General features: G+C 38.3%; 3 protein-coding genes across 3 annotated transcripts; all 3 read left to right on the forward strand.

Annotated features, from left to right (window-relative positions):
* Positions 1-37122: 37122 nt before the first annotated feature.
* Positions 37123-42868, forward strand: LOC117636122 (coiled-coil domain-containing protein R3HCC1L-like). Its single transcript, XM_034370589.1, has 6 exons — positions 37123-37437; positions 38710-38802; positions 38911-39153; positions 39493-39654; positions 40752-40841; positions 42415-42868. Exons 2-6 carry the CDS (start codon positions 38715-38717, stop codon positions 42609-42611), a joined length of 780 nt encoding a protein of 259 aa, XP_034226480.1. The 5' UTR covers positions 37123-37437; positions 38710-38714; the 3' UTR covers positions 42612-42868.
* Positions 42869-44415: 1547 nt separating this feature from the next.
* LOC117634495 (phosphatidylinositol 4-phosphate 5-kinase 5-like) lies at positions 44416-48420 on the forward strand. The gene is made up of 8 exons (XM_034368628.1): positions 44416-45899; positions 46184-46351; positions 46519-46684; positions 46782-46901; positions 47026-47219; positions 47335-47465; positions 47564-47636; positions 47800-48420. Exons 1-8 carry the CDS (start codon positions 44704-44706, stop codon positions 48089-48091), a joined length of 2340 nt encoding a protein of 779 aa, XP_034224519.1. The 5' UTR covers positions 44416-44703; the 3' UTR covers positions 48092-48420.
* Positions 48421-55360: 6940 nt separating this feature from the next.
* LOC117634949 (ferredoxin-dependent glutamate synthase 1, chloroplastic/mitochondrial-like) lies at positions 55361-60427 on the forward strand. Its single transcript, XM_034369242.1, has 4 exons — positions 55361-56019; positions 57635-57947; positions 59470-59912; positions 60016-60427. The coding sequence occupies exons 1-4, from the start codon at positions 55741-55743 to the stop codon at positions 60157-60159; spliced, it is 1179 nt and encodes a 392-aa protein (XP_034225133.1). The 5' UTR covers positions 55361-55740; the 3' UTR covers positions 60160-60427.
* Positions 60428-61031: the final 604 nt, after the last annotated feature.

Below are 61031 nucleotides of genomic sequence, written 5' to 3' on the forward strand. Positions count from 1 at the left end.
AATTCAATTTAATTCAGACCCAAGAAGTTACCTCAATTAATAGGAGAAGAAGGAAGAAGTAAAGTTCAGACTGAAGAAAGTTGAGGTTCCACACCAAAACCAATTAGCAATGAGAGGAGTAGCCCAACTCCTTATAAACCCAGGTTAGATCCCTTTACTTTTTAATGTGTGACAAATACTCTCAACACGCTCCCGCACATGTGACGAACTTTCAAGCCTAACACGTGGACAACACATATTGGGTGGCATGGGAGCGTGTGGCCATTGGGTCTAACACGTGAACCCTTGCTCTGATACCATGAAGAAGTTGAGGTTCCACCCCAAACCCAATTGGCAATGGGGGGAGTAGCCCAACTCCTTATAAACCCAGGCTAGGTCCCTTAACTTTTCAATGTGGGACAAAAAAACCCCAATAGAACGAATAGGAAGGATAAGGGTTGTCATTTTGAAAAAGTAATAAGGGTGTTATGGGAAAAAAAAATTTGCATTAAAGGAACTGGTGACTTTTTTAAAATCAATTTTTAGAAGCAAGGGTGGAGCAACTTTGAGAAACTACTGCTAGAGATTCGAGATTTTAAAATAAGTGGCTATCTAATACTTTACCAAACGCTTTGGTTGGTTAAATTTTTTTTAAAAGCCACTTTTTTTATAAGCACCTCACTCCCAAATGCGGGCTTGGAGTGGCCAAGTAATTAAGGATGAAACTCCAGCTGTCAATTCCTGTAAAGTGTTAGAAATATGCCCTTAAAGCTAACTGTAATAACCTAAACCAAAATATCTAAAAATTAGGATTTCTTCATTTTATCCAAAAGACGATTTTGCCATCGCATATTTTAATATGGGAAAAAATTGACTTTTGGATCGAGAAAGAATTTGGCAATTTCGCTTGCGCCGTTGCGTAGAGCACGGCGAAACGAGTCCGCAGACATAGAGTAGACCCGAATCGGAGTTGTAACGAAGAAAATACGATCAAAATACTGCGAAGGGTAAAATGGTAATTTGGTCAAAAAGTCAGATTTTTATCCCTTTTCTCCTTCTCTCTCCTCATTTCTCTCTTCTCCCTCTCTCTCCTCCCGATTCGACCCAGCCAGCGACCTTTCCTCCTTCTCACCGTCGCCACGGCAGCCACACCTGGAGCCGATCTCCGAGACCGGTGCCAAACGAACCACCACTCGACCGCCGTCATTTCCTGACCCATCGCCGCCCTTGCCGTGGCCGGAGCTGGCCGAAATCTGCCATTTTTGCCGATTTTCCAGTTCGAACTTTGAGCTCCTCGTTCTCCCTCAGTTCTCTACCAAATCGATCGAGTAAGGTATGGTTTCTCTGCTATTTTTCGTGTTCTAGCTGATGGATGTATGGGTTTCGATCGATTTTGGCTCTAGAACGTTCAATTTTCGACTTGAAAATCGGTCGAAACTTCGGCCGCCGTGATCGGCTGTTTCTGGTCACTTTTTGGGGNAAGAACAAAAGTGACTCCAAATGGGGTGTTTTACCTAGGATAGGAGTTTGGAGTCTTGGTTTCGAGTTTTTCCGACAACCCATAAGCGCTTTGGACACCCAAATCTGCCCGTGCGTGTGGCGGCGCGTGAGCAAGGGTGGTGGACTAACTCTGTGTAGTTTTGCCATCCTCGTGTCGTCACGAGCGTGTAGGATTTCGCGGATCTCGATTTGGAGTCCGATTGAGCCCCGAACGGATTTTCCATATTGCGCGATCCTTGGGTGCAGTGTCGTCGAGTCGTTGGATCGCACTCAATTTTGGATATGTCGTACTACATGATTTCAGGATCATGTAGGATTCGACGGATTGCGAATCGGAGTCCCGGATACTCCGAAATCGCTAACCATGGGGCTAGGGTTTGGATTTTAAGCGATAACGCGATTTTGACTAATCCGACCGTCCGTTTCGGACCAAACTCGCAGAACATGGTTCTCTCTCTGTGAGGAACCTTTAGAGAATCACAGATTGGCCATCGGAGATCGTGGACCCACGGGGTCCCGGATCGGCCGGTCTGACGGTTTATCACTTAGTAAAGCTTCGGGTTTTCCACGACCGTTTTAATTGTCTGAAAAGCTAATGTGGGCATAGGAGTAACTTGAAACGAGTGCACGTATTTCTAGGAGCCGGGGGCAGGGTGTTTAATTTAAATACTTTTTATTCAGCAGTTTATTAATTTATTATTATTGATAATCAGGCACCAGAGGTCCAGTTGACCCACATGAGGGACCTTCGAAGGGTCCAGCTAGCTCGGACCAGCAGTGAGTGGACTTTTCTTTTCTAAAAGATTTTATAATTATATTTTATATTTGATCTTGAATAAGTGTTATTACATATTTTCGAAGCATGATTTGTATTGTGAAACATCTTTATTTTATAATATTGGTTGAGCAGCAGACTTGAGATTTTTGATACATAGATAGTAATTTAGTTCAGATTTATCAGATTTCAGAGAGTTATCAGATTTTCTAATTAGACCACCATGTACCCATTTATTTTTGGTGATTACCCACAGTTGGACCGATGTCTACGGACATCCAGTCCGATTTCAGTTACGTCAGTGCACTTGACTTTGCTTCACGAGTTTCGGGGACTCTCAGACCGTGAGTGCCAGGATTTGCGGCTCGGCAGACTTGGTGTCCCGAGACCTGGCAGGATTGCGGCTCGGCTGACTCTGTGTCCCCGAGACCTGCTAGGATTGCGGTTCAGGCTGACTGCGGTCCCCTGTATCTTGCCAGAGCGGCTCGAGTCGACTTGGTGTCATTGAGACCTGCCGGCGGATCAGGCTGACCATAGTCCCCTGAATCTGCCAGTTTGCGGCTAGGTTAGACTTTCGCCGAGACCTGCCAAGGGATTTGACGAATTTTACAGGGGTACAAGTAGGTGGTAGTTTTTAAAAGGATTTAAGCACTTTTATGCAGTCCTTGTTTTCACTCATTTTATATCAGTTTCTTCGACACTCATGCATGTGTCATATCCATATATCTTTGTTCAGTTATACGAGCATTTATATAAATATAGTTATCTATGTTTATTTGTATATCTCGAGTTGAATTTTAATTGAACCATAGATGTTCTATCCCTATTTATTTCAAAACGGGGGTTATTATGTTCTAACTTGTTTTTAAGATCCTTATTTTTGTCCACTCACAACTTTAAACTTGTTTTTTGCCCCCAGGCTGTAGAAGTACGAAGGAAACCACTCAGGCCATCCTCCCAGCTTCCACCCCACCACCAAAGTGTAGGATCTCGTTGTAAATTTCGTAAAGTTCTGTAAATTTGTAGAAATGCTCTGATATCTAGTTGAAACTGAAAAACTGGAGTTAAGATCTGTTATTTGAGACATTCTGGCAGTTGGTATAGTATTTGAGCTTGTTTGACAGGTGGAAGACTTTGGGTTTGGTCAAAATACAGGGGAGACTCTGCCGAAATTTCGGCAGAAGTCTAAGGGAAATTTTAAAAGAATTTGAAAAGAGAAAGGGTAAAAAGGTCTTTTGTGCCCGGCATTCGCCAGGTGTCGGACACGCACAGGACTTGGCTCGAATTCCAAAGCAGAAATTGAGTCGGGTCCTGTCACTAACTAATTACGTAATAGTTAGAGTTAAAGACATCTTTGATAAAAGACATATTATGTTATCAGTGGGCAAGAAAGGTTGTTTTATACATTAAATCATCCTATATTTTCTTTCAATATGTAGAACAACCATAGTCCAAGGAATACACAAGTGGATATGAGAGCTATGTAATGAGATTCCATACATGGAGACTTCTCATCATCCCTAAATTCTGAATATGTTCCTAGACATAGGAATATTGCTTGGGTGTCAATATTCCATAAAGACCTATACACATAGTATCGTCTCTATATGTAGGGAATGGCAAGGTCTCAAGTCATTAAGTGTTGAGACATATCGATATGTGTGTAGGTGCTTGTAGAAGAACAAGTACACTGAATGCGATCTAACACATGAGTTACAGCATAGAAGTCTTTATTCACATGTCAAGCTAGAACTCATAAATTGCAATGGTGCAAACTCATAAATTTGTGGCTATGTTGTTAATCTTTGAGGGCACTATATGATCATGCTGAATTAGGCATACTTGAAGGTGCTTATCAGGATTCTCAATAGAGTCATGGAAGCAAATGAATGTACAACAAGGAATCTCTGCTCTCAGTAAATGAGAGATGATACTCCAAGATATGTACCACATCCTGAGATCGGCTCCGCCGTAGCACGATATTGTCCTCTTTGGGCCCCCCTCTCTACCCTCACGGTTTTGTTTCTGGGAACTCAAGAGCAACTTCCCAATGGGCCTCCCTCTTAGCCCTCACGATTTTGTTTTTGGGAACTCAAGAGCAACTTTTCAGTGGGTCACCCATCCTGGGATTGCTCTAGCCCCAACTCGCTAAACTTTGGAGTTCCCATGATTTCGAAGCCAGTGAGCTCCTAAAAGGCCTCCTACTAGATGGAGGTGGGCATGTACATATAAAGCACATCACCCCCTTTCCGTTGGTCAATGTGGGATGTTACAATCCACTCCCCTTAGGGGCCCGACGTCCTCGTCGACACACTCGTACCACACGGTAGAGTGGCTCTGATACCAAATTGTCACATCCCGGGATCGGCTCCACCGTAGCACGATATTGCCTGCCTTGGGCCCCCCTCTATGCCCTCACGATTTTGTTTCGGGGAACTCAAGAGCAATTTCCTAGTGGGTCACCCATCCTGGTATTGCTCTAGCCCCAACTCGCTTAACTTCGGAGTTCCCATGACTCCGAAGCCAGTGAGCTGCCAAAAGGCCTCGTGCTAGATGGAGGTGGGCATGTACATACAAGGCACATCACCCTCTCTCCGTTGGTCAATGTGTGATGTTACAATATAATTGGTCAAATCTCTGCACAGAGTAGTGGATAAGACTTGAAAGAAGAAGTCTTCAAATCTTAACAAGATAATCATATAAAAGGAATGATTCAAATTAGGATATTGACAATCGGATTCCTTGATCTAATAATGTGAATAAGGAATATTGACATAAGAGAAGAATTCAATTGCACAATCATTCCAATTTGAATAGGTTCTTTGACAACGTCTCATTTAGCTCGAATAACCGTGACTTGCTATTAGGCGACAACCATGGTTTGTGGATGTCCTAAAAGGTTTCAATTAACCTTTATTAATAGGAAGAATTAAATTGTGGAATTAAATTCGTATATCATCTCTGAGGAGTTGAGTCAACCCACTACCTTGCTAAAGGGAACCTACAGATCTGCACACCCAAAGAATGTGATTAGAGGTACAAATGAGGAGAAATGAAATGAGGAGACACAAGTAAATGGTTGATAATCAAATGTCAAAGTCAACGGTCAAAAGTCAACATGTTGACCGGAGTAATCAACCAAAGTCAAATAGTTGAACTAGGTCAATTAAGTAAGACTATAATTATAATTTAATAGTTAAATTATAATTAAAAGATTAATTATTGAATTAATATTGACATATAGAAATATTGGATTGGGCTGTTAAATATGATTTAAAAGGAAATGGACAAAATAGCCCAAAAAGCTATTGGGCCCAAGGGATAAGTGGCATAAGAAGACATGACCCATGAACCAAATGAAGCCCCAAATACCCACCCAATTGCTTTTTGTGTTGTCCTATATAAGCTAAGTGTTGGAGAAAACCTAGCTAAGGTTTTTGGTTTCCTACTTTGGTTGATGAGTGATCATCTTGTATCTCATCTTCCATAAACCAAAGATTGGTCCAATCAAGAAGTAGACTAGCATCCATACTTCTTGATTGCCTTCTTTTCATCTCTAGGAGTATTTGGTATGGTGAGGTAGATGACTCCAATCTTGGAGCCTTAAGGTGAATGAGTCAAAAGCAAAAGAAACAAAAGGTCTTTCCAACAAAGGTGTTCATTCTTGAGAAATCAAGAAAAGGTCATCAAGGGTAAAGGGTCTATTCCCTCTTTCCTTTTTCTATTTGTGTTCAAAGAGACTAGGCTAAGATACTTGGTTTAAAATGAAAAAGGTTTATTTCAACTAGTATAAACAAAATGAATCTGCCATTTAGAATGTTTTTGTTGTATAGGTTGTGGCTAAAGTTCATTTCCTAAGCATTATATGCATGTTTCCTTCATAAAGAAGACAAGGAATGGTCATTGAAAAGTGGTAGTGGGAGAGCCACCAACCACCCTCCATCTTAGGCTAAGATACTTGGTTTAAAATGAAAAAGGTTTATTTCAACTAGTATAAACAAAATGAATCTGCCATTTAGAATGTTTTTGTTGTATAGGTTGTGGCTAAAGTTCATTTCCTAAGCATTATATGCATGTTTCCTTCATAAAGAAGACAAGGAATGGTCATTGAAAAGTGGTAGTGGGAGAGCCACCAACCACCCTCCATCTCTGATACTTAAGTCAGTGATTTCCTCAAAAGAAGTATGAAAAGTACTGTACTCAAGAATGGAGGAAGTTCAGATTATCATATAGGTGAAAAAGTAATCTTCTTTTATACTAGGGAAGTCGACTTCCCTTTTGTGTTGTTTCGATGTGAGACTGAAGGTCAATTAATGACGTGACACCTTTTACATGGCTGGTTAGTCGGACTGATGTGTATCTCTCCTTGTTGGGGAATCAGGTGTCAGTGGAATATTCATGGGTTAATTGGTCCTTTCATGTGAACAACATGTTGGCTTCTAGGTGAAGCACCCAAGCATTTGGTTGGCCAAGGGCGATGTGGTCTACGTGTCGTCTTCTTAGGCACATATAAAGGGTTCTTCGGGACTTATTTTTGGCCTTTTGGGTATGGTCACTAACAAGTCACAAATCAAAAACAACATTGAAGTTTGGATGAAAAAGTAAGAATAAAAAACAAGTTATCATTTTTTCCAAGAAAATCAACAATGTTCATCTCAATATTCTCATCATTCAAAAGACACATTTTTATAACAAACTCATGGATTTTTACATGACATGACTCACTAACCTCATGACATTCACATATATGCAAGTCAACTTTTAACAAACACAAGAACACCAAGAACAACCAATGTCGCCACCCCCTCTATGCATTTCTCAAAATCTTAACTTTTCATGCCTTTCAATCCTAACTCTTATAAAATAAGTATAACTAGTACACCATACAAGACACAAAACAAGTATAACGTACACCATTTCAAAACTTAGACCCATAATCTTCCAAAACACATTTGAGCACTCCAAACTTTGAACCTTGGATCTTGATGCCACTTGAAGGATAATCTAAGTTTTGAAAGGTTGGTTAAGCCACTAAAACATAAATGTTTTAAGAGAAGCAACGGTAGCAAAGAATCAATTTTAGAGCTTTCTAAACCTTTTCCATGGATCTTTAGAGTCAAAGTGTTGGTGTGCTGCATTATGTCTAGCAAACCATGTGTCATGTCTAGCAACATAGCATGGTTACCTTGACTAAAATTGAATGTGTCAGAGAACCCATTTAGTTGGAATTACAATGCAATACAGTCCTTCTCTTTTACAAAACTCTTGTTCACATTTATAGAATACATAATGCATGTCAACTTCCTAATGTGAACTCTCTCGGTTTATATGATTCATTTGGGCATGATTGGAACATCCTTTCTCAATCAAGCCTAATACTCTGGCTAGAGATTCCCGAATAATATCTTAGAGTATTCTCTCCCTTTCCCAGAACACGAGATCCCTTGTTGTACACTCACATGCCTCTATGAATTAATAGTGAGCCTCGACCATACCTTAGTGTCATGCCCTCGAGAGAACTTGACTATTTAGTATGCTCAAAGGTCCAAGATGCTTCTATAAGATAACAATGGTGCCTCCGGTCTAAGAATTAAATTTGCATTATTACAACTATGGAAATATTGTTTGACATGTGGATAAAACTTTCATACAAGATATCTCGGTTGATCGCGTTCAGTGTACTCATTCTCTAATGAGCACCCATACAATCCTACGACTAGGAACCTTTTAGGGTATGAGCTGGAGAGTAAAGGTCTCCTAGATCTAACTTCTTTATATCACTTTCCTTAGCTTATAGCTCATGGACTAGTCGTTCAGATGACTAACTATTAGTGAGATTTTTATCAAACGACACTATTAACCTTGTGATTTAACTTCAATAGTAAGTCAACTAAAATACCCATAAAAGTTTCATCTCTTAATTAGCTTTTAGAGCATATTTCCAACAGTTAGAGTCTCTTATCTCCTTGTAATAGGCATTCATCACCAATGCCCAAAGTGTCAGCTTTGATTCTTGATGTAAGCATGCATTTCCCATACTACTTATGAATACTGAAGTGCAATGTATTATGTTGCAAGCTTCTTTTTGGTTGGAACAAATATTTAGTAAGAGAGGATGGGTTAATGATACACTAGGTCTTTAACATGGGTTGGTTTGAGCTAGTCCGATCTTGAAGGGGGAGGAGGGGTTAGTTGAAGCCCTACTTAGTCTTGAGCTTTATTGGCCCAAAGAGCTTAACAGGCCGGGCTTAGCCTACCTATCTTAAATATGACTAAATTTTTTTCAGCTAATGGGTCATGGCTATATGATCTTATCTTATCAAACAAGCCACTATTATGATACTTTTCGCTTCAATTTTTAACTTAAAAATAAATTTACTTATCATGATAATCGAACCAAAGATCAGCTAGTAAATTGAATTATGTTAATGTCAATTGAACCATAGGGATGTTTATGTCATTGAATGAACTAAATTATGTAAATATAAAACAAAAAGAGCACCCAAAATTTTACTAATGATGCATTTCATTTGTTACTTTCCCAATATTTTAGAATCTTAATATAGTTAAACTTTTTTTAACCCACACATTATTAAAGACAATAATATTAACTTCAAAATTTGGATTAAAATGGAAACTAAATTAAAGTAGACTACTTTGTCATAAAAAATTAAAGTTAAATTAAATCTAATTATATTGAAATTAACTACTTGAATATCAGGCCTGATTGAGCTGCCCAAGGATTTACAAATCATACCCCAAATCCTACTCTTTCACTACAAGAAAAATAGGCTAATGTGACAAAAAAAAAAAACTTCCTCACATTTGGCAAAATTTCCTCGCGGTTACATTAAAGTGACCATATTCTGGAGTCACAAGGGTCGTCACATTAGGCCCTTCACCCGATGTCAAATGTGACAACTATAAGTCAGTGTCACATATAGTACACTGTGACGATGTATGAATTTGTCACTGTTTACAATATGTGACTTCTTGTGTTTTGTCACATTGTTGCTTTTGTGACATGTAACAATAGGTCACCTAATTCATTTTTTGATGACTGGCAAGTGCTCACATGGTATCTAATATGACGACATACAAGTTGTCACAACGTTCAATTTGTGATGCTTTATAAATTGTCACTTTATTTAAAATATGACATATAACAAATTGTCATATTGTATAATTTGTTATGCCTAAAAAACTCATCACAATTGATAATACGTGTGAATGATTTCATAACAGTGATCCAAATAAATATAATACTCTGCATCAAGAATATAGAAGCTTCATATCATAGATGAATAATATCCAAAATAGCATATCCAAGTTAATCGTATATAAAAAGGTTCTAAACACGCTTAATATCCAAAATAACATAATGTAAACATGTAAATCTCATCCTAGGTTGTTGCCGACGGCATCAAAGCTGCACGCAACATTGACATCAACTGTGCATTATCCAGCCCACCATTGTTGGATGCCTCCAGAGCTGCCACCAAATTAGCCCTTAAATTTGAAAAATCTTCTTGCACACCTGGCAAGCATCTATACTTTATCTTGTAACTTGCTAAGCTCAGAATTAGAAGCTCCAGAAAAACCAGTGGTTGAGATATTGGCTTTCATTCAAGGAAAAGCACCAACACCACGAACTATCCTACCTTTTACTCCAAGTACATCACCCATAATCTTGAACTCAGCCTCAATTGGAACTTCTATTGAATCAGCCTCAATATCCTCATCAGCCTCCTCAATCATCTTGGACCTCAGTTCATCTCGCATTTTTTTCATTTTTTTCTATAGACAAACCAACAAATTAGACTTGCATATGACATATGAGATGCCATTGATAACTGTATGTAAGAAGAACTAATCAACCAACTCCCATCTAAAAAGCAATATTACATAGTGCATAGTGTTTTCTAAATATGTAAGGGGATCCACGACTTCTATCAATTTGGGTGCAATAATATTTACTAATATAAATCATTATTGACTTACATGCTTTTCTTGGGCATCCTCACTAATCCAATTATACTCTTTGTCTTTATATAGCCTTTCCCCTCCTATAAATCAGAAATAATAAAAAACTGATTAAAATCAATTGGAAAATATTTAAAGTAGCTATGTAATTTTTGACAGGACCCGATCCAAATTCCGCTTTGGAATTCGAGTCGAACTCTGTGCGTGTCCGACACTTGGCGAATGTCGGGCACAATTGACCTATTTGCCCTTCTAATTACAACTTATTTTAAATTTAGCTTTGACTCCTACCAAAAATTCGGCAGAGTCTCCCCTGTAATTTGTTCAATCTCAAACTTACACCTGTCAAAACAAGCATGTATATTTAAACAACCAACTGCCAGTACTTGAATACACATGCCAACAGTTCAGTTCTCAATCTAGGGCAACATATCAGAGCAATTACTAATAGTTTACAGATGAGTTAATCATTTTACAAAACAAGGCTTCTATAACGAAGGAAAGGCGCGGAAGATGGAAAAATGGCCCGGTGGTGAATTCCTGTGCACTTCTATAGCCTGAGGGCGCAAAACATTCAAAAAAAATGTGAGTGGACAAAAATAAAGGTCTAGAAAATAGCACATGGATATACTAACCCCCATTGTAAAAACAGTTATGTAAAACTGAATATTAAATCTTCATTTGAAATCATACTAAAATCAAAGCATTCACATATTTATATACGTATATGCAAATCATGTCCAAGATCAATTAAACTCGCATAAAAGCACTGTAATCAATTTAAAACTACCACCTAGGTGTACCCTTTTAATTCCGTCAATTCCCCTGGCAGGTCTCGATGACACAAAGTCAACCCGAGCCGCAAACTGGCAGGATTCAGGGGACCGTAGTCAGCCTGCTCCGCATTCCTGGCTCTCACGGTCCCGGCGTCCCCGAAACTCGTGAGGCAAATGTCAAGTGCACTGACAAACTGAAAGCAAACTGGATGTCCGTGGACATCGTCATATCCGAAGGCAACATATACTGAAGGCAAATTGTTTCTGTAACTGGGTACCCACGGTGGTTTAAGAAAATATAAGATTTCTGAAAAATTTGATAAATAACTGAATTTTTTGTTAAATCTGGAACTCTGCTGCCATTTTATCTGATATAAATCTCAAACTCTACTTCCCATAACTTTTAGCATTTTAACTAGGCAACATATAAATAAAGATATTTAACTTCAACAAAACATGCTAGGAAAACCACAATCAATAAAACTTATTTAAGATTAAATAATGGAATTTATTTGCATAAAATCACTTATAAAATAAAAGTCCACTCACTCCTGGTCCGAGCTAGCTAGACCTCCTGAAGGTCCCTCCTGCGGGTCTGCCTGGCCCCGGGTGCCTGGTTAAACCACCATGAATATTCAATTAATAAAACTACTCGGTATAAGCATTTAATTAAAACCCTGACCCCCGGCTCCTAGAAGTGCGTGCACTAACTTTAAAGTCATTCTTATGCCCACTTAAGCATTTCAGATGGTTAGAACTGTCTTAAAAGACCTGAGACTTCACCAAGTGATAAATTGCCATAATGGTTAATACGGAACCTCGTGGGGTCCACGACCTCCAATTGCCAATCTAGGAAACCCTATAGGTTCCTCACATTTAAATACCCATGTCGTGCTAGTCTGGTCTGAATTGGACGGTCGGATTGACCACGATCGTGTAATCGCATAATTTCTAAACCCTAGCCCTAGGGTTCGCGATTTCGGAGTATCTGGGACTTCAATTCACAATCCGTCGAATCCTACACAATTCTGGAATTATTTAGAATAACATATCTAAAATTGAGTACGATCCAACGGCTCAACAGTATTGAACCCGGAAATCGCACAATATGAAAAATCCGTTCGAGGCTCAAACGGTATCCAAATTGACAACCTAAGGATCGCATCAAGACATAGTGCCACCGCACTACCCCCGCCCACGCGCCGCCACACGCGTCGGCAGCGATGGGTGTCCAAAGCGACTATGCATCGCCGAAAAATCTCAAAACCACAGCTCCAAACTCCTACCCTAGGTATAAAACCATATTTGGAACCACTTTTGTTCTTGGACCTACCCCAAAAACTGACCGGAAGTGGCTGAACACGGAGGCCGAAACTCGGCCGAATTTTCAAATTCGAAAATCCAATAGCTACACTGCGAACCGATTAATTCCTACCCAACAGGCAGCTAGAACAGCTCGAGAGGTTCAAAATCCATACCTGGCTCGACGAAAACGGTGGCCGGAGGAGGGAGATCGGCTGCTATGAAGATAGGACTACACCGGCCGCTTATTCTTCAATTTTCGGCGAAACCACGGCGGCTAGAGGCGGGAGCTGGCTGGGGCTGGAAGAGGGCGACGTCCCGGTCAGTTTGGTACTGGCCCCGTCCACAGCCGTGGCCGGTGGCCGAAGTTTTGAAGGGAAGAAGAGTGACGACGCGGAGAGAGAGGTCGCGGGAGGGAGAGAGAGAGAGAGAGAGAGAGAGAGAGAGAGAGAAATCTGATTTTTATAAAATCCCATGTCGAAAAATTTACGTTTGTGCCACTGAGTTTCTTTTGACCATAACTCTCTCGTTACAACTCCGATTCGGTCCCACTATGTGTCTATGAACTCATTTCGTCGCGCTCTACGCAACGACGTAAGTGGAATTGTCAAATTCCTTTTCGGTCAAAAAATCAACTTTTCTTAATAAAATATTCTAAGGGAAAAATTGTCTTTCCTCATAATAAATTACTCATTAAATATAAATTTTGGGTTTGGATCATTACAATTTTATATTACTTTAACAGCTTGTTGAGCATGCTGGACAAATGAGCATGCACCTCCCCTGTGGTTTGTTTTGTTCGACTTCTCCTGTAATAAAAAATACATGAATTAACTATTACAATAACAAATACACTATTACTCAAAAAATAAAAAATAAAATAATAAAACAATTATGGAATACATACCACAAATGTAGGTTCAGTGTACATTCTATCACAAAGCCAATGCCAATGCTCCACAGGTCGCTTATTCCATAGACTATCTGGAGGCAAGGTGGCCATTCCCCGTGCTTGAGTAGTGGCAACCTTCTTGTAGTGATCATGCAGCCTATTCTTAAAAACAATATATGCTCTAGCCATCTTAGCTTCCACAAATTCACTAACCATCGATTGGGTCAAGTCCACATCAAATAATGCCTAACATACACACATACAAAATATTAGCATAGTGCGACAATGGGATAACAAAAATCAAATTTATACCAACATTAAACTAACCAATAAATTGACAATTTGTTTCTTCTTATCGTCATCTGGGACTTTTTCCCACAGCTTATGGCATACGGGTGCATGAGTTCTAATGCTAGTTCCAATCTCATTCGTAAGCAATGTATGAACTATCTTGTTGATAGGGGCCTTCAACTTCGGGTCAAAGGCAACAGTTAGTGGTTTCCCATCATTGGCTTCGATGAGCTCCTGGAGGCGTTTCCCATAAGATCTTCCTCGTCGCTTCGCCTCTTCAAACCCAAAATAAAAAACAGAACATCAGTATAAAATAAAACAAACCATCCAGCCTGTTGGTGCGCAGTTACATAAGTTGACATTGTACAGATAAAAGCATCTTTGCATTTAAAAAAAATATAGAAGTTGAATTTAGTCTATAAGCACGCAACGCAAGCACTGGTTAAATATTTTGGTTTATCAAATGAAAGCATGGTTTTCCTTTGAAGATGACCACACCACAGACAAAATGCCCTTTCTTAATACAAACACCAAATTAATTAAAGAATAATCATTAAGTTTGAAGCATTCATGTGAATCATATATATATATATATATATATATATATATATATATTCTATAGCATCAGCTTTATGGAGGCTGACTTCAAATTTCAACTCAACCCAAAAAGTAATAATAATATTCAAACATGATCATCACACAATTTTGAGACCCATGAAGTGTATAGTGGATCACAATGGGGCCTATGCATTGCGAATAGATTCCGGATCTATAGTAATAACATATTAGAGTGGTTCTTTTTATGTGGTTATAGAAATATAACCACATTTTTATTTATGCGATAAACAGAGGATGGATTTTAGATAAATACATATTAGAGTGGTGTTGCTCTGTTTACACTTGAAAATTTTACTGCATCACCATTTATTCACAAATCTAAAACTATAAAAACCTTAAAAATGGATGAGTAGATGTTGGATGAGAAGGTGTTGGAAGACTAGGAGCTGGATGAGTAGGTTCTGGATGAGAAGGTGCTGGATGAGTAGGTGCACATTGCTTCCCTTTCTTCAATTACTTCCCCCGCTGTTGTTGAGGATTCATCTACATTTTAATGAAAACACAAAAATAATCAATGTAACTTAAGGATAATTCATCTACATTAGTGCAAAACACTGTTTACAAAAAATTAAACACAGTTGCTTGTGTCTTTGTTCGAAGTTTTGAGAACTCTCTCTCAGTAACATTTGCTGGTGCTCACTCAAAAACATAAAATTAAAAGTCACAATTTTTTCAAGTTCTATATATGTAAGGGAATGAGATTTCATATAACATACTATTTGAAGGAATCAATCTCATCTCAATTGTCCAAGATATACCAAAAAGCTGCTCTCATCTTTTCCTCTGACCATTCAATCAATACATGACTACCTATTGGACGTAATTTTTGAGCAAAAACTAAAAGCTTCCCCTTAGGTTCACCCCCATCATTGTGTCTTTCTGTTCGATTAAGGGCAGTTTCAACACCACTGAGATACATTGAACAAAATGTTGAAGATTCTTTTGCAATGTATGCCTCACTAATAAAACCCTCAGGTCAACCTTTATTGCGTACATATTTCTTGTATGTTCCCAACACCTAGGAATTATTTAAAGATCAGTCACTTGCTAATAATATTAAAAAGCATGAATCATAAAAATTTAAATACATTACCTCTCTATAGGACGGTATGCTACGGGTCCGGCAAGTTTGGCTTCTCGAGGTATGTGGACAGCTAAGTGAACCATGATATCAAAGAATGTGGGTGGAAAAATTCTCTCTAGCTTGTATAGTGTGAGCACAATATTTTTTTCCAGCTTCTCTAGTTCGGCTACAATCAACATTTTTGCACATATTTGTTGGAAGAAATATGATAATTCTACACGTGGGGAAGATATAGATTTCTTCAAGTATTTTCTAACTCCCACCGATAGAAGATGTTGCAAAAACACATGGTAGTCATGGCTCTTCAACCCCGATAGCTTTCCATCATTTAAATTCACATTTCTTGATATATTGGCTGCATAACCATCAGGAAATTTAACTGATTTTAAAAATTGGCAGAAAGCTTTACGATCATGTGGTTTTAGTGCATATTCCGAGGGAGGCTTATCAAACTTGCTCCCATTCTCCTTCAACCACAACTCTTTTCTAAATTTCATGTCTTTCAAATCCAACCTTGCCTTGTAGTGTCTTTCGATTTCTTATCTATACTGAATAATGTCCCAATGATGCTATCACAAATGTTCTTCTCTATATGCATAACGTCCAAGTTATGTCCAATTTTTAAATGGGGCCAATAATCTAATAGAAAAAAATACTTTTTTTGGTCCAATTTAATTCCTCATCATTCCGCTTCCTCTTTCTCTCCTTATTATCAGGATGCTTACCAGGTTTGCAGGGCCTAATGAAATCAAACTACTCTAGAATATCTTCCCCAGAAAATTCTCTTGGAGGAGGTCTCATCTCTTGATGGCCATCAAAATCAGCTTTGTTTTTGAGCCATGAATGTTGCATGGGTAAGTAGCGGCGATGCCCAATATAACCAATCTTACTCCGTAACCTACAATATGTAGTATCCATTTTACATACCGGACATGCTAAAAAACCCTTGGTGCTCCAACCGGATAAGTTTCCATAAGCTGAAAAGTCGTTAATTGTCCAAATCATAGTTGCTCGTAGATTAAACATAGACTTAGTCATATAATCATAAGTCTGAACACCATGTTCCCACAATTCCTTAAGCTCATCAATCATTGGAAGCAAATAGACATCAATATCTCTGACTGGAGCTTGTGGACCAGGAATTAACAAAGTCATCATTGAGAATGTCTACTTCATGCACTTTCATGGTGGCAAATTATAAGGTACAGCTATGACAGGCCACGTACTATAAGTCGTGGTCATATTTCCAAAAGGATTAAATCCATCCGTTGCCAGGCCTCATCTGACATTTCGTGGGTCTTTAGCAAAGTTTGGGTACATTTTATCAAAATCTTTCCATGCAATAGAGTCTGTTGGATGCACCATTTGTTCACTATCATCAACCCTCTTATCTTTGTGCCACCTCATATCAGTCGCTGTGTTTCTTGACATAAACAATCTCTATAACCTAGGCTTCAATGGAAAGTAACGTAATACTCTTTTAGGAATCTTCTTTCCTTTTTCAGAAGTACTATCCTTATACCTTGGCTCATTGCACTCTGGGCATTTATCCTTCCATTCATACTCCTTACAGAACAATACGCAGTCATACTTACAAGCATGTTGTTGAGGCCAAAAAAATCCACGGTTTGGCCCAAATAAATTCTCGGCCCAATGCGATACCTTATTGAGAAGAAACCCGATTTGGGCACGCGAAAGTTCATTTATTTTAACAAACCAACCCATTATCTTAGAAGGTCTATACAATTAAAAATGAGAAGCATCAAAAGCATCAGCCCCTTGCTGAAAAAACAAAAGCCACAAAGGGAGCAAGATGTCCACATATGCAGAGCTGCTGGAAGGCTCCAGCATATGGGAAGGAACAATTTCCAAGCACAAAACACCTGAAGAACCAAGGGATATTAACATGCAAGTTGCTAGGAAGACAAGCACCCTTCGAACCAGCATACATACCCTAATTCCTTCCCCCATCAGACCTGACCATGGAAAAAGGAATGAAAGAAATGAAGGAGATGGCTGGGAATGGAAGTCTCCCACTGAAACAGCTGCGGGAAAGGGGCCTTGAGCTCCTAAAAATCTATGATTTTGTGCAAATAAGCAGAGGAAATTTCACCAAGATAGGAAAAGTCAAGGGAGGAGATGAGAAAGGAAGGGAAAAGCTTGGCCAAAAACGGTAGAAGCCATTAGGGTTTCTTGGGAAGTGATGGTTTCCAACGGCTATAAAATGAGGCCTCTTCTACCCAACCAAGGACAACCCACACCTAGAGAGCAAAATTCCTCTCTTGCCTACAAAACCCAGCAATTTCGTGCACTATTCACCCTTCTTCTCTATTTTCCTCTTCTGGCATACCACTTTCAGAATCTATCAAGCTGCCGGAAGAACATTGTTCTTCCTTTACCTCTTCTCAGCCAAATCTTCTTGCAAACCTCTTCTTCCTCACCTTAACACTCCATTTTCTCCCTAGAAAGCCATATTTTCCTCTTTGGTGCTAAACTCATGCTGATTTTGCTTCCATGCCATAAGCCTCTCATGCCAAGCAAGAAAATTTATCTGTAAGCATCAAGAAATCATCTGTAAGTTGCTATTGTTTTAGTTGGTGAAGGTAACCAAAACGCTTTCTAAGGATTTACTGCCCTTTTGAAGCGCTTTTGGGGCTTGATTTTCGAACTTAGACAAAGGGGACAATTTCATCAATCTGCCCTTTACGGCAGCCCAGCCCATTTGTAGCTGCCGGAAGAAAAAAGCCCCTACGCATGTATGTTTTTATAACCTAAGCCCAAACCTTTCAACATCTTCTTGCATGCATAGGATGTTTCTGAAATATTATTGGGTTTGGGATATGTCTTCCTCATGAATCCTAATAACTTATCAATTGATTTGTTGGTCCAACCTCTATCAACTTTGTACTAAATCAATTCCACAACAACCTTCAAAATTGTATATTCAGTGCAACCCGAGTATAGTTCACGTTGAGCTTCACTCAATAACCTCTCATAGTTATCCTTATCCATACTCATACCATCAATATTACTATTGTTTTTGCCATCTACAGTATCTCCTCCCTCCATTGCAATCTCTCCATCCTCTCTTATTTCCTGAACATTCCCTATAAAATATGTCATTCATTATATTAAATATTTCATCATTGCCTTGAAGGTTAGGCTCAATAGTTGGAGAACTCGGAGCTAGAACTTCTTCTCCATGATATATCCGTCTGTCATAAGTAACATCCATCTCATACCGCAACAAATGGAAGTGAACCATATCAATAGGGTGCCAAAATGAATTATGGCAATGCCTACATGGACATAATATCTCACCACTGGCATTCACATAGTGTCTTGCAATATCAATGAAGGATTCAATCCCTTTCTTGTAATTTGGATCGTTTCCTCGATCATGACATTTGGCAATCCACTGCCTATCCATCTAAAACTTGTATTTATAACCACTATATATAAGAAAATACAGACATAAACTAAAATAAGAAAAGTTAATGACTATGAGAAATGGCAACGGTCACCTCTCTGCAAATTATTTCTAATAAATCTGCTCCCAGCAAAAAAGCAATAGACCTGCCAAAAGAAGAGGCAAACACTAGTAATTAGATAATAAACATGTTCCAAATTAATTATGTAGGAACAAATCTTTTAAACAGCTAGCATGATGAGTTGTCATGTTTTTTATGATATCCAAAAAGGCTTGGCTCATAATTGATCTTTTAGGTAGCCAACGATAGAAAGTATATTAATCCCATGTCTTATATTCTTCTATAATTGTCTCAGCAAGCAGACAAAAAGTAGTAAAGTTAATAAATAATAAATAAAAGGAAAAGTAACAATACAACTTCCTATTACATCCCAATCTCCCCCTCAGCAAGCACAACTCCAATTAGAATTCTAAGAACGAGACTTTTGAAAAGTAAACACCGATTCATATTCCTATTTTTGAAAAGCAAAGAAAATAACTCAAATTAACAACAGTACATAAAAATCCAATAAATCAAATTATGCCTGAAGAGATTTCTTTAACATCAAATTTCACAAATAAACCAATCAACAATCACAGGATGATTCTATGAATCCTAAATCTTAAACATGAAAAAATTCACCAAAACACTCAACTTACCCAAACTGAAGCAAAGAGATAAAAAAAGCACAAGTTAAAATTACAAATATGATACCTGTATTATGATTAAGAAGACAGAGATACTGTGGTGCCTTGAGGAATTAGGAATGAAAGCGCTTTGGTCAAAGTGGTAGTTGTCACTGGAGCAATAATGGTCGTCGGAGAAGTTACCGTAGTTGGAAAAGTAGCCGAAGACGAAACCATATCGATCGGCGGCCGCTGATTTGAGAAACGCAGATGGCTATGAGTTTTGGTAACAGAGCGAATAAACAGAGTGAGATGAATGAATAGTTGTAATTTTGATTAATATTTTATGTGAATAAGTGACGCCAGGTCCTAACATGTGCGAATATGTGATGACAACTAAACCCTAAAATATAATTTTTATTTTAGCGCAGGAAACTTTTCCGCCCATTCCTTTTTATTTTTTATTTTTTTGGATAGATATTCCCACACTAAAAATTTGTGATGCCCTAAAATATTATATGTGACCCCCCAAGCCTCACAAATAACTGGTGGTCTCTCCCGCCCAAAACCGCCAGACTATTTATGAGGGATTTGGCCTTCCTCCAAAATTGCAGATGTCTTCGTTGTCTTATGAGTGGCTACTTGATAAATTCGTCACAAATACCTATTATATGTGACGAATTTACAAGCCTCACTTTTTATTTGGTCACATTAGCCTTTTTTTCTTGTAGTGTTTACATAATGGGCCGGGCTGATATTGTCCATAATGCTAAACGAGGGTAGCCCATATCCCAAAAATATATGGTCGGGTTTGAACTATCACACTTGTGACATTTTTACTTACCTTGGACTGAATGTGTTTGATAGAAAAATTTAAAAGTGCTTATAAATCACAAGGGTGCACTTCATTTATGAGAAATGGTGCTTGAGAATGGACAATCATTTGATTTCCCATGTTGAATAGGTCAAAGTATATGAAATGGTTTCCTAATACATGCCACCTTTGTCACACCCCGGACCGGCTCCGCCGTAGCAGGATATTGTCCGCTTTGGGCTTGGCTACATTCTCACCAGCCCGCACGGTTTTGTTTCTGGGAGCTCACGAAGCAACTTCCCAGGGTGGTCACCCATCCTGGGATTGCTCCAGCCTCCAACTCGCTTAACTTTGGAGTTCTTTACGAACCCAAAGCCAGTGAGCTCCCAAAAGGCCTCCCACTATATTGATGCGAGGTGTGCCATATAAGGCACATCACCCCCTCTCCGTTTGGTCGATGTGGGATCTCACAATCCACCCCCCTTAAGGGATCCGACGTCCTCGTCGGCACACTCGCACCACACGGCAGAGTGGCTCTGATACCAAACTGTCACACCCCGGACCGGCTCCGCCGTAGCGGATATTGTCCGCTTTGGGCCTGGCTACATTCTCACCAGCCCGCACGGTTTTGTTTCTGGGAGCTCACGAAGCAACTTCCCAGTGGTGGTCACCCATCCTGGGATTGCTCTCTTAACTTTGGAGTTTTGAACCCAAAGCCAGTGGAGTTCCCAAAGGCCTCCCCACTATGAGGGACCCAACCCAATTTCCACTTTGAAATTCGAGCCAAGTCCTGTGCGTGTCCGACACCTGGCGAATGTCGGGCACAATTGTCCTTTTTACCCTTCTACTTCAATTCTTCTTTAAAATTGCCTTAGACTTCTGCCGAAAATTCGGCAGAGTCTCCCCTGTATTTTTGACTTATCCCAAAATTTTCACCTGTCGAACAATCTCAAAAACCCTACCAACAGCGAGACTAAGTCAACAAACAGATTCCAACCTCAGTTCCTTATGTTCAACATGATATCAGAGCATTTTCTAGGGTTTTCAAGGTTGCAAGGATTTTCTGCAAAACTTTACCTTGGCGCGGAAACTATAATTGGCCCGGTGGTGGATCCCGCGTACTTCTACGGCCTGGGGGCGAAAAACAAGTTGAAAATGTGAGTGGACCAAAAATAATGTTCTTCAAAAATAATTCTCATAAACATAATATCCCCCATTGTAAAAAGAAATTTAAGTAAATAAAACTGAATACTTACTTTCTACATCACGCATAGTCAATTCAAGGCATTCTATATCAGTCATATTCAAGCTCGAAAGTTTCATACAAAAACCACTGAATTCAAAGCTTTCATAAAAGTACTGAAATCAAATGCGTATAAAAACTCTGTACTCAGACCTTTCATAACTGAATAAATATAAAGGGATCTATGTCCGAAAAATCAGAAAAACTGATTTATTATAGCTGAAAATCAACATTTAATAAAGAAACTCAGAATCCTTTGAAAATACCACCGGTATGTACCCCTGTCATTTCCGTCAATTCCCTGGCAGGGCTCGGGCGTCACACAGACTTACCCGAGCCGCAAACTGGAGAAATCAGGGGACTATGATCAGCCTGTCCCGCCGGCAGATTCCTCGATGACACCAAGTCAACTCGAGTCGCTCTGGCAGGATGCAGGGGACCGTAGTCAGCCTGATCCGCAATCCTGGCAGGTCTCGGGGACATAAAGTCAGCCGAGCCGCAATCCTGGCAGGTCTCGGGACACCAAGTCTGCCGAGCCGCAAATCCTGGCACTCACGGTCCGAGCGTCCCCGAAACTCGTGAGGCAAAGTCAAGTGCACTGACTGAACTATAATCAGACTGGATGTCCGTAGACATCGGTCCGACTCTGGGTAATCACCATAAAGAAAAACGGGTACGAGGTGGTTTTAAAATAAATTCCTTAAAAAAGAAATATCTGAATAATAACTGTAAAACTCAAGTCGTGCTGCGGTCTTAACTGATTCAAAACTCAAACTCTGTTTCTGTAACTGGTAAATAAGCAGCACCGACTTATAGAATTATTACTGTACTGATCATATTCAAGATTGTATTAAAACTTACTCAAAGACTGAATGAAGAAACTTACTCAAATAAACTCATTTATAAAACTCATTTATATAAAATCATTTATAAAATCTATTTTTATATAAAAGCACATCAATTCATATAAAAGCACATCAATTCATTCATGAAATCTGATTTATGAAAGAAGGTCCACTCACAGATGGTCCAAGCTACTTCGATCCCTCAGATGTCTCCTTTACACTTCTGCCGAGCTCCTGGTGCCTGATTACCCCGAAAGATTAAATTAATAAACTGCTGAATAAAACGAAATTTAACTAAACACCCTGCCCTCGGCTCCTAAAAATACGTGCTTTTCAACTCAATTTACTCCTATACCCATATTAGCTTTTCCAGACAGTTGGACCAATTCTTGGGAGGTACGATACTCAGCTAAGCGATAACTGTCAGATCGGATGACCCGGGACCCGTGGGGTCCACGATCTCCGATGGCCAATCTAGACTTCCCGGAAAGTTTCTCATAGGACGGGAACCATGTTCTGCGGATTTGGCCCGAAACGGACGGTCGGATTTGCCAAAATCGCATTATCGCTTAAAACTCTAACCCTAGCCCCAGGGTTCGTGATTCCGGAGTATCCGGGACTCCGATTCGCAATCCGTCGAATCCTACACGATCCTGAAGTCACGTAGACCAACATATCCAAAATTCAGCGCGATCCGACTATTTAACGACATTGCACCCACGGATCGCGCGATATGGAAAATCCGTTCGGGGCTCAAACGGACTCCGAATTGAGATCCGCAAAATCCCACGCACTCGTGACGACACGAGGACCTCAAAACTGGCCAGAGCCATGCCACCACCCTGGCCCACGCGCTGCCACACGCGCGGGGCAGATCGGGTGTCCAAAGCGATTCGGGTGTGCCGAAAAATCGTGGAACCGAGACTCCAAACTCCTACCCTAGGTAAAACACCCCATTTGGAGTCACTTTTGTTCTTGGACTACCCCGAAAAAGTGGCCGGAAACAGTAGTTTCGAAGGCTCAAAGTTTCGGCCAAACTACAAGTCGAAAATCGAGTGATCTAGAGATAAAATCGATCAAAGCCCAGCCTACCATCAGTTAGAGCATGAAAAATAGGTGAAGATCCATACCTCACTCGAAAGATTTGGTGAAGAAATGAGGGAGATATTCGAACTGAAAGTTCGAACACGATCGACGGCAACAATGGCCGATTCCGGCCAGGCTCCGGCGCCCCCGCGGCTGGTGCTGGTCGGGGAAGGACGGCGGGCGACTTGGCTTTCGATTGGCACCGGTGCCGGAGATCGGTTCGTACGGTGGTGGCGGCGGGAGCGACTGGAAGGAGGGAAGGTCGAGGCGGCTGTGTAATCGGGAGGAGAGAGAGAGAGCTGACGGGGGAGAGAGAGAGAGGGTATAAAAATCTGACTTTTTGGCCAAATTACCATTTTGCCCCTCGTGGTTTTTAGACCATAACTTCTTCGTTACGGCTCCGATTCGGGTCTACTTCGTGTCTACGAACTCCTTTCGCCGCGCTCTACGCAATGGCGTAGGCGGAATTCCCAAATTCTTTCTCGATCAAAAAGTCAAATTTTCCCCTTTTAAAATAATGCGAGGGCAATTTGGTCATTTCGCTAAAAGATATTTTCTTTACTTTTTAGATATTTTCTTTCTTTTTAGATATTTTGTTTTGGGTTCTTACACACTATATTGATGCGAGGTGTGCCATATAAGGCACATCACCCCCTCTCCGTTTGGTCGATGTGGGATCTCACAACCTTACCATGAGAAACCAAGGTTAGCATTATTCAATATATTTTTTTCATAACTAATTCCTTCCTATTAACAATTTAGAATTACAATTTTATTTCAACAATAAGGAAGGTTGATATTTTTTTTTAATTTTATTTATTCCATATTTCTAACATGGTATAATTGAAGAAGTAAACAAAGTTTGTTTTCCACTCCTACACAAACTAAAAATGAGAAAATGACCAATGGAGTCTAGCCTAGTGAAAAATGGTCTTGACTTGCAAATAAGAGGTCTTAGGTTCTAACCCCATAGCATCATTTTTTCTGTGTGTGTGAGAAATCCCCCTCCTCTCTAGGTTAGACTATGGCTTGTACAATTATTTAAAAATAAATAAATTTTTTTAAAAAGAGAGAAAATGACATGGTAAAAAATTGGGTGTTGTTAAATGAACCCTAAAATTAACTGATTACACTTTATGATCTAAATACACTCTAATATTTAAATAAAATTTATAAAATTAACTAAGTGCACCCTATTTAACTACCAAAAAAACCCATGGCACACCCTAATACATGATTTTTCTTACACGGGTATCACACTGTTGAAGATTAGAAAGCTCAAAACTAATCTTCGAAGCTGATAAAGAATCCATGGAAATCGATCTTCTTGGCTCCACAACTCCATTATTCACTTCTTCAATTCGGATTTCATCTCTTTGTTTTCCAGTCACCTCTTTGTTTTCCATTGTTTCAATTCTAATCTCACAAATTTCCTCTCCCATTTCTTCACTAGATTCACCGATATTTTCTGAAATCTATACCTGGGTTTCTTCTTATGGAATTGAACTAACAACAAGATTTGGTTCTGGTGCAGGCATTGCCAAGGGTTTAACGATTGGTGCACGACACTTGGGGCAGTTGGTATGGGATCTAAGCCAAGTATCAATACAAGGAACATAAAAAGCATGATTGCATTTAGGCCAAAGTCTCAAAGTCACATCTTCTTGAAACTCACTCAAGCACACAAGACACTACGTACCTTCAACAAAACCATTACCTTTAATGTGATCGAACTGATAATCGATTGGTGGAGATTGATGGTGTTGATGTACCAGATGGGGTGGTCAAGCACATGCCCATGATCTTCATCTATACAGTCATCATGGTTTCCCTCTGATAAAGGTGGTTGTTGTGGTTGTGATCTTCTTCTCTTTGAATAGTACTTTACATAGAAACCATACAAGCCAACAAGAAAAGTGGCTAAATCGAAGATGATTCGTCAGCCAAGAAGGTGTAGAAATATATAAATATTCATTAATTTACCTAATTTGTGATAAATTTGTTAATACTAAGGGCCCGTTTGATAATCATTTCAGTTTTTAGTTTTTAGTTTTGAACTTTGAATTTTTAGTTTTCATTTTTCAAAAATTGAAAACTGAAAACTTTTGGTAACTAATTTCAATTTTCAAAAAAAGTGAAGTGAAAACTTAACAAAAGATGTTTGGTAACTGATTTCAATTTCAGTTAATTTTATGTGAAATTTGGAAATGGAAGTTTTTGGGGTCCAATTGGGAATTTGAGATCACAGAATGAAAGTGCACGTTATAAAGAGTTCATAGTATTTTTCGGTGAATTTTTAATTAGGATGATTTTTGGGTGAATTTTGGAGATGGAGTTCTTGAGGCTTGGATTGGGTGTAACAACCCAAAACAAAATATCTAAAAAGTAACAAAATATCTAAACATTAGGATTAATTTATTTTAGCAAAGAGACGATTTTGCCCTCGCATTATTTAATAGGGGAAAAGTTGACTTTTTGATCGACAAGGAATTTGGCAATTCTGCTTGCGTTGTTGCGTAGAGCACGGCAAAACGAGTCCGTAGACACGGAGTAGACTCGAATCGGAGTTGTAACGAAGAAAATACGGTCAAAATACCGCGAATGGCAAAACGGTAATTTGGACAAAAAGTCAGATTTTTATCTCTTTCTCCCTTCTCTCTCCTCATTTCTCTCTCCTCTCTCTCTCTCTCTCTCTCTCTCTCTCTCTCTCTCTCTCTCTCTCCTCCCGCGCGATCAGCCGTGCGGCTCCTCTCCTTCACGTCACCGCAGCCGCCACCACAGGCCGGCTCGATCTCCGGTGTGGGTACGGTTGGATTCGTCTCGCCGCCGCCGACCTTTCCCGACTGGTCTCAGCCTCGGCACCGCCCGGAGCTCACCGGAATCTCCAGAAAATCGCCGGTTTCAGTCGAAACTTCAAGCCTTTCGTTCTCCTTCGTTTCTCCACCAAATCGGTCGAGTAAGGTATGGTTTCTCAGCTATTTTTCATGCTTTAACTGATGGATGGATGGGTTTTGATCGATTTTACCTTTAGATAACTCGATTTTCAATTTGAAAATCGGCCGAAATTCGGCCTCCGTGATTGGCCATTTTCGGCCACTTTTTGGGGTATGTCCAAGAACAAAAGTGATTCCAAATGGGGTGTTTTACCTAGGATAGGAGTTTGGAGTCTTGGTTCCGAGTTTTTCCGACAACCCGGTATCGCTGTGGACACCCAATCTGCCCGCTCGTGTGGCGGCCCGTGGGCGAGGGTGGTGAAGTGAATCTGTGCAGTTTTACGATCCTCGTGTTGTCACGAGCGCGTAGGATTTCGCGGATCTCGATTTGGAGTCCGTTTGAGCCCCGAACGGATTTTTCATATTGCGCGATCGTTGGGTGCAGTGTCGTCAAGTTGTCGGATCGCACTCAATTTTGGATATATTATTCTACATGACTCCAGGATCGTGCAGGATTCGACGGGTTGCGAATCGGAGTGCCGGATACTCCGGAATCGCGAACCCTGGGGCTAGGGTTTGGGTTTTAAGCGATAATGCGATTTTGGCTAATCTGACCGTCCGTTTCGGACCAAACTCGCGGAACAAGGTTCTTTCTCTGTAAGGAACCTTTAGAGAATCTCATATTGGCCATCGGAGATCATGGACCCCACGGGGTCCCGAATCGGCCGGTCTGGCAGTTTATCGCTTAGTAAAGCTTCAAGCCTTTTAAGGCCGTTCTCTTTGTCTGAAAAGCTAAAGTAGGCATAGGAGTGACTTGAAAATGAGGACACGCATTTCTAGGAGCAGGGGGCAGGGTGTTTAATTTAATTCTTCTATTGAGCAGTTTTATTGATTTAATCTTTATGGGTAATCAGGCACCAGAGGCCCAGCAGAACCACAGGAGGGACCTTCCAAGGGTCCAGCTAGCTCGGACCAGCAGTGAGTGGACTTTCCTTCATAAATGATTTCATATAAATGAGTTATATGAATGATTTATATAAATGAGTTTACATAAATAATTTTATATTGATTTTATATAATTAAGTTTATAAATGAGTTTATATGAGCAAATTTCATTATTTGCTATTGAATAAGTTTTGATCAAATGTTTTCCGAGCATGATTAGTACAGTAACATTTCTCTAATTTTATGCTGCTTAGTTACGCAAACTAAAAGTTATAGAAACAGAGTTTGAGGTTCGAATCAGATGAGATAGCAGCAGAATTGAGATTGCAGTTATTAATCAGATTTTTCTAAAATTATTTATTTTTGAAAACCACCATGTACCCGCTCTTTATTTGGTGATTACCCTCAGACGGACCGATGTCTACGGACATCCAGTCTGTTTACAGTTCTGTCAGTGCACTTGACATTGCCTCATGAGTTTCGGGGACGCTCGGACCGTGAGTGCCAGGATTTGCGGCTCGGCAGACTTGGTGTCCCGAGACCTGCCAGGATTGCGGCTCGGCTGACTCAGTGTCCCCGAGACCTGCCAGGATTGCGGATCAGGCTGACTACGGTCCCCTGTATCTTGCCAGAGCGGCTCGAGTTGACTTGGTATCATCGAGACCGGCCGGCGAATCAGGCTGACCATAGTCCCCTGTATCCTGCCAGTTTGCGGCTCGGATAGACTGCGTGTCGCCCGAGACCTGCTAGGGGAATTGACGGAATTACAGGGGTACATCTAGGTGGTAATTTTAAAGGAATTTGAGTACTTTTATGCAGCCATTACTTTCAGTCATTTTATATACCAGTTTTCTCAATATACGTGCATGTTTTATGTCCGTAAAGATACGTATACATACCTATATTTTATCTAAATGCCTTGTATTTGAATACAGTCGAATTTTAAACTTACTTATCGAATTATTTTTACGATGGGGGTTATTATATTTCTAAATTGTTTTAAGAACATTATTTTTGTCCACTCACACTTTCAACTTGTTTTTCGCCCCCAAGCTGTAGAAGCGCGCAGGCATCCACCACCGGGCCATTCCTAGCTTCCCCACCACTAAGAAGCGTATGATTTTATTGTAAAAGTTCTTGAAATCATGTAAATTAGTAGAAAATGCTCTGATATCTAGTTTTAGTGGGAAACTTGATCTGGTGAATGCTTGGTTGTTTTATTCTGGCAGCTGGTGTGAAAATCATTTGCTTGTTTAACAAGTGAAAGATTTTGGGTTTGGACAAAATACAGGGGAGATTCTGCCGAATTGTCGGAAGTAGTCTAAGTAAAATTTTAAAAAGTAATGGTAACAGGAAGGGTAAAAAGGTCATTTGTGCCCAACATTCGCCAGGTGTCGGACACGCACAGGACTTGGTTCGAATTCCAAAGTGGAATTAGGATCGGGTCCTGTCAATTTGGTATCAGAGCATAGGTTTTACGTCCTGTAGACTTCGCACTCTGTGCATCCTCGTTTTCTTTTCAAGTTGGGCCCTAATGGTGGTGGTGTCCGTAGGGAAATTAGACAGTTATTCCGACGTAAGGGGATGAGTTTCCCAGGTCGGACAGGAACTACACCGGTATCTGAACCGGTAGAGTAATCTTTTGTTAGAGGCTCGTCAGGAGCCGTACCTACTGTAATAAGTAGGCAGGGAGATTTTAACGTCCAGTAGACTTTGGAGCTGTTAGCTCAGGCTTTTGCCAAGATTGAGTAGCCCAGAGATCCATCCGTGAGATAGGTGGATCAAACAAAGAAGATTGAGGGCTATAAATTTGACTAATGATGGTACTTAGTAATAAAGGAGGATTGAATTGAAAGGAATGGAGCAGATCATGGAGGTCATGGTTGTTCCACAGAATAGTGGAGTATTGATGGGACTCAGTTAAGAAAGGATCCCAGGATCCTTTGACTAGTACGTGACAAGTATTTTAGAGCCGCATTTGATGGTCAATACTATTCACAAGCCTACAGAATGTGTGGATGCAGGAGTTTTTGCAGCTGGATAGGGGATAATGACTGGATCAGAATACGAGAAAAAGGTTTCACGTATTGTTTTCTACTGGTAGAGATTGAAAGTAAGAGGCAGCACCTTGTTACGATGAGCTTAAAGGCTTCCATCCGAAGTATTGTGATCAGTTAGTGGTTGATTAACTTTGGTGACATGGTGATGTCTGCCCCAGCCAGAAAATGGACAGACCACGGGGTGAACTCTGTACACAGATTTTTGACATAGGTGATACTAGTCAGGAATTGTTTAAGAAAGGTAACTACGGTGGTACTTACAGTTCTAGATCACCGAATGGCCATAAGTATGGAGGCTACCGACCTGGATTTAGTTCCAGTGAAGGTATCAGCCAGGATAGTAGTATTGGAAATCGTTCTGGGGATGGTGTAGCCAGAAGTAGTGAAAGACAGTTGTTGTCAGGTTCTAATAGGAGAAGTCGCCCTAGTGCGCCAGGTGTGGTAGGTACCGTTCCGGGCCCTGCCAGTGGAGTATTATTGGAGGATATTACTATGGACAGTCTAGATCTTTTCAAAAAGGTTGCCGCTGTTCCTTCAGTATAAGAAGATCATTGTTGCAGCGAAGCAAGTATGCAAGATAAATTACAGGAAACACCACAGTCTATAGGGGTTTTGTTTAGTGGTGGGGCCAGATCAGTGTGACTAGTTGAGGCAACAATCAGCCGAGGGGGTGTGGTGGCAGTTTTAGGGCCATTGATAGACGGTATAACATGTCTCAGTAAGGAAGCATATGCATTACCTACTGTAGTCACAGATTGAATCCCCTTCGGCATGGTTGACTGGATGTTATCTGAGGACTAGATTGATTGGCCGGGTACCGTACTTCAGAGTTACTTTTTCATTGGGAGATTGGGTTTATTTTTGAGCTTGCTCCAGGAATGGAGCCTATTTCTCGGGTAAAATATAGAATGACACCAGCAAGTTGAAGAAGTTAAAGACTCAATTGTAGGAGTTGCTAGCTAAGAGATTCCTTCAGTTTAGTTTTTCTCATTGTAGTGCTCTAATGTTATTTAAGGAAGGAGATGTCATCATGAGGGTATGCATGGACTCAAGATAGTTGGACAAGATCACAGTACGGAAATAGATGTCCATGGTCTCACGGTAAGGAATTGTTTAATAAGCTAAAGGGTGTTAAGGAATTTTCTAAAAAGTGACCTGAAGCTTGGACATCGCCAGTTACGAGTTAGAAAGGAATATGTGCTTAAAACAGCGAGTTGAGGGTATTGGCATAGGAGTTCCTGGCCGTTGCTATAAGAAGTAAGGAATATGCCAGTTGCATTTTGGACCCCCTCTTAAATAAAGTGTTTTGGCATTATTGAGATCGTTTTGTGACTGTGTGCCTAGAAGACATTTTGGTATATTCTAAGAGACAGAAGGTACATATGAAGTAGTTAAACGTTGGGTTGTGGACTCTGAGAAGGCAGTAACTTTATGCCAAACACAGTAAGTGTCCATGTTGGGTTAACAGAGTGAGGTTCTTGGGACACATGATTTCTGCTGAGGGCATTTTTGTTGATCCTCAAAGGATTGAAGCAGTAATAAATTTGGCTACGGCCGATCAGTGCGACTGAGGTACAGAATTTCCTAAGTAAGCTGATTATTACTGTCACTCTGTGGAAGGGTTATCCACCATGGCGACACCGTCCATCTCTTGACAAAGAAAGAAATTAAATTGGCGTAGTCAGATAAGTGTGAAGAGGGTTATACAAAACTCAAGAACAGGCCGACCACTGCTTCAATCTCAGCACTTCAGGAGGTTAGTGAGAACTTTGTGAGCTACAATGGTTGTTTTGTAACAAGAATTGGGGTTTGCGCTGATACAGCATGGTAAGTGAGCGCTTATGCATCCCAACAACGGAAGAAGCATAAATCGAAGTATTTTATTCAGAATTCAGAACGGGCCACAGTAATTTTGGCTTAGCAAGTTGGTGGCAGTATTTTTATGAGAAAATATGCCAGATCTTTACAGATCATAAAGGATTACCATATTTATTTTTACAGGAGGAAGAAAAGTTGAGGCAAAGAAAATGGTCAGAGCTAACAAAAGAGTAGAACTACATCACTGAATATCATCCAAGACAAGTTAATGTGGTATAAATACACTCAGTATGAAATCCTCAGGAGCAATAGCTCATCTCCGAGGGAGATAGTTATCAGTGATGGTAGGACAAAAGTTGAGTTGGCTACAAATAATCAGGAAGCACTGTTAGCCACTTTTCAGGGAAGAACACGAATACTCGCAAGTTAATTTCAAGATCATGATTTGAATCTTACAAGTAAAGATTGAATTATGTGATATGAAGAGTGAAATTTCAAACTGGAGATTCTACTAGTAGCTTCTTATGATGAAAGAAACAATAGAGTTTGTCAGCAAGCGATAGCTGAGCGACAGAAATCATCAGGATTCTTGTAACCATTTCTGATTTCTGAAGGGAAGCAGGAGTAACTTACGAAAGAGTGTAGGAAAGTAGGGATTGATTCAACAAGTCTGTTTAACTTCTGCCAGTGAGGGTCAAGTACAGTTTGAACAAACCGGCAAAGATTTTCACAGATAAGATCTTGCGACTTTATGGAATACCAGTTTCTATTGTTTGAGATTGAGAAACCCAGGTTACATCCCGTTTGGGCTCAATTAAAGGAAACTTTTGGGATTCGATTGCAGTTTATTAGTGCGATTCACCCCAGACAAATGATCAACCTAAGAGAAGGATTCAAACTTTAGAAGGGTTGTTGAGACGTTGTATCCTGCAGTTTCAGAATGATTGGGGTGAAAAGTTACCACTTTGAGAGTGTGTACCTCAAATGACAGTTGTCAGATGAATTGAACTTCCTCGGATTACAAATCTCAATTTGCCACTGGTGTCTATAACTGAGATGTTATCAATTGATGCTTTATACAAGACATAGTATAGACCACCCAAGGATGAAAATGGAATGGTAAGCAAGGTCTATTGATATCTGAAACTGTTGAAGGAAATAAAGAACCTTATTGGATTAGTCAAAAAAGGATTCAAGTGACCCAGGATTGACAAAGAGTTATGCAGATACTAGAAGAAAGATCTTCAGTTGGGTATTCTTCAACATTTATCGCCTTAGAAAGGTGAAGTGCGATTTAAGGAAGCGAGGGAACCAAATCCTCGCTATATCGGACCCAATGAGATTATAGATTATGCGGACCAAGAAACTTACAGGCCTACTTTGCCTGCAGATCTAGTACAGTGACTTGATGTTTTTCATATGCCCACGCTCCGAAGAGAAAAAAAACCGACCCATCTCATCTGTTAGACCAATAATCAGCATAATTGGAGGCTAATTTCACTTGCGGGAAACAATCAGTTCAGATTTTGAAATGGGAAGTGTTTAGTTCTCAGTGAAAACGGCTTGTGGCAACCCAAAGAGTAGATGGGACAACAGTCCCTTCCCCTCCTTGACTAACAGGTATGTAATTTCGAGGACGAAATTTTTATAAGGGGGGTAGATTATAATAACCCAAAACAAAATATCTAAACATTAGGATTAATTTATTTTAGCAAAAAGACGATTTTGCCCTCGCATTATTTAATAGGAAAAAAGTTGACTTTTTGACCGACAAGGAATTTGGCAATTCCGCTTGGGCCGTTGCGTAGAGCACGGCGAAACGAGTCCGTAGACACGGAGTAGACTAGAATCGGAGTTGTAAACGAGTCCGTCAGATTTTTATCTCTTTCTCCCTTCTCTCTCCTCATTTCTCTCTCCTCTCTCTCTCTCTCTCCTCCCCCGCGTTCAGCCGCGCGGCTCCTCTCCTTCACGTCACCGCAGCCGCCACCACAGGCCGGCTCGATCTCCGGCGTTGGTACGGTTGGATTCGTCTCGCCGCCGCCGACCTTTCCCGACCGGTCTCAGCCTTGGCACCGCCCGGAAAATCGCCGGTTTCAGTCGAAACATCAAGCCTTCCGTTCTTCTTCGTTTCTCCACCAAATCGATCGAGTAAGGTATGGTTTCTCAGCTATTTTTCGTGCTCTAACTGATGGATGGATGGGTTTTGATCGATTTTACCTTTAGATCACTCGATTTTCAATTTGAAAATCGGCCGAACTTCGGCCGCCGTGATCGGCCATTTCCGGCCACTTTTTGGGGTATGTCCAAGAACAAAAGTGACTCCAAATGGGGTGTTTTACCTAGGATAGGAGTTTGGAGTCTTGGTTCTTAGTTTTTCCGACAACCCGGTGTCGCTTTGGACACCCAATCTGCACGCGCGTGTGGCGGGGCGTGGGTGAGGGTGGTGAAGTGACTCTGTGCAGTTTTACAATCCTCATGTTGTCACGAGCGCGTAGAATTTCGCGGATCTCGATTTGGAGTCCGTTTGAGCCCCGAACGGATTTTCCATATTGCGCGATCCTTGGGTGCAGTGTCGTCAAGTTGTCGGATCGCACTCAATTTTGGATATGTTGTTCTACATGACTCCAGGATCGTGTAGGATTCGACGGGTTGCGAATCGGAGTGCCGGATACGCCGGAATTGCGAACCCTGGGGCTAGGGTTTGGGTTTTAAACGATAACACGATTTTGGCTAATCTGACCGTCCGTTTCGGACCAAACTCGGGGAACAAGGTTCTTTCTCTGTAAGGAACCTTTAGAGAATCTCATATTGGTCATCGGAGATCATGGACCCCACGGGGTCCCGAATCGGCCGGTCTGGCCGTTTATCGCTTAGTAAAGCTTCAGGCCTTTTAAGGCCGTTCCTTTGTCTGAAAAGCTAAAGTAGGCATAGGAGTGACTTGAAAATGAGGACACGCATTTCTAGGAGCCGGAGGCAGGGTGTTTAATTTAATTCTTCTATTGAGCAGTTTTATTGATTTAATCTTTATGGGTAATCAGGCACCAGAGGCCCAGCAGAACCACATGAGGGACCTTCCAAGGGTCTAACTAGCTCGGACCAGCAATGAGTGGACTTTCTTTCATAAATGATTTCATATAAATGAGTTATATAAATGAGTTTACATAAATAATTTTATATTGATTTTATATAATTAAGTTTATAAATGAGTTTATATGAGCAAATTTCATTATTTCCTATTGAATAAGTTTTGATCGAATGTTTTCCGAGCATGATTAGTACAGTAACATTTCTCTGATTTTATGCTGCTTAGTTACGCAAACTAAAAGTTATAGAAACAGAGTTTGAGGTTCGAATCAGATGAGATAACAGCAGAATTGAGATTGCAGTTATTAATCAGATATTTTTCTAAAGTTATTTATTTTTGAAAACCACCATGTACCCGCTTTTTATTCGGTGATTACCCACAGTTGGACCGATGTCTACGGACATCCAGTCCGATTTCAGTTTCGTCAGTGCACTTGACATTGCATCACGAGTTGCGGGGACGCTCGGACCGTGAGTGCCAGGATTTGCGGCTCGGCAGACTTGGTGTCCCGAGACCTGCCAGGATTTGTGGCTCGGCTGACTCTGTGTCCCCGAGACCTGCCAGGATTGCGGATCAGGCTGACTACGGTCCCCTGTATCTTGTCAGAGCGGCTCGAGTCGACTTGGTGTCATCGAGACCTGCCGGCGAATCAGGCTAACCATAGTCCCCTGTATCCTGCCAGTTTGCGGCTCGGATAGACTGCGTGTCGCCCGAGACCTGCCAGGGGAATTGACGGAATTACAGGGGTACATCTAGGTGGTAGTTTTAAAGGAATTTGAGTACTTTTATGCAGCCATTACTTTCAGTCATTTTATATACCAGTTTTCTTGATATACGTGCATGTTTTATGTCCGTAAAGATACGTATACATACCTATGTTTTATCTAAATGCCTTGTATTTGAATACAGTCGAATTTTAAACTTACTTATCGAATTATTTTTACGACGGGGGTTATTATATTTCTAAATTGTTTTAAGAACATTATTTTTGTCCACTCACACTTTCAACTTGTTTTTCGCCCCCAGGCTGTAGAAGCGCGCATGCATCCACCACCGGGCCATTCCTAGCTTCTGCACCACCAAGAAGCGTAGGATTTTGTTGTAAAAGTTCTTGAAATCTTGTAAATTAGTAGAAAATGCTCTGATATCTAGTTTTAGTGGGAAATTTGATCTGGTGAATGCTTGGTTGTTTTATTCTGGCAGTTGGTGTGAAAATCATTTGCTTGTTTAACAAGTGAAAGATTTTGGGTTTGGACAAAATACAGGGGAGACTCTGCCGAATTTTCGGCAGAAGTCTAAGGAAAATTTTAAAAAGTAATGGTAACAGGAAGGGTAAAAAGGTCATTTGTGCCCGACATTCGCCAGGTGTCGGACACGCACAGGACTTGGTTCGAATTCCAAAGTGAAATTAGGATCGGGTCCTGTCATTGGGTACATGGCCAAACGCAAGAATCGAACGACCGTTTCCAAGTCAGGAGGTCCCAAATACCCAAAATTTGATAACTGGAGTGCATTTCATGTGTCCTTACATAAAATTAATGAATGAAATATGAGCACCAAAAAAAAAAAAAAAAAAACGAAAACTAAAAACTAAAAACACATTCAAGTTGTTTTTAAAAATAATGGTGATTTTGAAAACTATATTTCACTTTTTTGAAAACTGAAAATGAAATGGTTATCAAACAACCTCTTGATTGTGTTTGAATGAGGTATTTTGAAGTGATTGGACTTCAAAATGATGGGATTTTGAAATGAAGGCACTTCAAAATGATGGGATTTTGAAATGAGGGGATTTCAAGTGATGGGATTATCAAAGTTACTTATTTGGTTCATTATTGAGTTGGTGGGACTTCATTGGGTAATTTTTTTTTCTTTTTTATAAATATGCTTTTCTTTTTTTTTAAAGCTAAAAAATCTGAACTTTGTGCACAACTAAATAAATAATAAAAATCTGAATAATCTAAAAAGATAAATAATAAATAATACATGTTAGAACTATGATGGGCCCCACAACTATTTCTTCTCTTCTTCTCTACTCTCTGGCAAGGATGGAACCACACTATGGCTAGAGTGGCTTCTAACCTAGTGCAAAGTTTGGGAAAAAAGAAATTTAATGCTAATTTTTAGGCACTACAACTCATTTTACAAAAATTAGCCAATCCATCCAAGTAAAAATTAGCATGTCCCATCCAAACAGACCTTCGTTTAGCTTCAAGTTTTCTCCTATCAGAAAATAAATGGAATTATATTTAGATCTTTACCTATATAGAAATAATAGCCCACCCCTTAAAAAATTTTGGTTCGGGCCTTAATGTCTGGTTCATATGGCTTTTCAAATCCTCAAATGCAATCTTTTCCCAACTACATAACTCAACCCATCTCCGTCTCCCACTTCTCCTCGTCCTCACCGTCTGATCAAACTCCGGCATAGACCAACCCATAATCTCAGACGATGCAGAGGTCAGATCCAATGGTGACAGCATAGTCGATGGCAATGATTTTAGTGCGAGGTGGAAGGCCATGATTTGCTGGAGGTCGAGCATCTCGCGGAATCCATAAAAATCAAGACGATCTGGAGCCTTCAAAACCGATCTATGACCTGAAGAGAGAGGGAGAGGGAGGTTTGCTATGTCAGAGAGAGAGAGAGAGAGAGAGAGAGAGAGACTGTGGGGTTGACTTTGGGCGTTCCAATTTCCTTTCCAAAATCCCGCGGCATTTCATAAATTCCATTTTAAAACTTGCCAAACGGGGTAAATTGAAGATTAGGATTTGAAAGTAGGGTTTTTCGCTTATGTATTATTTATCTTTTCAAATTATCAGATTTTTATTATTTATTTAGTAGTGAGTACAGTTCAGATTTTTTAGCTAAACAGCCCAAAAAAAAAAACAAAAAAAAAAAGCATATTTAAAAAAAAAAAATTACCCAATGAAATCCCACCAACTCAATAATTAACCAAACAAATAACTTTGTTAATCCCATTACTTGAAATCCCATCATTTTGAGATTCACTTAACAGCACACATAAAATTTCAATGCCTAAAGCGTATCTATAGTTGCGTCTCTAACAAGCACTTCCAATTGATAATTGCGGTCGGAAAACCACTGGAACTCTGCAACTTACTCGTTCTCTATAGCTGCTCTTTCTGTCGTTCCGCTACCGTCGACTTCTATCTTCCTTTCCCTCTCCAGCGTCTCTCTCTCTCTCTCTCTCTCTCTCTTCGACCATACCAAAACTCCCCAAATCCCTTCTTCAGTGATACATTCAAACCCTAAACACCGTCATTCAGTCTCAAGCGAAACCATCTGCACAGGTAATATTGTTTTCAATTTTCTCAAATTTTTAGTTTCTCTTCGAATTTCAGACTACATTCATTTGATTTTAGTCCCATTTTTGGGTTGATCTTTCTGGTCGCCCTCAGGTTAAAAAATTGTGGGTTTTTTTTTTCATTTTTCTTGGGGTGTGATTTATGAAATTTTGATTGATTCTTGTTTCATTTTTTTTGTTTTATCAGTCTGCATGTTAATTTTCTATTTCTTGTAGGTTGCATTTGTGTTTTTTCGTCTGTGTGAGCATCCTTCTCTGCAAAAAGATAGAATTTTCTTTTAATTATTCTCTTCAATCTTCTTAGTTACTTTTAGGTTTCTGTTACTTTCTTGTTCAATTTTACTTGTGTTGGGTTTTATTTCTGATATGGTTATTAATTTTGATTTGTTTGATTACGTTTCTTAATTGCTGTTTTAATTTTTCCTTTAAATCCGTAGTACAGAGAACTATTTTGTGCTGGTGGCTGTAGCCCATAACAGAGCTTTTATCTAAATGTCAACTGGTTAATAAATCTCGATTTCTTTGGGTTATGACGTTTGGCTTCTATTAATCGCTTCAAATTTCTTCATTTTGTGCTGGTGATTGTAAAGAATGCAATTGCTTTGATCAAGAATCAAGCGGAATCAAAGACAATTTTCTGTTGATGGATAAGCTTTTGCACACAAAACAATATATGTGTGTAGGTTTCTGCCTGTCATCTGTATTAAGCATAGAATAAGAGCTGTTATCTTCAATGTATTATGCATCAGTAATGAAACATGGATGCAAATGAAGGATACTTAAATGAGCTCTGCTTATTGAACTTTATTGCAAGAATTGAATTCTTTTCAGGAGATTTATGCATAGGATATTTGAAGGTTTTGTATTACATTATATACAGACTCATGCGTACTTATCATGCTTCAAATATTTGAAGGGAAGATTTCATCCAATCAACGTTCAATGATTATTATTATTATTATTATTATTATTATTATTATTATTATTATTTGCATTTATACAATTACTCTACCAGATCAGTGATGATATGAAGCTTATTGCTGCATTTGGGCTTTCAATTATTGTATCCTGAACTCTGTGTTATGTGCGTTACTTGGTCTACTATTAGTGAAAGAAACTAAGCCTCTGTCTCATGTTTATAAAACTTATCACTACCATAACGAATGTGCACATGAGTACAACTGTTAGCAATAAATGGAGATGGTGAAATTTGCATTTAGATGATTTAGTAATATTATTTTATTCATTCTCATGGCAGGAGACATGAGTGATTTCTCAAGGGAAGCAACTGATCTGACAAGAGATGGTGAGACACAGCTGCCGCTGCAGGCGGACATGTCAATAGAAGAAGGCCAGTTTTATATCAGTAGCTAGCTTTGCTTATGATTGTGGTGCATATTGCTTCCTCCTATTTCCAAGTTATTATAGCATAATTATGACATACTTGTTATAACTACAGATTGGGAAGCTATTGCAGACCGTGAACCTGATGAATTACTCTCCTCACAAGTCTTGCCTGAAGTATCAAAACTCTCTTTGGAAGATACCAAAGGTCAAACCCCTAAGCGACGTGGAAGAGGAACATTTTCATATAAGAAAGATGAACTTTACAGTGATCAAATACCTGATAAGTTAATTATTGATACGCGAGAGGATGAAGATGTGTGCCATAATTTAGAGGGAGATCCAAAAATAAGAAATTGTAAGTTTTATCTTTTCCATGTTTGAAGTTCGATGCTGTCAATATGCTTGGTTTGTATAGTCATATATAGATTCTCTATATAGTAAAACGTACTTGGATGTTTCTTGGCTTTCAAACTGTTAATGCTTTTGACCCCGAAAAGAAAATGTTGATTCCATACAAAAGTCTGCACATTGGCTGAACATGAAATAACTTCTCAATTAAATTAGTTTGTTAGAAGATCTTGCTATTTTTTATTTTTAAGCATTGTCAAATAGCATCTAGATGTTTCCAGTCTTTAGGTTTGAATTTTATCTCAGGCAGTATACGGGATGTAAGGATTTGTTGTTGTGAATTCAGCAAAATTTGGTACACAACATGTTCTTGTTCTGGCTGACTTTCCACCAAGTACCACGACAATAGAGTTGGAGAAGCTTTTTCAGGACTTTGGAGATCGTGGAGTTGTTATTCGCTGGGTCAATGATACGGTTGCACTAGCAGTTTTCCAAACACCATCAATTGGTAACATATTTACTCAGTTTTTCAACCTACTCATTTTGGAATTTATGAGATTAATTAAATTTAGATAACTTTTTCCAAATTACATGCCATTTGACATGTCGTTATTCATGACTGCTCATGCCCTATTAGGATGATATATCATGACTGCCCAAAGACAGTTGTAGATTGTACTTAATGGACAACCAATCACTTTGTTTTGTTGTTTTTGGCTAAGTAAGAACCTATAACCCCTAGATTTAGGCAGAGTGTTTACCATTTGAGTGGCATGGCTGTGTGTGTGGTTTGATTCCACCTTGGCCATCTCTGTATTTTATTGTTTATTGCAAAAAAAAATTGTTTCCTTTTCAAAAATAAATTAAAAATTATTTTTTATTATATTTATATAATATATAATATTTTTATTTTCTTTGAATATAAAAAAAATAATTTATGAATTTGTTGACACCACTTGCAGTCAGTCATGCACGTGGTAAAATATACCATGGCACAGGTCTAAAATCCTTCAAAAAATGCTCAAGACGTTCCTTACTGTTGGAAATTTGAGCTACAGGGTGATATAGAGTTGTAAAATGCAATTACTAAACTGTTAGAATCATTTTTCAAAGTGGGGCATTGAGGGGAAGTATTCTATGTCTTGCAAGCCGAGATGTAAGTATATAGATAATTATTATAACTATAAGTAAGTATATAGAAAATTAGCAGTGTATCTATATCTATATAAGGGGAGAAGGCCAAAATGGTGAAACTATCAAAATAAACTAAAAAGTTTAAAATAAAGTTAGAAAATTAGGAAGAAAAAAAGACGCCAGTTAATTACTCCTCAGTTTGTCATTGTTTTGGCTTTGTTGTTCTTACCTTTTTTGAGAACGAGATGATGGCTTCATGGATGAAGATTATGGATGGAGCAATAGATGTTTGTCATTTTGTTCCTAGTAGGTTGCTGTAGACTGGGAGTTCCTTTTATTGATTAGCAGTAGAGCTGCCTTTCAAGCCTTAGTTTCTGATCTATTTAATCGTAATTGTGATTCATTGTGTTGATTTGAGTTTCCGCTTCATAATCATTTTAATCAATTGACGATCTGTAATATTTGATGCAGCACTTGAAGCTCGTAATTGCATTCGATGTGCAATGAAAGTGGAAGTGCTTGATGAGAATGATACCCTTTTGAGCTCAATTTCACCCAAAGGTAAAATAAGAAACATGTATTTTTTACCTTGTACTCTTCAATATTCTCATGCAACATACAGCCACAGAGCCCAATAGCGTTGGTTCTCCACATCTGGAAATGCTGTTTGCCTAGTCATACAGAAATTAAATAGGAGAGATTCAAATATGTTCTTCCTCCATCTCTATGAACTAGTGTTGAAAATTTTGTACAATTAGTCGAAGTATTTTACCCTATAATATCAATTTCACCCAAAGGTAAAATAAGCAAATAAGTTTTTCCTCCACTTTGGTTGCTTGACATGACCTGAAAGGCTTAGTGCATTTTAGGTCACATGAGTGGTACAAGACGGTTTACCCAAATTGTTACATATTTTTGCTGTGACTGAGGAGTATGGCTTTGTGAAATTTTGCAAGGCGTGAGAATATGAGGAGCAGTAGTTTGGGTACCTTACTTCATCTACGTATTGTAGTCATGTAGATAATCAAGAATTGAACAGTGGGTGCTCACAAGTAGCTAATAAGAGAGGAGGTTGCTAATGAAATGTCTGCTGTTTAAGAAACAATCTCCTTCAACAGTTTAGACCCAGTTTCATCTAATCTTTCTTGTGTGAACTAAGAAATTTTAAAAATTAGAGCATGAATGAGATCATCAGTACATAAACAGACTCAAAAGGCTACAAAGGTTGACGAAGTGCTCTAGGGCAGTATGGACTGAGGAAAATAGAAGAATTTGAAAGAGACAAAGAGGAGGAGAAGGATACTAGGAGAAAGAACAATAGGGAGGAAGATAGGGTTTCACTTTGTAATATCAACTCACTGTTCAAGTCTGGTCCATTAGGTTCAATAAGTTTTATTTGTATAATAGGCAGCACAAATCCAATGTGGAAATAGAGACACCAATGAAACGTTAATAATAATAGGAAAATATACCCTACAAGTAGTAGAAATCCCTATTAAATTTTGCAAGTTCTAGAAATGATATAATTCCAAAAATGAAATATTAAAATATCTCAATATAATCTCCATCCCTAGCCTCTAGGTACTGCCCATTAAAGCTCGACTAATACTCTTTAACTATGAAAGGGGTCTGTCTAGGTTAGCATTCTAATGTGGAGGATCCATGAATAACTGGAACCAAAGAGCATATTTCCACTGCCAAAAGAAAAGAAAGATTAGAAAAAATATAGACATAAATGAAGTGTGCAATAAATTAATTCAAATGTCCATCGCTCTGGTACCCATTATTACATAGTAATGGTGCAACTACAATAAGAGAGAGGAGGAAGGAGGAAGAATAGCAATGATGATAAAAACAGAGTTTTAGTTTTTTTATATTGACGAGGTAGGTAGATATATCCTTCTATTTTGAATTTGCTACTAATTAGGGATCCAAGTTTAAATTGAGTGACCTTCCACAGTACTAGGTAGCATCATCCCCTGAAGTCATCATATCCTTCCTCAGCAGTTTGAAGTTCTTTGTACTCCTCTATGCTTAGTTTCTATTGTGAAAATCTAAATGACATGAATGAAAATTTGTCTGTAATGGCTGCCAGATGATATACTCATACTTTCATTGTATTATTCATTGTTAGATCTGGAACCACCTCGGCAAAGGCCACAGACATCAGTAAGAACTGCCCAGAGGCTCATTGCGCATGGAATGGGACTGAAACTGCCTTCCACAGCCTTTGGGTCCGTGGATTTGAAGAAACAGGAAGATGATCGAAAAAGCCGCATAGTCATGAGGCAAAAGTTGAAAGATGATGCTTGGGGTACAGATGAAAACTAAGATTTTTTCATTATGGTAATTGCCTATTCCATTTCTTTCCTCCCTCAGTATATGACTCTAAAGGTCTCTGTATTTGGCCTTTTAAGCACATATGATCAATTTCAATCCTAGAAAAATGTGAGTTGCTTGGTTTGCCTTGAGCGACTAAATAGATATTTATTAGGTACATAGGGTTTAGGATGCTTGGTGGACTTAACGTGAGTATAGCATCTCAACCATTGGATCTAATATAGATGGATGAAAATGGGTAGCGTGCATCTCTACTATTTATAGGTTCACATTTAGCAAATGGTCTTTTGTCAAATAATTGGATAAGTTGTATTACTATATCGCCATTTAGAACATAATGTAGACTCATCTAAATGTTTGGTTGTAATTAGCAGTTTAATAACATTCTATAGTAAGAGAAAATGATCCCTAATTTGCACGTCTAGTAGAATTTGTGTTGCACTTGCTTTAAAAAAAAAAAGGTAAATGTTTTATTTCTAGAGTTTTTCGCGCAACTACATGCCCTTTCTTGTATTTACTTAATTATTTGTTCAGTTATTCCAAAAAAATAATAATAATGAAAATGTTAATTTCAACGAATTTATCCTACCACCAAATAAATGAATTTATCCATATAAGTTTCTAAAATTACAATGACCAAAAAAATTGTCAGATTAATTTAAGCAATTTAAGATTTTTTATCATGGCCTGAGTCCACATTTCTGTCACAATATTTGTTCTTCTGCCTAGGCGAAATGAAGGTGAAAACGTTCATGTTTTCTTTCAACTAACGTGAATGACATGTAAATTTAGGCAACATTGAAAATGGTACCCATAATGTTGGGATAACTTAATCCAGCTACTCCGACCCACTAACCCTGAATCCGAGACCTGTGTTCGGGGACCCTGTTGATCGAGGTGGATCCAGAACTCTAGCACCCTAATCCTTGACGCCATTGACCTCGGCGCGAGGTGCCTAGCATCTGGGACCCGAAAATTCGAGTTGGGGATACCAAAACCAAACACAAAACAACATTACGTAATTAATCTAACTTTTAAATCTTATGTTACGCCAATTCCTTAACAACCATCCAATTCAGTATCTTGCACACTAAGGCCACGTAGGCAGCCATTAGAGCAACAAGAAAAGGGGACATTTGTATGAAGTTGGATTAAAGCGATGATTACTGAAAGCATTAAGATGCTAAACTAGATTTCTCTTTCCCTTTAATTTCCCAGATATTTGTCAAGGGAAAACTCCGAGAGAATGCCACAATGGAAACCATCACATTGACCCTGCCAGTGTCTCCAATTTTGTTATGGCTCTTAGAGCTTGTAGGAAATGAACGAGACTCTCTCTGAACCACAAAGCAACAACAAACTTAGGAAAAGAAGTTGCATGCAACCACAAACCAACAAGCACTAACAAAATCAACTTTTTTTTGTTTTGTTTTGTTCTTTTCATATATAAAAGGAAAATAATAAAACCAAAGGTGTGTAATGTTAATGTATTTTCGACAAAATTAGAGGCAACAACATAATCTGATATTTTGGTTTTGTGGAAACAACATAATCTGATAGGAAAAAAGAAATATATAACAACATAAGCATTTTTGTGTTGACAAACAAACATAACTACATAACCATTTAGATGCATTTTAGCAGCCATGTTGCCCAAATTACTTACTTCCCTTGCGATAACCCCGCCGGATTTTAGTGTTGGTTTTAGGGGAAATAAGTTCACCACTTGTCAAGATTTTGAAACTCAGACAGACACTTCTTGATCTGGTTCAGAAAGAAAAGGCACCTCTTTTGTTTCAATCGCTCTTTTCGCTTTCTTCACAAAAACAAAGAATATCATCACAAAAAAATTAAAAATTAAAAATTCTTTGAATGAAACATTCAAAATTTCCTTGTTTTTCATCATTAGTTCTTGCTGCATTGTCGATTTGATTCATTTTCTTCATGATCTGGGCATTGATTCATGTTTTCTCTTGTACAAGAATGATTTGATTTTGGTTGTTGTTCATTTTGCAAAATTTCATTGTAGAAAGATTGTATATATGCATATGGAAACGTGAAAATATAAAGAGTTGGTGCAGCGATGAGCAAAGAAAGCAGTAGCAGTGTGTATAAGGCATGGGAGGCTACGGTGCGCAAAACGCAGGCTGCAAGGAAGCGTGCCAATAGCATTTTTGGAATTTCAGTGGACCATGCAGACGAGGATGATCATGATCATAGCAGCGACGAAAGTGATTGTGGCCCTGAAGAAATGATATATAATGCAGATAGGATTCTTCCCAATGGAGACTACTACACCGGTTTTTGGTGCGAAAATTTCCCTCATGGCCAAGGCAAGTACTTGTGGACCGACGGGTGTATGTACGTTGGAGAGTGGTTTAAAGGCAAAACCATGGGGAAAGGCAGGTTCAGTTGGCCTTCCGGGGCAACATATGAGGGCGAATTTAAAAGTGGGTACATGGATGGAAATGGTACATACACAGGGACAAATGGTGACACTTACAAGGGACAATGGGTTATGAATTTGAAACATGGACACGGTACTAAGCATTATTCAAATGGGGATTGGTATGAAGGCGAATGGAGACGCGGGTTGCAAGAAGGTCATGGGAGGTATCAATGGAAGGATGGGGATAATTATACTGGGGAATGGAAGAATGGAGTGATTTGTGGAAAGGGGTCATTTATTTGGAGTAATGGGAATAGGTATGATGGAAATTGGGAAGATTCGGTGCCTAAAGGGAATGGGACTTTCAGATGGCCTGATGGGAGTCTTTATGTAGGGAATTGGAGTAAGGATCCAAGTGAGCAAAATGGGACTTATTATCCATCCCAGTCATCTCCAGATGCCAATCTTGAATGGAACCCTCAAGATGTATACAATGTTGACTTGAAGGATTGTAAAATATGTCCCGGGGAGAAGGTTTCGATTTTGCCATCGCAGAAGAAGCTTGCGGTGTGGAGATCAGCAAAGGGTGAAAGTGTTAAGCCAAGAAGAATGTCGGTGGACGGAAGGGTAAGTGTAGGGTTGGATAGACCATTTGATAGGCTGCAAATGTGGGATGGTGGTGATCATGATCCACCTTGTAATGCTGGTGATCATAGGCCTTCTACTGTGGGGGGAGAATTGGTTGAAGATTTGATGGGTTTACATGTGGAAGATGGGAGTCAAAGGGGACTGGCAATGAAGGTATCTAAGACGGCTAGGAGACAAGGGGAAACAATCAGCAAGGGGCACAAAAATTATGAACTCATGCTCAATTTGCAGCTAGGAATCAGGTTTTGATAAACTATTAACTGGGATTTTATTCCTTTTCCTTTTACTTTTCATTTCACCTATTTCTTTTCTTTCGCATATTATCTTGGTTAAACTTTTTCTATGATACAATCATTATATCCATCTTCACACAACAAAAATATGTAGTATTGTTTCCTTCTTTTTATATTATTATTTATGAATCAAAGATCATTACAGCAGTGTAATTTGTTTGACGCTGTGATGGATTTGATTCCTGTAGTGTTATGCCAGTCATTTGATGTATGTGGAATAATTCCATGCACAGGCATTCTGTTGGAAGACCAGGTCCATCTGGATCCCTTGACCTGAAGCCTTCGGCTTTCGACCCCAGGGAAAAATATTGGACAAGATTTCCTCCAGAAGGCTCCAAATATACTCCACCACACCAGTCCTGTGAATTTAAATGGAAGGATTACTGCCCTTTAGTCTTCAGGTCTGCCCTTGTATAAAGAGCATGCACATAGCTTGTTGTTGCTTGTTTCTTTAACATTTAGACAAAGAACAGGATATGTTAAATTGGACTCGATCGTCACTTGATGCACATTGTTAGTTCATTTTCTAACAGCTTACTGATTACCATGTGAAATTTGTTCTCTTCAGGACTCTTAGGAAGTTGTTCAAGGTCGATGCAGCTGACTACATGTTATCAATCTGTGGCAATGATGCTCTTCGGGAACTCTCTTCTCCTGGTAAAAGTGGCAGCTTCTTTTACTTGACCAATGACGACCGCTATATGATCAAAACTATGAAGAAGGCAGAAGTAAAAGTGAGCTCTATTTCTACTCCCCTCATATATTTTCTGTTACAAATCAACATTGGTTCTAACTAAGTACTTGGCTAATTTGTGTTTCATGATGAACTAGGTGCTTATGAGGATGCTTTCGGCCTATTATAACCATGTTCGGGCATATGAGAACACTCTAGTGACTAAATTTTATGGTCTGCACTGTGTAAAACTAACTGGCCAACCTATTCAAAAGAAGGTATTTGTCCACCTGTAACTAGTTTGAATTTATGTGTCTGTCATTCGGAGAAAGATGGCCATTAATGTTAATATATCCTACAAATAGATTAAGCATTCAATTGTATGATTATTTTATGATCCAGGTGCGGTTCATCATTATGGGGAACCTTTTCTGTTCTGAATACACGATTCATAGGCGTTTTGACTTGAAGGGGTCTTCCCTTGGTCGAACAACAGATAAGCCTTTGACAGAGATTGATGAAATGACTATCCTTAAAGACCTTGATCTTAACTTTATATTCCGGCTTCAGAAGTCATGGTTTCAAGACTTTTGCAGGTGAATTGCTCTTCTTTTCTTTTGCTTTCCATTCTTTTGTTTTCTTGTCAACTCAATGAAACATTAATTCCTTTTCTTTTCTTTTTTTTTTCCTGTTGTTGGCCTTGTTTTGCAGGCAAATTGATAGAGATTGTGAGTTTCTTGAACAGGAGAGAATAATGGATTATAGTCTGCTGGTTGGACTTCATTTCAGAAATACATCAGCTGCCGGGGATCTGATTCCTTCTGGAGCCCTCACTCCTACTGGTTATTGATTTTTATGTGCTCTCTTTTGTTTTTCTTCTCCACTTTGGATTAACAATGTGCTCACCATACAAGATGCTGCTATGTTTTCTTTCTCACAGCTGAAAATGAGAGCGATGGAACCCCCCGGCTTTCAAGAGCAGACATGGATCAGCTTCTTTTAGACCCATCGAGGTGAAATCTGTCTCAAATTAAATCATTACTTGCTGCTTAAGTAATTTCAACATGTTATTCCAAGTAATCTGGTTTTATCTTTTATGTGATTATAACAAAGCTAGAGGCTGAAAATGATAAATTTAACTGGAAATTTTGTTTTGAAAATATATTGCTATTGCAGGTGGGCTAGTATTAAACTGGGGCTGAATATGCCAGCAAGAGTTGAAAAGACAGAGAGAAAAAGTGATTGTGAGTTTCAGCTTGTGGGTGACCCAACAGGGGAGTTTTATGAAGTGATAATGTTCTTTGGGATCATAGACATACTTCAAGACTATGACATTAGCAAGAAGCTGGAGCATGCATACAAATCCATCCAATATGACCCAACTTCGATCTCAGCTGTTGATCCAAGACAATATTCAAGGCGCTTTCGTGATTTCATATATAAAGTATTTGCTGAAGAGACTTCTTGAAACCAATTTCTTGTTTCTTCAGCCATGTAGATTATATTGTGTGCACAAACTTCCATCCCTTGGAGAAAGCTTCTGTCCTTTGCAATTTTTTTTTTTGACCATATATTAATTATACATACAAGGGCCATAGGTAGATGTATTAAATATTTCCTTTAAATTATAGAAGATGCTGTGAGCAGGAGCAGCAGTAGTGCATTGTAAATTGTATCAGAATGTAAAATTTTCTGATCAATCTATTCCCTTTGTTTCTTTCTTTGAACCTGAGAGACAGAGAGGTTTCTGGGACTTGTAGCCTCTGTATTGTATCCAATTGTATACAGGAAAAATGAAATGGGATTTTGATGTTGGTTATTTCTGAACAATACCCCAGTTTATCACATCAGTTGAGTTCTTCTAACTCCCCCCAATTGTGACTTCAACCAATTTCTCACAAGCATTTTCTTTCTTTTTGAACATTTCATGTCACCACCACCAAGCAAAACACACACACATATATATATATATATATATATATATATATATTGGTGAATAAGATTCTGCTATTGTAGCAAAGCTTAAAATCAGTGGCCAAGTATCACGCAATTTGGCGCAAATTAGTGGGCAAAACGTTAATTAAGATATATTTATTATGATTGAAGGATCCTAAAGAGGATTGTGACATGATATTGCTGGAAGTGGGATACGAACACAGGACCTCAGATGCAGGAAATTGCTCTTAATCACTTGAGCTACAAGTCCCTTGCAAAGAATGTGATATGTTCACTTAGAGGAAGTCAAGAATTGAGAAGAGAATGAATGGGTATGAGATCAATCTAATTCTTGGTTTTCACTTGTGAAGACCATACTTTTAAGTAAGGTAATTGAAAATCTAAAGAAACTTTATGCATCCCCACTTTGTCACGTTCATATGAATATGAAAAAAATGACAACCAAGTTTCTTAATCCATTTTAAGTTACATTATCTTATGAGAATACTATCAAAAGCAGACACATCAAGAATGAGAGAAAGCTTTCGTTGTTTCCTATTCTATATTGAGGAAATAAAATCAATGATGGGAGTGCATTTTACAAAACCAATGATCTAATTCAATACCACATTCATAATACAATAAATAACCCAACATATTAACATTTGATGTTATATTCATATTTGGATTGGTGCACTAGGTGCGGTCATATTTAATGAGTCATTGGGTTATTGAGGTTTGATAAGAGTTTAAATTAGGTTGTACTTTGTGGCTCAAAATCTTGTGAATTAATGAAAGTTTTGAAGCCAATTAAAGGGGTCCTAATTTCTTTCTTTTGTGTGAACCGTTGCTTGATGGGCCTAGAGTGGTAGTCAAGCCAAGCCTCGGTGGTGTAAAGACGATTTGACCTAGTCCTATATAAGCTTAAGAACTTTCTCTCATCAGATACATTCTCTAACCCTAATCTCATCATAAGGAGAGAACTGAAATAGTTTCTGAGATAGGAGAATCCTTAAGCCGTTTGTGCCTTGCTTGCTTTGCTATTGTCGTTCAATGAGTTCTGAGGCCATGTACTCTAGAAAGATGGCGTGAGGTATGAGTTCTATATATTTTAGTTTTGTGTGAAAGATCTTAGACAATATAGAATCTAACATTTGATTCAAAACATATTCGTAATATCATAACAATCACATAACTCATTCGCATTTGAATCAAAAAACCAATTGAGATCACCTAAACGTTTGACCCATTCACATAACGCACCGAGTTGCAACCAAAAGATAGGCTATTTGTTCAAGAGAACGTTGGAGTTGCGCTCGTTGAGTCGTTCCCCGGAAAAATGGGCCAAATAAACTTACTTTTTCAAACAAACAGGATATTTATTCATGCAAACGCAAGGAGTGCGTTCGTAGAGTAAAGTTGCCCGTTCCTCAGGAAAATAGACCCCACTAACTTTTTTTTCAAACAAACGCACTATTTTTTCACGCGAACGCAAAGGTTGCGTTCGTTAAGTATGTTGCGTTCATTTGATAAAATTAAATGTTGGTATGTTCGGGAAGAAAAAATAAGAGTTCATGAGAAAGAAGAAGACATGATTTTTTATTTTTTATGTTGTTTTGTTTTGTTTTGAGTTGAAGAAATTATTATTATTATTTTTTAAAGAAAAAGCGTATGGGTGTGATATATACTATTGTTAATTTAATTAGATCTTTCCCCTTATATTTTTCACGTGCTTCTTTTTTAAAACTATTTAAAATTTTGTTCTTAAAATTTTTCACGTAAGCCGTGTACAAAGGGATATGCACTAGAAAACAACTCCACTAAATAAATTTTTGTGTCAATTTGTTGCACGTTGGAGTATATATACAGTTGTTATAATATTAATATAAATTATGTAAAATAAAAAAATTTAGGGGGTCCTCAAAAATCAAGGGCCCTGTGCATTGGCGCCACTTGCACTATTTCAAGGCCGCCCTTTCCTACTAGTTGGGTTAATCTTAACTATCTCATATATGGGAAGATAGTAGGGAGCTCAAGAGAGACCTATGTGCACCATGTTCAAACATGGCTTACAAACTGCACTGGTTACGTGACTTGGTATGACTATTGTATGAATCTAGATGGTTGTTCCTCATTGTTTGAACCTCATTGGAGCTCTTCATTTATGTAGATGGACACTTATCTAAATTGTAATCCAATGTTAAAACAAACTATGGATTTATGCATAGTTTATTCATTCTAATCAACATTTTATTTTCAAACTTTTCATTAACACGCATTACATACCACTTATATTTCATCATATGTATATCTTATTATTAGTAAATTTTGAGTTTTATCTGTTCAATACATTCATTGATAATGTACATAACATTTATGAAAGTTTTATACCAAAATTATGTGTTTCAATGCCTATATCTGTCTTCTTCTTTTTTCGATACCTAAGACGATAACAATATATCCCCCAAAATATCCGTAAATTGAAGGCCCAATATTATTTGCATGGCTGATATTTTAATCCTTGGCCTTACCTCTGTGAGGTGAAGAAATTGGATTCAGGTCTCGAGTAAATAGCTTAGATTTACAGTATGGCTCTCAATTGCAATGTTAAACCCTACATTAGTTATATCCATTTTATTTTTTTGGTCTAAATATAATATAGATAGTCTAATTATTCTTTTCTATGGGTATCTATACATTATTGTATAATATTTTAATTTATTTTAGTCAAATATAATATTTTAATGAGTATATAGTATATGTAACAATTAAAAAAGAGAACCAGTTTTTTTTGCCAAGAAAAATGGAGAACCAATTAATCGGTCACTTATTTTGAGCAATAAGATTATTAGTGATACTTATGGATGGTATGTTGATATTTAAGGGGTTTTTTTAATTAATTTAAATTATATGCTTATTAGGCTTTAGGGTCTCAGTTATGAAGTGTAATAACAATTTCTTATACTTATTCGACTTTAGGATGTAAGTTACAAATTCAATTGCGATATGAGTAATGTGTAATTGAACGTAATTTGTGTCGTTAGCATTTGTATTGACAACCATGCAATTTCCAAATAGTGGAAGGAATTTCAAAGAGACTACGCCTTTGTCGATGTTTCAGTTGTTAATGCATGTCTTAGAATTGTTGTGCAATTGCACATCCATTGTAAATAATTGCATATAAAATTTCAAGACATACTATGAACTTACATGTAATTACTCATAATAATTGGATAATTGTAAAAAGACCATGCAATTGCACGTACCATGAATCAAAAACGCAAAAATAGCTAACCCATCCCATCCTTCCCTTCCCGACACCTCTCCCCCTCCCCCTCTCTCTCTCTCTCTCTCTCTCTCTCTCTCTCTCTCTCTCTCTCTCTCTCTCTTCCCGTCTAAAAGAAACACAAACATCAAAAATCAATCAAACCAAGACATCAAGAATCAAACACAGCTCCATCAAACTTGAACATGAAAAATCAATTAAACCCATCCCAGCTTCTCCATTTTTCACATATTTCGCAGGAGAAGGAAGTTTTCATCAGCTCATGACTGCAACTTTGTGTGCATCTGCTCCATTTGGATTTAGTAGAAGGGCAGCAACTAGGGATTTAGTAGAAGGGCAGCTACTAGAGATTTAGTACAAGCCATAATAAATAATAGTTGAAGTTTAATGAATCAAAGGTGAATCAGATTTGGGGAAATAGAAGAAATCAAATAAATTTGGGATTTCTAAGAAGAGGTTCTCAAGATTTAAGCATATGAATAAGAGAAATCAGTCATGATACTATGTTAGAATTGAGCCAAACAGAAAGAAAATGAACTAGAGAGAAGGGTAGGTTCTTTCTCACTGATTATTTCTTCCTCTCTTTCTCTTTTTTTTTTTCCCTTTTTTTTTCGTTTTTTAATTTCTTTGTTTCATATTTCTCTCTCTCTCTCTCCCCTATCTCCCCTATCTCTTTGTTTCACATCAGATATTAAATCAAAGCATATGGAATTCAATATGAGTCCACTTTTTAATGTTGTTAATTTCGTTTTGCATATAAATATGGTTGTGCGATGCAATTTTTTTGTGTTTGAGTGCGAGACTGTTGATTGTTTGGATTTATTATTTTGAGTTTTGAGTTTTTGTTTCAATCATGTGATTTTCGTTAGAATTTAGTTTAACACAGGTATATGCTGTTCGCTTGGATTTACAATTTTAATTTTTGAGTTTTCTGCTTCAGTTCTTTGATTTTCGTCGGAGTTTTGTTTAATATCGAATGGCATTATGATGTGTTTTAAATTTTTGATTTATTACTTTATTTGATTGTGTACCACTTAATCTTGAATAGAAAGGTAATAAACTTGAAAACAAAAGCTCCTAAACACTACAATTGTAGTAAAAAGCTGAGAAAGTAATAAAATTTGAAAGAATAAGCATATAGTTGCATAAGAATATAAGATTTGTGTGCTCCCAATGCAAAGCTATTATGAAATAAAATGTAAAAGACCAGTAGACAATGGCAAAATATGGACAACCGAAGTTGAATATAATGTGGATATACATCCAGTGGCGGACTCAGAAATTTTTTAGCGGAGGTGCAAAATTGATTAAGTATGAAAAATGGTTTTTCAGAATAATCATTTTCTCAAGATAATTTTTGGCGGCTTTTATTCCTCACACATCAAATAAGAAAACTTGATTTTATGGGATTTTAGTATGAAGTATATATTGACTTAATAAGCCATCATTTTTAGCCTAAATCGTATTTTGCACTAAAACCGATTTTTCATATTTTGATTTGGTAGGAATTTGATTTTCTAGTATTTTTATTTGAATCCAAATGGGGGTACTTCCTTATTTACATTGTAAACTTAAGTAAATGGAGTAATATAAAAATAAATTAAAGTAAAAGGACAAAGACATTTACTTAAATGTTGAAAATGAAAATAAGGTAATCTGTACACCAGTTCAGCAAAGGGGCAGTTTGAAGCACCTACAATAGTTTTTTCGACGAAGGAAGGTGCAGCTGCACCTCCTTGCGCTTTAGTGGATCCGCCTCTGTATACATCAACAAAGTATGACATAAAGCAATTTTCATTGCCTTTAAGGTGTACGAGAAAATTACTCTCGAGGCAAGCTCTCATTTGGCTGCCATTAGATCTACAACTAGAAACACACAATTCTTCAATTTAGACCATAAACACTAATGCAAAATTCAACCTCTACATCAACTATGATTTTGAAAATACAAATAGAAATCAACCAAAACTAGAAAGAAAAAACTTATAACCAACGTTTGGTAATCTGTCTATTATATGATAATCATCGTTGTATTATTCGAAATGTAACTTTTATATTTTAGATAGGTCAAGTATTTACTCTCTCGTTTGCATTTATAGATTTGTTTAAGAGTTTTTAATAAAAAGTAGTCAAAATTTACTCCCATTTTCACAAATAAAGTAGCCAATCCATCAACATATCCATGGTCCCCCACACCAAGCTTTGTCGCAGCAACATGACTTCCCCAGTTCACACAAAGATTTTTACAAACCAACACTCAATAAGTTTTTGCAGCAAAGCTTATTAGATTGACTTTGCAATCCACCCAATTTCCAAGGATTATAAAATACCCAATGTTTATCTATATTTCCCCAGAAAATATGAGTATTTATTTCTCCATGTCTCCAAAAGTTAATTCCTTAACCACGTAGTCGAGGGCAGCTAAACCCATCATAGTTTTTTCTCCTTCTGCCGCAAGTTTGGAACAAAGTTTTTCTTTTTAGAAAGTGGGTTTTAGCCTTAAAGGCATTTGAGTCCTTTTATGTGAGTTTTCCGTTACTTCTGAAAGTTTTTATAAAAACTGATATTTATGAAAAAAGATTTTTGTAGAAATGTCACCTGAACTTATACCTCAATTTCAATTTGCCACCTTAAAGAAAAATTTAAGAAAAGTGTCATCTTAATTTTTCAAAATCCATGATTTGTCGTATGACTTTAACATCATCCAATTTTCCATCTAATTTTAAGGGTATTGTAGTCTTTACATTTTCAAGAGTATTTTAAAAATGGAAAAATCATTATAAAAAAATTGCATATCTTTTAAACAATAACGAGGTTGGATTTTGAGAAGGAAGCTTAAATAGTTTTAAATCAGGTATCTGAAATTTTTTGACATGCTCAATGAACATCCAAAAAAAATTTATACATGCTCACAGAGAGAGAGAGAGAGAGAGAGAGAGAGGTCCTGTGCGATGCGTTTTGGGGGGAGTGAGGTTGGGGAGAGAGGTCTCTTTTTTCTCTTTTTTTTTTCTTTGAAAATGAAAAGACTAAAATACCCTTAAAAATGAATGGAAGATTGGATTATGTTAAAGTCGACAAATCACGGATTTTGCAAAATTAAAGTGACATTGCTCTTAAAATTTTCTTTAAGATGACAAATTAAAATTGATGTATAAGTTTAAGTGACATTTATACAAAAATCCCTTATAAAAATGGGACGTAAATTTTGACTATTTTTTATTTATAAAAACTCTTTGTTTAACCATATAGTACTTCACCCATAGGGAAGTCTGGCGGGCCATGTCTGGGTTTTGACCCTTACCCGTTTGAGAGATGACCCAATCAGCTATCTGTCGCACAAGCATATGCAATTAAACCTACAACTCATCCTCGATGCCGCATATGACCAAGCAAGTCCAAATTCATTTGTCTTTTTTTTTTTCTTTCTCACTTGATAATTAATTATTATTGTTTTTCATAACAAAACGAACTGACCACTGAAAAAACAAGAAAAAATGAGAGCCCTTTTCTGATCTCTCCCACGTAGTGGGATTTGGGAGCACCCAAAGGGCAAAGAGACGAAGGGCGAGGACGCAGCGTAAGACGGGTGCACCGAGGCGCAGGAGATAGAGGCTGCGGATGGGGGGGAGGCCCAGTTAACAAAATGAACGAAAGAAAATCGAACGTAGACGAAGTAGACGCCAGAGGTGAGGTGAGGTGAGGTGAGACGCGGGTGGTTGGTTTTGGTTCTCCGAGCCTCTCTCTTCTCCTTTTATCTTCAACTCTCATCCACACCACACCACACCACACCACGTTTCTCATTCTCCACGAACTCCTCTCTCACTCACTCTTTCACTCTCCTCCTTCCCTCCCTCTCTCTTTCTCTGTACCTTCTTTCTTCTTCTTCGTTTTCAATAATGGCTTTGCAGTCATTGGCTCCGATTCCTCAGCTAGTTCACTGCTCCAATAATGGCCGCTTGCCCGCCCAGCCTCTTCGGAACGGGCTCTTCGTCGTCGATTTCGTCGGGCCCTGTAAATCGAAGCGGACCCGCAGGAAATTCGGAACGTCCGAGCATCGGTCCTTCCCTCAATTCGTTTCCAGGAGCTACCCGGTCAAAGCTGTTCTTGACCTTGGACGTAGCGATGCTGCTTTGGATCAATCAGCTGCTTCTCCTTCTTCGGATTTGAAGCCAAAGGTATGCTTTCAGACTTTGATAGGAGGAGGTGTTTGGTTCCGATCCTAACAAACCGTTTTCCCGGGAAAATAGAAAATGGGATTTAAGAACAGAGTCAAACGTGTTCCTTGTGTTTGTTTTCATTGCCCTTGTTTGGTGTTTGCGAGCTTCTTTTATTTGATATGCAGTTGTTCTTCAAGGTCTTAAGGCACTGTTTGTTTGGGCTTTTGGAAGTATCTATTTTTCATTGCTTTGAAGCGTTAAAGTTTTGCTGACTTTTGCTAAACGCAAGATGAATGATATCAGTTACAAATAGTGAACTAATGTAGTAAAAGAAATGCTCAGGGATGTTTCCTAAGTACCACGCTATAATTCATGTCTGCTAGTTGGATATGCTTGTCAAATGGTGCTTGTTTATAACTGAAGGCAGTATTGTGATTATTTGAGTCAATATCCACTGACTACATCAACCGTATTAATAAAAGAGACAATTAGCATAGGCATGTCCTGGTATGCTACCCAGTGGCATGTCATATTAATCAAATAGCATAGACATGTATGGAATGTCTGTATATATGTTTTGTGCTTACAGGTGTCCTTCCTTTGTCAAACATTGTGATGACATACCTGGAGGAGATTTTGTGCTTCCTAGATTTATCTATACTAGAGTAAAATTTAAGGTGTCAAATTAATTACAAACATGATGATAATAAGAAAGATCAAAATAGAATTTCTCACTAAACTGTCCTCTTAAGCAATATCTTCGTCTTATCATAAAATAAGTAAAAACTTCTGTCTGCTTTTCATTTCAATATGCAAGATATGATGCAGTCTACTTTTGACAATCTTCATTACAGAAAATTCTTGCTGGAACACATACATATGAGATAATATGCTACCAAATTACAGGTTGCCTCCTTACCTAATATAGTTGATAAGTAATATAGAAGAGCTTAGGAGTTCTTTCCAGTGATACCCTTCAGTTCAAGTTTTGGTGTTTTCCATTGATTAATTCTTAAAAATAGTTTTTAGTACTTTGACGAAACATATGTGTGGTTTACCTGTATATTTTTTTTGGGTGAAATATACAAAAATGAGGATTGATATCTGATTTCTAATAACAATAGGGTGGTTATTTAGTTTCTATGCATGAATATGTGTTAATTGAAACTCTACAGCTGTAATATGAAATATTAATTCTAAAAGTAAACCATATATAAAGTTTGCAGGATACTACCCACTAATATGCCAGAATTTTAGTCGTCCTAAGGTTGTAGTTGTCTCAATTTATGTACTGTATAAGAGTTTTATATGAGTAGAATTTGTGAAAGAGACAATTATCCCATAGTTGGTGTGTCAAGGGAATTTTGAAATCTTGGGTTGGGAGGGAGGGGGAGGCATGACCCCCTTCAGCCTGAACTATGTTCCACCAGTGGTTGTGCGGGATAGCTGTCAATCCTTTCCATTGACTTGAGGACCAAGCAAGAGAGAGACTTATTACATGAAAATTTGTTAGAAACTTTGACCCTCTGTTCTCTTCCATTTTCTTTCTTTTCTGGCGCAGTAGTTGTTTATGCATTTGGAATGAGTTATTGCAAGCACTTATTTCTAGAAAATCGAATTCCATGCTCAACAGGTTGCAGACTTGCATGATATTATAGCAGAAAGGGGAGCTTGTGGAGTTGGATTCATTGCCAATTTGGAAAACAAAGCATCCCATGGGATTATTGAGGATGCTCTAACAGCTCTTGGCTGCATGGAACATCGAGGGGGCTGTGGAGCAGATAATGACTCTGGTGATGGTTCAGGATTGATGAGTTCAATCCCATGGGATCTATTTGACAATTGGGCTAACAAGCAAGGGATTTCTTCCTTTGACAAGTTGCACACTGGTGTTGGAATGGTTTTCCTCCCAAAAGATGACGACCTTATGAAAGAAGCCAAAAAAGGTATTTTTTTATAATCCTTGAATTAAGTGGGTCACAATAATTTATTTCTGTTTTCACTGATAGAATATGTGCATAATTCTTGAATTTTGGTTAAGGTCTGCATGAGTTATGTTTAAAGCAAGTCAACCCTCCTCCTCACCCATCAAGATGATTTTTTTAATCTTATTTTCGGTCTGAAGATGGTTTAGGTATTATCTCTTAAATTCTCTGGCAAAGGTATCCAGAGAGAAGCTAAAAATTTATTCCTATTCAAAAGAAGATCATATCTCTTCTTGTAAAAAGTCTATGTTTTTTTTTCTTCAACCAAACAATCCACAAAAGAACCAAAATCAAGCACCGCAATGAGTGGTTGTCTTTTTGTTGCCCTCTAAATGCAATAACCTTTCTACCGACAAGGACAAGCCCCATACCAGTCCAGACATATCTAATAACTTGGCCTAAATTTGCCATGTAAAATTGCAATGCGAGAAAACATTAACATCACCCTCTCCCTCCATTCTACACAAAGCGGAACAATGTTGAGATTAACATACATAAGGGCTTGTTTGAATCATATCACAAGTATTTAGCTTTGCATGAACCACCACCCGGGTAAGGACTTGTATTTTAGTGGGTACTACACCAACCTTATACATTCAATAACTTGTCCTCCATATTATTATTGTTAGTCTTTTGCAATCCTATTTTTCTATACTAGCTAACGAGTTTGGACAGTCTATTTGCTTCAAAGCTAGCTAATCCAGTCATTTGGTCAGTGTTTTGTGTCTGGTTTCTGCCCTCACATTGAATAAGCATGACTCGTGATCAGGGATCTTTCCAGATTCCTTAGATGCTGCAGAAGAGACTGAAACAAACTATTGTGCTGATCTTCAAGAAATGGAGTAAGAAATGAAGGCACTGTGTCAACCTGAAAAGAGTCCACTCTAAAACCACCAATAGTTTGGCTATCAAGGTTTCCTTGAGGGTTGATGAAATGTTTTCAGAACCTTTGAAACTTATAGAGTGCAGATGTATTCTCTAGGTTGTGTAAGGTGTAATGGTTAGGTCACATCTCATGATTTCCACGGCCATTTGAGGTTTTTATTTTCACATACCTCAGTTTAAAATAAAAAAAATTGATTTGATTAGATTTGAAACTTTTTTGTTTCTCAATGTAAGTTTCTTGATGAACTGACCAATATTGATTTATGAATAAATAGCAGCAAAATAGTAGATGGGAGATAAGAAACGGGTCCTCATTCTTTCTTATAATTTATTTGTAGCAATGAATAATCTTTGTCGATTACTAGAAGAAATATAAATTTATATGATCGAGTTCTTATTTCTTTCAACAATAATACGAATTCAATTTTGAAGCATACGTACTTATCTCTATCTCTGTCTAGCTTTTCTACATGCATCTCTCAACCATCTGTCTATTTATCTATCAGTTTCTGTCAGTTCTGTTTGCCATAATTTCTGAGTTAAGTTCAGTCCGTTAATATAATCTGTTGTTTGACTGTAAATTCTGTTTTCTTTGTAGTTGTTGTGAATATTTTTAGACAAGAGGGTCTTGAAGTGCTCGGATGGAGACCTGTTCCTGTGAATGCTTCTGTAGTTGGTTACTATGCAAAAGAAACAATGCCCAACATACAGCAGGTATTCGTCAAAGTTGTTAAAGAGGAAAATGTTGAGGACATTGAACGAGAACTGTACATATGCCGGAAGTTAATTGAGAAAGCAGCAAGCTCAGAAAGTTGGGGAAATGAGCTTTATTTCTGTTCTTTGTCCAATCAAACAATAGTTTACAAGGGAATGCTCCGCTCAGAAATTCTTGGTTTATTTTATTCTGACCTCCAAAGTGACCTGTATAAATCCCCTTTTGCCATCTATCATCGGAGGTATAGCACAAATACCACTCCCAGATGGCCCCTTGCACAACCAATGAGATTACTTGGTCACAATGGAGAGATTAATACCATACAGGTTTTCATTTTTTTTTCTTTTTTTGAAAAGTTTTCTAGATAATTTCTAAATTGGTTGTATGAGTTACAGTTTCATTTTAAGTTGACACCACATTTATGTTCAGGGAAACTTGAACTGGATGCAATCTCGTGAAGCCTCATTGAAATCACCTGTATGGAATGGTCGTGAAAATGAAATTCGGCCATACGGCAATCCCAAGGCATCTGACTCTGCAAATCTTGATAGTGCAGCTGAAGTATGGAATTAACATATGTAGCTCTTATTTATAATTTTATAGAGAGTTCTGTTTTGATGACCCACAGGAAATAAATAAATAAAACATAAAACTAACCTATCTCCAAGTGGGTTTTGTAAAATCGGTTCTCTCTCTCTCTTCAAGTGGGTCCAATATTTTGATGATATTGCAGCATGTCTTCACAAAACTGAAGTAGAGCCAATCACACTTTACTTATAGCTTTCTGGATGCTTATTTCTGGGCATCACTTGCTTTGAGGATAAAACCAATTTATCGTGTTCAGTTCAGAGAAATTTTTTGCATTATGAGTATGATGTTTCAGTGCAATATCTTTTAGCCTAATTGTATTTTCATCATATTTTGTTTAATATCGAAAGTTATAATTAGGTGCTATTCAAAAATAATTAGGTGCTATTTGTTTCCACATCATTATAGATATGGAAAGGGTTGCCATGCCTGAAGCCTTTTCACTTTTGTTGTTAAATTCTGACGTTCATGTCTTTATTTATTAAGTACACTGACAATCTGTCAATTCCTATGGATCCTCCACATTTTTGGCTCTTAATAAATGGTCTATTGTCTCAAAACTAACGAAATATAAAGTCATTGGGAAACTCTTTGATTTATTCTCCAAATTGATATTTCTTTGATCCTCTCCTTTACTGTTTCAATGGCATTCCAAAATGTATTTAGGTTATTAAAATAGTTGACCTATAATACATGCTGCCATGTTACCCATGTTACCAAGGAAGGTTATAGTACAATAAATATCTTCCGAAATTTAATAGCAAGTAAAACAGTTTGTGGACGCGTGTTGCTTTATTAATTTTTTTTTTCCTGTATATTTTTGTGAAATAAAAAGCTGATTTCACTTCTGAACTATC

This window comes from Prunus dulcis, chromosome 7 (assembly GCF_902201215.1).
Source record: "Prunus dulcis chromosome 7, ALMONDv2, whole genome shotgun sequence".
Taxonomy (NCBI): Eukaryota; Viridiplantae; Streptophyta; class Magnoliopsida; order Rosales; family Rosaceae; genus Prunus; species Prunus dulcis.

What these genes read in the sequence shown, in the direction of transcription:
- LOC117636122 (XM_034370589.1), top strand. Translation starts at nt 38,715, where the DNA reads ATGAGTGATTTCTCAAGGGAAGCAACTGATCTGACAAGAGATGGTGAG. An exon ending in GGACATGTCAATAGAAGAAG is followed by an intron (nt 38,803 to 38,910) that starts GCCAGTTTTATA and finishes TTATAACTACAG; the next exon opens with ATTGGGAAGCTATTGCAGAC. An exon ending in AGATCCAAAAATAAGAAATT is followed by an intron (nt 39,154 to 39,492) that starts GTAAGTTTTATC and finishes TTGTGAATTCAG; the next exon opens with CAAAATTTGGTACACAACAT.
- LOC117634495 (XM_034368628.1), top strand. Translation starts at nt 44,704, where the DNA reads ATGAGCAAAGAAAGCAGTAGCAGTGTGTATAAGGCATGGGAGGCTACG. An exon ending in GCCAACCTATTCAAAAGAAG is followed by an intron (nt 46,902 to 47,025) that starts GTATTTGTCCAC and finishes TTTATGATCCAG; the next exon opens with GTGCGGTTCATCATTATGGG. An exon ending in TGGAGCCCTCACTCCTACTG is followed by an intron (nt 47,466 to 47,563) that starts GTTATTGATTTT and finishes TCTTTCTCACAG; the next exon opens with CTGAAAATGAGAGCGATGGA.
- LOC117634949 (XM_034369242.1), top strand. Translation starts at nt 55,741, where the DNA reads ATGGCTTTGCAGTCATTGGCTCCGATTCCTCAGCTAGTTCACTGCTCC. An exon ending in TATGAAAGAAGCCAAAAAAG is followed by an intron (nt 57,948 to 59,469) that starts GTATTTTTTTAT and finishes TTTTCTTTGTAG; the next exon opens with TTGTTGTGAATATTTTTAGA. An exon ending in GAGAGATTAATACCATACAG is followed by an intron (nt 59,913 to 60,015) that starts GTTTTCATTTTT and finishes ATTTATGTTCAG; the next exon opens with GGAAACTTGAACTGGATGCA.